General features: G+C 43.0%; 2 protein-coding genes across 6 annotated transcripts; one reads left to right on the top strand and one right to left on the bottom strand.

Annotated features, from left to right (window-relative positions):
* The first annotated feature begins 13946 nt into the window (after positions 1 to 13946).
* NDUFAF3 (NADH:ubiquinone oxidoreductase complex assembly factor 3) lies at positions 13947 to 42909 on the top strand. 3 transcript variants are annotated; one of them, XM_083356095.1, is made up of 6 exons: positions 13947 to 14033; positions 17759 to 17957; positions 19031 to 19097; positions 19215 to 19315; positions 20038 to 20143; positions 42826 to 42909. In XM_083356095.1, the coding sequence occupies exons 1-5, from the start codon at positions 13969 to 13971 to the stop codon at positions 20131 to 20133; spliced, it is 528 nt and encodes a 175-aa protein (XP_083212221.1). In that variant the 5' UTR covers positions 13947 to 13968; the 3' UTR covers positions 20134 to 20143; positions 42826 to 42909. The 3 variants fall into 3 exon arrangements, with proteins under 3 accessions (XP_083212221.1, XP_083212220.1, XP_083212219.1); XM_083356094.1 differs by lacking the exon at positions 42826 to 42909 and adding an exon at positions 24168 to 24723; XM_083356093.1 differs by lacking the exon at positions 42826 to 42909 and having other exon boundaries at positions 20038 to 20515.
* Positions 26283 to 50158, bottom strand: IMPDH2 (inosine monophosphate dehydrogenase 2). 3 transcript variants are annotated; one of them, XM_083356018.1, is made up of 15 exons: positions 49955 to 50158; positions 45897 to 45945; positions 45250 to 45351; positions 44307 to 44381; positions 42843 to 43049; positions 41355 to 41442; positions 39885 to 40084; positions 39331 to 39421; positions 37864 to 37959; positions 37373 to 37444; positions 31544 to 31687; positions 29454 to 29598; positions 29034 to 29177; positions 28712 to 28795; positions 26283 to 26568 (listed from the first exon to the last, which is right to left on the bottom strand). In XM_083356018.1, the coding sequence occupies exons 1-15, from the start codon at positions 50050 to 50052 to the stop codon at positions 26547 to 26549; spliced, it is 1617 nt and encodes a 538-aa protein (XP_083212144.1). In that variant the 5' UTR covers positions 50053 to 50158; the 3' UTR covers positions 26283 to 26546. The 3 variants fall into 3 exon arrangements, 2 of the variants coding, with proteins under 2 accessions (XP_083212144.1, XP_083212145.1); XM_083356019.1 differs by lacking the exon at positions 37373 to 37444; XR_014491680.1 differs by lacking the exon at positions 26283 to 26568 and having other exon boundaries at positions 28709 to 28795; positions 28909 to 29177.
* Between the last annotated feature and the right edge of the window lie 2284 nt (positions 50159 to 52442).

Here is a 52442-nt window from a genome sequence, read left to right as displayed (position 1 = left end):
CTGATTTCAATAGCCCATTTTCAGGTTACGACTAAATCTGGAACCAATACCTTAGTCTTAAACTTGTAAAACCTCAGCTCGTTTGGACATTTTGTTCTGTTTAAAAGCTCTCTAAGTCAGTCTACACACAAAATGCCTGGAATTGGCATTAGCTCCACAGAAGAATATTCCTTTTTCAACAGGACCTACATAGGGTTGGCCATATGCAAAAGAGAACACCTTTTGTTTAGTAGAGGAAAGATCATCTACTTGTATCTAACGAAATTCCTTTTCCTAGATAATGAAAAAAGCAGTAATCCAGTCTTCTTTTGAATTCAGCTCACCGGCCGATTTCAACAACATTAATAGAATTATTTAGTGCAGATGGAGGCAATAATATGCTGCCACTGGTTATGAAGAACATCAGTGAATACCGCCGATCAACTAGATGCCACTAATTTGGCACCCCAATTTAAAAGAAAAGCAATTTCACATCTTTTTAAAATGTGTTTTCTCCAGCAGGTAAGCCACTGGGGGAGGGGTGGTTGTTTCCCAAAAATCAAAATGCTCAATGTGAGAGCAGGAAGGTTTACTACAAGAAGGGAACTAGGATCTACAGGAATCTATTTCTGAAAGGAGCTGTGTCTTTAAAAGTTGCATAATTTCAACAGATGAAACTAAGGAAACCATGAATAGCAGCTTTTTCTGGAACGGAAATGCAAGAAGGGGGAAAAAACTTCATCTTCTGAAAGACACAAACTTTCTATCCATCAAAAAAAAAAGTTCCCCTAATGCATGGGGGAAGTAATTTACATCCAAATAACAGCAGAGGCATTGTTCGGCTTCTATTTCTCCCCAAATACATTTTTTCTTAAAAATAAATACATAAAATAAGAGGCAGGAGAGTCAAAATACAGCTTTCTGTCTTCTAATACGGTAGGCAACCGGCAGCAATAAGAACTTGTATATTCAGTTCTAATAAACTGAGTTGGATCAACATGTTTCCTTTTAATTCAAGCTACAATCTTATGTAGTTATCTGTTCCTTCATTTTAGTTAAGATTTGCTTTCCCGTACAATACTAATTACTTATTGAGAAGTACATCTGTACCTAGGATACTTCTGGTCCTGGGAATTAGGGGATGCTCTGAGATTCGTTTTACAACAGTCTTAAAACCGTTGCTATTATTCCCATGTTGCAGATTGGTTGCCTGAGGTCACCCTAATATTAATTTCTGGCAAGACAAAGGGAATACCGTACAAGACAAAGGGAATAATGCCCTGTAAACCGCCCTGAGTCCTTCGGGAAAGGGCGGTATATAAATCTAAATAAATAAAATAAATAAATAACCGTACTTGGCACCATGGGATGAATCATGGCCGCTTCACCCAAGATGAGGAGTAAAAAATAAATAAATGACCCCACACTTCTGTCTTTTTCTCTCACGGGGCCCTACTCAGGTCACCAGGAAAGGCCCTCACAGCCCAGAAGGAATTTTTCCCTTGCCTTGATCAAGATGCAGCCATCAGCTGGAAGCTCCCACTCGTCGCACTTACTAAAAGGAATCCCACGGCCAAAAAGAGAGGAGAGGTTACCCTGAAGAAGATGAGAGGCAAACCCAACCTTGGCAGGAAGGCGCTCAGCTCCTGGCTGCTTCGAGGCCACGCTCCGCTTCCTTAAGCCGGCCGCGCCCTGGCCCCAAGGCCCGGGGGCAAGTCCTTTCCGCCTCCCGGCTCAGCCGCCGCGCCGCGCCGCCGCCTCGCCGAGTCCACCCTTGGAAACGCTTTGCCTCCCGTAGAAAAGTCACGGGTGGAAACGCGGCGGGAGGAATCGGATCTATTCGCGGGTCTCGCCTCTCCCGCCTTCTGGCGCGCCCACCTGCAAGAGCACGTGCGGCTCTCCCGCTGCCCCTGTTTGCAGAGCCCTCCTTCCCTCCCTCCCTCCTTCTCACCTGGCAGACTTCAGAAAGCGGCATCGCCGGGCAGGTGGTCTTGCTTGGCCCTGCTGGGTCGTCCCAAAAGTTAGCAGGAGCCCGGCCAGGCCTCGCCTCGCCTCGCCTCGCCTGCAGGGAGACAGCAGTTTGTTTGACCGGCTCGCCGCGCGCAAAAAACTGCGCTCCGGACCGTTTTGCTCCGTTCCTTCCCGGGCATTTTATGCTGAGATGATCGACGAATTCCGCCCCCCCCCCGCGCCGCGCCGCCGCCTTCTCCTCCTGGGAAGCCCATCTCGACCAATCAGGGCTGTTGGGGCAGGCCGGAATCCCCCCTCCTATTGTTTCCCCCCACACACACACACCAAGCCTAAACTAACTTCTGCTTTTTTTTTTTTGCTAAGCAAACTACCGTCGGTGTTGCAGCGGCTGTAGTTGCCGCCCAGCTACTTTCGCTTTTGCTATTAACTTCTGGCCGAGCCGCTCCTGGGCTGTGCCCGCCCTGCTACCGGCTCCGTAGTGACGGACGCTCGTCTCCTGTTACAAGCTGACCGACGGCCCCGGCTTTTTTTTCCCTCTCTCTCCTCCCGAGCGTCCCATACCTCCGCTTCAGCGGAGGAATCTCCCGGAGCGGATGGCAGCGTAGGCTTTTCGACGGGTCGGTGGGCAAGAACAGGCCCGCTGGAGTCGGTGGAGGTTACAGGTCTTCGGAGGGAATTGCCCTGGTGGCAGCCGTGAGGTTGCGTGGCCTTCCGCTCTGTACAGTCGTTTATGCTCCGTTACAGATCTAGCGGCTGCGATGCAACCTGCCAAACGCACTTCATTAAGTACTGTTTCTCTCTCCCCCCCCCACGCTCCAAACATACTACTCACTTTACTACTTTTTTTTCCAAATTATATTTTATATTTATTATATTTTTATACCGCCCTTCTCCCGAAGGACTCAGGGCGGTGTACAGGGCAATAAATATAAAAACGAAATACAAAAGTTAAAAAAAACAATTAAATATTATGCCCGAATATAAAACAGTAATTAAAAGACATATTAAAACCCCAACCCTAACCCATCAAACCAGGTCAGATTGCTCGAATAAATAAGTTTTTAGATAGCGCCGGAAGGAGCGAAGGTCGGGGGCCACAGGTCTGGCGTGCCCACAGAGAAGGCCCTCCCCCTGGGGGCCACCAATCGACATTCTTTGATCGGAGGCACTTATCAGATTATCAGATTCTGCTTTTCCAGACTATTTAGTATTGTTTTTTTCAAACTTCCTACGAAATTAAAGACTGCGTTTATCAAACTTACTACTCACTTCATTAAATACTGCTTTTCCAATCTACTACTCGCTTCATTAAATACTGCTTCTTTTTTTTTCTTTTCCCAAACTTCGTTCTCCTAAGAACGGTGTGGAAACCCCGTTGCTTAGTTGATAGCTCAGGGCGTTGTATGAATTTGGCAAACTGGGTTTAATTCAGTTACCCCCAAAGCCTTTTATGTAAACCCAGAGTATGTATTTGCACAACGCATTCAACCAGAACTAGCCAATCATGTTTTAGCAAAGGGTGTCATATGAACCCCACCCAAGGGGTTGGTATATGGATCAGTTAATTCCATAAACTGTAATTTAAATTATCCGTGACCGAATGGAGCACATTTGTATATAGCCACTCTGAGCTTTGTGATGTCCTTTTCCTACTGAAAGGCCTAGTGAGGCTGGTGAATGAGAGAAGCAGCAGATTGGAACAAGATACTTGTGTGCTGGTCAAATCAGTCACCCCTTAGTCCAGGGGTTCCCAACCAGGGTGCCTGCACCCCCCCCCCGGGGGGTACGAGACGATATTCCAGGGTGTGTGAAAACTTGTGTTTTCAAAATTATAGTGTATATGCATAATTTGTTGCCATTATTTCGAACTTTTGTAAGGGGTGCGAGAATATATCAGAGGCGTTCTAGGGGTGCGGGGTATAGAAAAGGTTGGGAACCACTGCCTTAGTCCAAGGTTAGACCATATGAGGACCACATACATGAGACATCTCCCTTGGTGCTTGCCAAATTCTCTGTCCCACCTTATTAGTTTTAACTTAGATTCTTAGAAGAATAGAAGGCAGACAACCTGCAAACTGCCGGCTTCTGACATCATCATTTTCAAGAAAGTACATGGGATTTGTGTAGGCCAGGGGTAGGCAACCTCGGCTCTTTTATGACTCATGGACTTCAACTCCCAGAATTCCTGAGCCAGTCCACAAGTCATAAAAGAGCCAAGGTTGCCTACTCCTGGTAGGCCCAAAAAAGTGCTTTAAAAAAACAAACAAAAATAGGTTATTAAATCTCATTCTTTACTCTGGAAGCTGGTCTACCTCTATAGAAAAAAAAAAGTCACAGGTATGGTATGGTGAAGGGAGGGAGCTATCTCAATTATTGGATTCCTGAGAAATGGGCATTTGAGTTCTAGATAAGCTCTTGCAGCGGCCATTTTATTAATGGGTAACCTGAATCCCGAGTGCCGCATAACAGAGTGAGTGCCTGTTACTCGTCCCAGCTTCTGCCAACCTAGCAGTTCAAAAGGACGTAAAAATGCAAGTAGAAAAATAGGGACCACTACGGTGGGAAGGTAACAGCGTTCTGTGCGCCTTTGGTGTCTAGTCATGCCGGCCACATGACCACAGAGACGTCCTCGGACAAGCGCTGGCTCTTTGGCTTTGAAACGGAGATGAGCACCAGCCCCTAGAGTCGGAAATGACTAGCACGCATGTGCAGGGGAACCTTTTAACCCGTTATTTGGTGAGAATAAGAGTCCAATGAAACCAAATAAAAATGCTGGACTTCCAGGGTAGCTGACTTAAATTGTTCACGGAGAGAGAATCGCTTGCATTTGGCTTTGGAGGGTGAGATAAAATGGGTTAAACCAGTGATTTTCAACCTTTTCTTGATCACGGACCCCCTTTAAATGACCTTTGTGGCCACAGACCATAGCCACAGAGCCCTAAGACTCAAGATTTATATCATAACGCTTCTTCAAGCCTTTGTGGATCCCTGTGACAACATAGCTGACCAGCGTACCCGTGGCGGGGGGAGGGGGTCACTATCTACAGAGCCATTAGAGAGAGAAAACAATTACAATACCATGATTATGTTAATAATTCCCTTTATATTTTAGATGAATCTGTTGTTGTAATTCTTCAGGCTGGAGTTCTAAATGTACAGGAAAATATACTGTTTTTTCCTTCAAAGCACATTTTCTTTGTGCGCAATCCTGCTGAATTTGTCCTGCACCAGTTTGCAGACTGTTCCCCCCACTTTTTTTTTTTTAAAAAGGCTTCTTCAATGAGTTCTGCAATTTAGAAGGACATTTCTGGTGCTGTTTCAAAAGCTTTCTTTTGAGAAAGGTTATGTTTAAAGAATCTTTGATTGCATCAACTTTCTGCATCAAGTCCAGCTTAGACGCTATTCTTGCATGGCAGCCAGGCTGAGTTTCTTCCTTTAATATATCTACACATGTTTTGTAGCACATGTAGCAGGAGAACTTTGGTTTTGCCTCTTGTTAGACTGGATTCTGTTGGAGAGAGCTGTAATTGTCTCAGCTTTATGCCTATTTCCTAGGTAAGTCATCCACCAGTCCTTCCTAGTTTACATGTCATTTTTACTTCAAATAATAGGGTCCTTATTCTTCAAGCCCTTGTTGGTGATCTTGTTCCAGACACTGCAGCTGCAGAAAATCCAAGTAGGTACAATCAAGTCTCCTTTCTGCCTTACACATACTCATGCCTCTCCCAGCTGAATATATCAGAACCCAAATAAAATTAACTGGGAGGAGAAAGGCTTTGTTTAATTACAGCTTTTGTCTTAACCAAGGTGCATACGGGTGCCTGTCTGAGAGAGAAAGAGGGAAGAAACAGAAATGCAAGGCGCCAAAGTGACTTCAGCGTCCAGATGATCGCAGATGGCCTCAAATGATGCCAGTAGGAAGGAAGAGGCAACAAAAGGGTCATGTCTGCCTCCCAGGCTATTCATGCAGAGAATCAGGGAACACAAGACCCTCACCAAGCAGCTTAGGGGAGTTGGGTTTCAGGCATGGCTGTGATCCAATGTACAGGTGTACAGAACATCCATCTCTCTCTAATCTCCTAAGTCTCCTACTGAGACAAAACAGCAAACTTGAGACAAATATCGTATCAACAGTGTAGATAATTATTGCCTCTGCACAGATTTTTAATTCCTTACTCTGTCTTGTCAAGATATTCCTGACTTCCCTTGCTAAGAAACAAGGGGAATTCTGCAAGGTTTTAAAGATAGCCGCTGGGTTGTTTTCAGCAGAAGAGAATACTTGTAGCTCAGAGTAGAACTGTATAGTCCTTGGTGCTCTCTGACCTTAGTAATTTTCTGGCAGACATTTCATTACATGTTCATCAACTAGCAATTGTAATGAGTTAAAAACTCACTGTGTGTTTGTTGAGATCTTTTGAGTGTGTCAGAAATCTATTGATATATGTGAGTTCAGCAGTGTCTCGGTCAACTGTGCTGGCAAAATTTCCTTGTTCCCAAATAGCTATTTTTGAGTATCCCTGCAAGGTTAAAATTGGAATGGAATGGAATGGAATGGAATGGAATGGAATGGAATAGAATAGAATAGAATAGAATAGAATAGAATAGAATAGAATAGAATAGAATAGAATAGAATAGAATAGAATTAGAAGGGACCTTGGAGGTCTTCTAGTCCAGCCCCCTGCTCAAGCAGGAGGACCTATACTATCTCAGACAGGTGATTGTCCATCTCTTTTTAAAAACTTCCAGCAACGGAGCACCCACGATTTCTGGGGGTAAGCTGTTCCACTGGTTGATTGTCCTCACTGTCAGGAAGTTTCTTCTTAATTCCAGGTTGCTTCTTTCTTGGATCAGCTTCCAACCATTGTTTCTTGTCCTTCCCTCTGGTGCTCTGGTGAACAACCTGGCCCCCTCTGCCTTGTGGCAGCCCCTCAGATACTGGAATACTGCTATCATGTCTCCCCTATTTCTTCTTTAGTCTAGACAAGCCCAAGTTCCACAGCCGTTCTTCATACGTTTTGATCTCCAGGCCTTTGATCATTTTAGTTGCTCTTCTCTGAATTTTTGCCAGACTCTCAACATCTTTTTTATGATATGGTGACCAAAACTGGCTGCAGTATTCGAGATGTGGTCTTCCTAGGGCTTTGTAAAGTGGCACTAGTACTTTGCGTGATCTTGATTCTATGCCTCTATTTATACAACCCAGGATTGCCTTATTGGTGAGATGGGTGGCATATAAATATATATAAGCAAATAAATAACATCCAGATGGACATTGCCGGCAGAAGATGGCTGATATCATACTAGAGGGTGTCTGTGCATTGTGTGCCTACTTGGTGGGGGCCTATGATGGTGCTGTTGGTGCAAATGTGTGGCAAAGTACGCATTCAGCTTTGTTGCAGGATCTGTTTCCCATTTTAGCACCACTGTTCTATTAACTAGTGATAGATACAAAGCGGAGTTCAAAATAAATGTTAAACCTCCCAGTCTAACTGATTCTGAATAGAAAGTCTCTCTGGGCTGTTGCTTGCGTAGTAGGGAGTTAGCTGTCTTCTCTGGCTGGCAACCATCTGGCACTGATTCAGCAGTCTCTCATTAAACATCGCACCCAACATTTGAATTATGGTTAGATATGAACTATTTTGCCAGAGTCTGCTTTGCTATAAGCAGCTTCCAGATCTAGGCTGCAAAAATCTGGATGAACAGTAGATGATAGCAAAAAATTAAAGCTTTTATATTTCTTTGTTCTTACCCAATGCTCATCCAGAATTTTGCAGCCCAAACTCAGCCTGGCAACTCTATTGTAACACGATACAATATTAGGACATTTCATAGGCATGCTTACCCATCTGTTGTTGGATAGGGTAAAATTTATTAGCGTTCTTAATTAACATGCAAGTGCTCTCTCTACGGCTGGTGGAAATACCCCAGCATCCCCCAGGTTGGGTGTTTTCCACCCCTTCTGGTTTAAATTGATGAGGGATGCAGAGCAGGTGTGAAAAGTGTACAGAGAAAAGAAACCGGGTGCCGAGTATCCGCAGGAGACATAAAGACCTGAAATTCAAGTCAGCGTGTTTGCCTGATTCACCACATAAAAAGAAAAATAGTTTTAATGTGAATTTAACTCCTTATCTCCTCTTAATTCACATCTGGGGAAACTCCCAGATGTGCCTGGCTGCACAGAGCACCATTGCTTAAAAGATTTTTGCAAGGAATACCATCATGTGTGATTTAAAATTGAGTCACAGAATATAAACAAAGAAACACCAAATTTCCCCTTGAAATTTGGATTAGAAATCCCCCCACAAATCACAACCCAGATTGTTGCGGCCTTCATCCAGTTCTCTCTCCCGCCAGTAATTATGCACAGCACCGTTGGCCATGCCAGTCTGACTCTCAGTATTTTGATCTGAAGACGGTAGTTTCCGCATCAGGAACTGATGCTGTTCTCCAGAGACCAAACCGAAATGCATATTCTAAAGAGCACTTAATATCATACTATATTATCCTGCTGTATCTGTCCCCGTAGCCAGGACTTGTCTAATGTTTGTTTGAAAATACATTCAACAAAGGGCCTTTCCATCATTAAATCCAGCCCTTGGATTTCATCTCATTGTTTATAGCTGGAAGATTACTGATGCATAGCTTCTTAATTACCCCCAGGGGAGTAGAGATACTTTAATTACTGGTTTTCTTTCAGTCCCTCCCCCATTTTTTTTAAAATAATAATACAGGACTATTAAAAAGAGAAGGGTTAAAAAAAAGAAAGAATAAATTGCTCCCAATCCACCTTCTCAGGTATATATGTAATGTGACGCTCGAACAATTAAGAGAGTCTGTTCTGGGGACAATTAACTAAACTCACCTAAAATTAGTAAGGATTAAACTGAGCATGATGTGCAAACAGGCAAGCTTCATTTAAAAGCAGGCTTGGCAAATAAGAGTTGGACTTACATGAGACTTCATTAGTGATTGCAGCTTAGATTGAGTGGGATGTATGGGGGGGAAAAAAACTAAGTTGAGGGGTCCTTGGTGCTCTCTGAGTTTGGTTGTTTTCTTGTAGACATTTATTTACCCAAACTAGGTAATATTGCATCATCATAATGTAAGTTGCTCCATCAGATAGGCAGAACCTAAACCCCGTCGGAGGAAAAATCCAATGTTTTGAACCCAGGCTGTAGTTTATCAGAAGATACGTATAGGACCAGTGTTTTCCCTGTGTACCTAGAGCAGGGCTTTTCAACCAGTGGTACAGGTACCACCTGTGGTACATTGGCACCTAGCAGGTGGTACGCGACCATCCTGGGAAAGTGGTAGCAGGGGAGGGGAATGAGCTGAACTGGTGGTAGCACCGCAGAAGCCTGAGTGAGAGATGGCTGAAGCTGCAGGGCTGTCAGGTTTTTGATACCTTGCTAGGCGACTGGTGGTACTCGGATGTTGCCAAAACCTAAAAATGGTACAATGGGTGAAAAAGTTGAAAAGCCCTGACCTAGAGACAGTGGTGATGCTGAGATTAAGTAGTCTTTTTCTCCAAAAAAAGGGGGAAAAAAGATTTTCAAGTTACAACCTGAAAGTTTGTCTCATGAGGATTGAAGAAAGCATATAATTTGAAAAATATTACATATAGATAGGTAGTCCTTGACTTGTTGTTGTTAGTTGCAAAGTTGTGTCCAACCCATCGCAACCCCATGGGCAACGTTCCTCCAGGCCTTCCTGTCCTCTACCATCTCCTGGAGTCCATTTAAGCTCATGCCTACTGCTTCAGTGACTCCATCCAGCCACCTCATTCTCTGTCGTCCCCTTCTTCTATTGCCCTCAATCTTTCCCAGCATTAGGCTCTTCTCCAGTGAGTCCTTCCTTCTCATAGTCCTTGACTTACGACCACAATTTAGCCCAAGCCCAAAATTTCAGTTGCTAAGCAAGGCAGTTGTTAAGTGAGTTGCGCCCCATTTTATGATTTTTTTTGCCACAGTTCTTAAGGGAATCACCTCAGTTGTTAAGTGAACCATGCAGTCATTAAGTGAATTTGGCATCCCCCATTAACTTTGCTTGTCAGAAGCTGGCTGAGAAGGTCACAGATGGTGATATCACATGGCCCCGGGACAGTGTAACTGTCATAAATGCATGCCAATTGCCAAGTGCCTGAATTTTGGTCATGTGACCATGTGGATACTGCAATGATCCTAAGTGTGAAAACCAGTCACAAGTCACTTTTTTCAGTGCTGTTGTAACTTTGAATGGTCACTAAACAAAGGGTTGCAAGGCAAGAACTACCCGTAATGAATTAAACACATCCTGGAACTAGAGAAGTAAAAGCAGAATTAATATAAGAGTTCACCATATGTCATGCATTCAGCATCTGTGTGAAGTTAGTGTCTATAGCCAAACAAAATAGGCAGACATTTGGTATATATAGGTAGATATTTAATGGTTGGTATCCTAGTTAAAACAGCCTTCTCTAAGCCAGTGCTTCTAAGACAGGGGTGTCAAACTTGCAACGTCACGTGACTTTTTTTCCATTGCCGGCAACGGGGTGGGTACGGTTTCGGTATGACGCATCCGGCCCACGGGCTGGCAGTTTGACACCCATGCTCTAAGATGTAGGAAAATTCTGGGTGCCACTTATCCAGGGGACCCCTATTTGGAGGAAATTTGCGCTAGAACATTGGAAAACGGAAACTTGCCAATTATTATTTCTCAGCCTAATAGATTTTTGAGGATTACACAGCAGAGCAGCAAGCTGCAATATATATATATACCTCAATTTCTTGGTGCAAAATAATAAATACGTTATGTTTACAATTATGTTTAATAAAATGAATAGTAGATGAAACACACTTAATTTGTTAGATTTTTATCCCACTTTTATTACTTTATAAGTAACTCAAGGTGGTAAATATATCTATTATTCCTTCCTCCTTCTATTTTCCCCACAACAACCGTGTGAGGTATGTTAGACTGAGCGTGACTGGACCAAAGTCAGCCAGCTGGCTTTCATGCCTAAGGCAGGACTAGAACTCACCACCTCCTGGTTTGTAGGCCATCACCTGAACCACTACATCAAATCACTACATCCATTTACAACTGAAAAAAACCCTTGTCTTTGTTTTTCCTCTGGGCATGGATTTCCCTTTGGTTGATTGGATTTTTTTTTCTTGGTTAGTTGGATTTTATATTTGAATTCATTCTATTGCTGTATTTAAAAGCATATCTTTTGTGGTTTCAGTCTGTTCTGAAAGCACTGGAAAAAGCTCGGCGTATTTTTAAAATAAATTCATATATGCCATGTACATATAGGTAGTTGGCAATGCCCTCGTATTTAATGAATTGATATGATGGGGAAGGGTTTGAGGGATTAAAAAGCAAATTATACTACTGAAAATGGATGCCGTTGCCTCTTCTTGCTACAAATAAGGGATTCAACTAAGTAAAAGTTTTTAAAGTGGTTCTCTTTTCGGAGTGCATTGCCCATGTTTTCCAGGCATTGAAGTGGTACCATTAACTGTTAAGTTCCCAGCACTTCAATAGCTCTAAAATCAGTCCAAAAACATCTAAAATTACTCTTTTGTTTTCTTTCACTTTTAAGTGCAGGACTATCAACATTTAATGTTTCCTTATTAACAAAACTCAGCTCCATCTGGTGGTAGCACAAGAAAGAAATCTTGGGTTAGAATTAATTTAGAATTAATTTAAATTTTAGATGCTTGAGGAAGACATTTCTGCTAAGTATATAGATCAGGGGGGGGGGTCTTCAAACCTGGCCCTTTTATGACTTGTATACTTCAAGTCCCAGAATTCCTCAGCCAGCGTGCCTGGCTGAGGAATTCTGGGAGTTGAAGTCCACAAGTCATAAAAAGGCCAGGTTTGAAGAGCCCTGATATAGGTACTCCTCGATTTATAACCAATCATTTAGTGACTGTTACAACAGAAACTGAAAAAGTGACTTATGACTGGTCCTCAATCTTATAAGTTGTCACAGCATGCCCACAATCATGGTGATCAAAATTTGGGTGCTTGGCAATCAACATGTATTTACAATGATTACAGCATCCCTGGATCATGTGATTGCCATTTTGTAACCTTCCTAGCTGGCTTCTGGCAAGCAAAGTCAATGGGGGAACTTGGTTTCATTTAAAGACAGCATTATTCACTTAACAAGTGATGTGACTTGCTTAACAGATGTGGCAAAAAAGGTAAAAAAAAATGGGTGCAACTCATTTAACAACCATCCTTGCTTAGCAACAGAAATTCTGGTCCCAGTATAAGTTCTAAGTTGAGGACTATGTATATTAGGAATTGAGACACGGAAAATACTAGTTTAGGTGAAGTTTAGTTTTACTTTTGAACCTCCAGACAATAATATAAGAACGTTGAAAAATAGATGATTGCTCCAGATTCAAGTATAACATTCTAAAGAAGTAACTGGAACCCACCTAAGATATATCCTAAAGACTAATTTCTAATGCTACTAGTCTGTCTCTCCAAAGATCCTACTTAAACATTTGAAGGCTTTCTTCCTTTTTAGCTGCTTAGGATCCTGCTGATGAGTGATAAACACGACCAAGATCCTCTTGGGGGAAGCACTCCAGTTGGGCTTGGCAGGAGAAAGGTGCCTCTTGTGTCTTTGAAACAAAAATAATGTTAAGATGGGTAAAAATGACCCTATTAGAGAAGATTCCTGAGAAAGAAAAGAAGCTGATGGATCATCAGACAAATCAGTGCCCTTATTAAGTTACTCACATGGTTGTTAAGTGAATCTGGATTTCCCATTGACTCAGCTTGTCAGAAGGTCGCCAAAGCTGACCACGTGACCCCAGGACACTGCGAGCGTCATAAATACGAGGCAGTTGCCAAGAGGCTGAAGTTTGATTATGTGACTACGGGGAGGCTGCAATGGTCATAAAGTATGAAAAACGGTCCTAAGTCATTTTTTTCCCCAGCACCGTGTAGTAAGTTCGAATGGGCACTAGATGAACTTTTGTAACTGAGGGCTTACCTTTATTAGATGCCCTCCTTTACAGCACCGCCTTTTTGGAGAGGGGGGGCGCAAAAATAGAATCAAGATAGAATCAAGATCACGTGAAGTACTAATACCACTTTGCAATGCTTTGGTAAGGCCACACCTGGAATACTGCATCCAGTTTTGGTCACCATGATGTAAAAAAGATGTCGAGACTCTAGAAAGAGTACAGAGAAGAGCAACCAAGATGATTGGGGGACTGGAGGCTAAAACATATAGGGAAAGGTTGCTGGAATTGGGTATGTCTAGTTTAATGAAGAGAAGGGTGAGGGGTGACATGATAGCAGTGTTCCAATATCTCGGGCTACCACAAAGAAGAGGGAGTCAAGCTATTCTCCAAAGCACCTGAAGGCAGGACAAGAAGCAACGAATGGAAACTAATCAAGGAGAGAAGCAACCTAGAACTAAGGAGAAACTTCCTGACAGTTAGAACAATTAACCAGGGGAACAACCTGCCTCCAGAGGTGGTGAATGCTCCAACACTGGAGGTTTTTAAGAAGAGACTGGACAGCCATTTGCCTGAAATGGTATAGGGTTTCCTGCCTGAGCAGGGGGTTGGACTAGATGACCTCCAAGGTCCCTTCCAACTTTATATCATTATTATCATTATCATTTATTATTATTATTATTATTATTATTATTATTATTATTATTATTATTATTATTATTATTATTATTATTATTATTATTATTATTATTATTATTATTATTATTATTATGACAATGTGAAATTTGAGCGGGCCACAAACAAGAAGTATATATCGGAGGTGGTGACCCTTTGAGAGCTGTATGCAACGAAATTTCATTTTGATGCATGCCGATTGGTGTACATTCAAAGTGACAAGAAAGTTATCATCATCATTTAAAAAGAACAGACAAGCTGAGAAAGGGGCGGGGGGGGGGGTTGGGATTGGCAGCTGCGCGTCCTCGCTCCGACCACCGCTAGAGGGCGCGGGGCGGCCTTCCCGGGCAAGGCCCCGCCCGCTCTTCCCGCCGCTCTCATGGCTGCCCTCCGGTCGCTGGGCTCGGCTCTCGCCTGGCGAGCAAGGCCCGTTTTCGCCCGCAGGTCAGTGCAGCGATGGGGCTGGAGACCGAAAAGCGCCCAATTCGCCCCTTTGCACCCGGGGAGGGGTTGGAGCTGCTGCAGCTGCATTTCGGCTCGGCGCTGGGGAGCTCCGCCTCTCGGGGATCCAGCCTGGTACTGAAGCTCCGCCGTGCCCGTAAAAGACACGCCCGGGGCTGCGGGGGGCTCCGGGCTGCGGCTCCTAACTGGCCTTGGCTGAAGCTCAGCAAGCCGGATTTCCAGAGGGGCGCTCGGGGAAACGCCGGCGCGGTCCTGGGCCGGGCGAAGCAGCCTGTTCGGAGGAGGCGCCTTTCGCTCTCGGCGGCTGAGAAAACTCTTGGCCCGCGTGGCTGGGAAATTTTCCCCCTCAAGTAGGAGCTTTCCTGCAGGAGGAATTAAACCACTTTTTCTGTGAGGGAGTGCGGGGGGTGGGGGAAAAAAAGAAAGAAATCGCTTGGTTTAGTTGTGGCTCAGAAATAAGAATAAGCAGACTTTGTAATAATGCCGCTTGGGGTGTGTGTGAAAGCCCTAACAAGCAGGCATATACATAGAATGAAGGCTACTGCTAAGCTTGTAAGCCGCCCTGAGTCTTCGGAGAAGGGCGGGATATAAATGGAATAAAAATAAAAAATAAAAATAAAGAAAGGGGCACGGCAGTCCCAGATCTGGATGGATTTGGAAGTTATGTTGGAGTCTGAATTAAAATTGGATTTGATGTTGGGCTGCCTGTTATGGTGCCGAGGGTTGGGATGGGACAGGAAAGGCGCTTTGGCTTTTGTTGCTTAGCTGGAAAAGGGTTTCAGGGGTGCACACTATTTTACATGCGCACCACTTTTCAAAGCCCATTTGTAACTATGGCTAGTCCTCGACTTACGACCATTATTGAGCCCAAAATTGCTGGGTCTAAGACTCTTTTAAGTGAAACGTTTGTTAAACATTTTATTTCATTTCATTTATTATATTTGTATACCGCCCTTCTCCCGAAGGACCCAGGGCGGTGAACAGGGCACATAAAAATACAGAATACAAAAATTAAAAAAAAGGAATTAAATAAGAGCCCGAGCTAAAAACAGTAGAGTAATAAAAATCCCCAATAAAAACCCCAGCACATCCCCCATCAGGCCAGGCCGGCTTGCTCAAATAGGTAGGTCTTCAGGCCGTGTCGGAAAGAGCGAAGGTCAGGTGCCATCCGGAGCTCAACCGGCAGCTGATTCCATACCTCTGGGGCGCCCACAGAGAAGGCCCTCCCCCTGGGGGCCACCAGCCAACATTTTCTGACCGGTGGCACCCTGAGGAGGCCCTCTCTGTGGGAACGCACAGGGCGGAGGGAAGTTGATGCCGGCAGCAGGTGATTCCCGAGGTACTCCGGACCCATGCCATGTAGGGCCTTGAAAACCATTACCAAATCCTTGAACCTCACCCGGAAGACAACTGGTAGCCAATGCAGCTCGCGGAGCAAAGGTGTAACACGGGAGTACCGGGAAACTCCCAAGACAACTCTTGCGGCTGCATTCTGTACCAGCTGCAGCCTCCGAGTGGTTTTTTAACGTTTGTTAAACATTTTATGACTTTTCTTGCCACAGTTGTTAAGTGAATCACTGCAGTTGCTAAATTAAGTAACGCGGTTGCTATGTGAAACTGGTTCCCCCATTGACTTTGCTTGTCAGAAGGTGGCAAAAGGTGATCGCATGACCCCCGGGACACTGCAATTGTCATTTGAACCGGTTGCCAAGCATCTGAATTTTCATCACGTGACCGTGGGGAATACTGTGATGGTTGTAAGTGTGAAAAATGGTCATAAGTCAAAAGGCAGCTCTGTCCTTAGTGGATATATTTAAATAATACCTCCTCAAAGTTCAGAGTTCACTCAGTTTTGCCAGAGGCAGGCGTGTGCAATACAGGTAGTCCTCGACTTACGACCACAATTGAGCCCAACGTTTCTGTTGCTAAGTGAAACATTTGTTAAGTGAATTTTGCCCCATTTTATGACCTTTCTAGACACAGTTGTTAAGTGAATCACTGCAGTTATTTAGTAACGGTTGTTAAGTGAATCTGGCTTCCCTTTGACATTGCTTATCAGAAGGAACAAAACGAGAGCACATGACCTCAGGACATTGAAACTGGCATAAATATGAGTCAGTTGTCAAGCATCCAAATTTTGATCATGTGACTATGGGGATGCTGCAACAGTTGTATGAAAAACTCATAAGTCACTTTTTTTAGTGACATTGTAACTTTGAGCAGTCACTAAATGAACTGTTGTAAGTCAAGGACTACCTGTACTTTGAAAAGCTAAAATCTTGTTTGAAAAGTCCTTAGTGTTGCTTGTTTCAAGAGCTTTAAACCCATTGAGAAAGCAGCAGTATCAACAATTACAGGCCAGTTGAACCTTACAGAAGGGAGAGTGCCAAAATTATTTAATTATGCCATTCTGTCCAGAGCATTTACCTCATAAAATTATATTGCTGGCTGGAATATTCTGGCAGTTGAAGTCCTCGCATCTTTAAAATGGCTAAGATTGGGAAAACTGCAATAAAGGGATGTAAATTATTCTGGATTAAAATAAGGGGACAAGACAATAACCTGCCTACTATAATTTAAATGCTGTTTTTTCACATTGTACCTAGAAGTACAGATAGTCCTCAACTTACAACAGTTCAATTAGTGACCATTTTGTTCTGAACCAGCCCTCTTCTCGCACCCCTAATCAAAAGAAGAGTCTGGAAAGCGTCCAAGACCAAAAGGCTTCTGCCAAGATTTAATTACACTGTTACAAAAATACAAGAGCTTGTCTTCTCAAACGGAAAAGTTGCTTTCAGCAACCAGCCCCTCCCCAAACACTTCTTTTATAGAGAGCTCAGGGCGTGGTCTCCCTGTGCCTCCTCCCGAGGAGTCCCATAGCCTTTCTTTGTTTGTCCCTGCTCGTCTGCCTCCTGCGTCGGGCGTCCTTGAACAGGGCCAGCTGTGGGTCATCATCCTCCGCACTCTCGGGCTCACACAGCTGAGAAGAGGTTCCCGGCTGAGGACTCTGCAAAGCCTCCAAATCATCATCAGCCGGTTCGTTTCCCTCCTCCCCCACATCTGAGTCCTCCGATACATCGGACCCGGCTGTCGGACCCACAGGCTGGCCCTGAGTCACAACACATTTTTAGTTCCGTTTGGAACTGAAAAATGTGACTTATAACCATTTTTCACACTCGTGACCATTGCAGTAACCCCATGGTCACATGAAGAAAATTCAGATGCTCATATTTATGACGGTTGCAGTATCTCAGGATCACGTGATCACCTTTTGCAGCCACCTGACAAGCAAAGTCAATGGGAAAGGCAGGTTCACTTAACGACTACATTACTTAAGAGCTGCAGCGATTCACTTAACAACTGTGGTAAGAAAGGTCGTAAAATGACGCAAAACTCAATGTCACACTTAGCAACATAAACTTTGGGCTCAATTGTGGTTGTAAGCCAACTACTTGTAACTCGACTACAATTTTACTTCCCCAGTGGCCACAATTTTACTTCAATCCTGCACAGAGCTTTAACCAGTATTCAGGGTTACTGTGTTGTCTGTCCTTTTTGGATATAGCTCAACTCCAGGTAGTAGCCCCTCATTTCCATTTAGTTCATGTAACAACCAGTAAAAGTTTAGTGAAAGCTAGCTAACTGACATTTTGACTTACTGGTCAGGCCTTCCGCCATTATCTCATATTCTCTCTCTCTCTTTTCAGTTTCAGGCAATCTCAGCGAAATCATCGCCTCACACCTTCCGATGATGAGCTTCTCCAAAAAACAACAATCCATCATTTGGAAAGAGACTCACCAAACATGATGTTTATTGAAAATTACACTAATTATGGTTTCTCCATCAATGGGAACACAGTGGTAGGCCCTTGTGCTATTTTGCCACAAGCCATCCTGCAGTGGAATGTGAGTGTGTAAGCTTTTCAGTTCCTTAATAGAGATACATGAATCTCTTCAGTTCAGGATATATATTTTCTCCCTGTAATATATTTTTCCTTAAATCCATTTACAGCAAGTCCTTGCGTAATAATGGGAATTTCCACGACTAAGCAATATCGTTTTAAAGAGCAATGTATACGATCACACTGCTTAGCGATGGCAGTTCCAGCCAGTTCTAGATTACCATCATTAAGCAAGAACCTCATGAGCTTGACTTCCTGCTGGCTTCCCCAATGATTTTGCTTGTGGGAAGCTGTCAACTATATTCACGTGATAGCGGGATGCTGTGATTGACAGAAATCTGGGCTGGTTCCTGAACACCTGGATCGTGATCATTTGACTACAAGGTCACTGCAACAATGAGGATCAGTCATAACTAGCACTCATTTAGTGCCGTTCCAGGTTTGAATGGTTGCTGAGGGAGTGTCATTTAATAAGGACCACCTGTACATGCCAGTTTGCGATTCACATAGAATAAGAGCCTTGGTGGAGCAGTGGGCTAATGCCTCCTTAAGTAACACCAGCTGCCTGCAATTAGTGCAGGTTCGCATCCCACCAGGCTCAAGGTTGACTCAGCCTTCCATCCTTCCGAGGTAGGTAAAATGAGGACCCAGATTGTTGGGGGCAATTAAGCTGACTTTGTAATAATGCCGCTTGGGTGTGTGTGTGAAAGCCCTAATAAGCAGGCATATACATAGAATGAAGGCTACTGCTAAGCTTGTAAGCCGCCCTGAGTCTTCGGAGAAGGGCGGGATATAAACGGAATTAAAATAAAAAATAATAAAAAAATGTTTTTAATGGAAACTATGTATTTTAATGCATAAAACTCCTGCTTACCTTCAGAGATCATGTAGTCCATCTAAAGCAGTGTTTCTCAACCTTGACCTCTTGAGATGTATGGACTTCAACATGCCGGCTGTTCTGGGAGTTGAAGTCCACACACCTTCCAAGTGGACAAGGTTGAGAAACACTGCGTTTTCTTATGCTGCTTATTGAGTATTGGAAAAGTTTGTCTTATATTATTTTGTTTCATATTCCAGGTTGGCACATACAAAGATATTATTGGAGACAGTCTTGTTCTGTTCTATATGCTGGAGCCCAAAATAGGTACAAAAGAACCGTGGGTCTTGGGCTGGGGTTTTAGAGGGTTTGTGTTACTTTTGGTCTTAAGGAGGAAATAACGTCTCATCATCTTTCCCTGCCTTGCCCTGCTGGTTGTCCTAGAAATTGTGGTCCTGGGAACGGGAGCCAAAGTAGAGAGGCTGGATCCTGATGTCCTGAAATGTTTGCAGCAACGTGGGATTGCTGTGGAAGTACAAAGCACGGTAAGAGGTGGTGTGGTAAGGACAGGAAGAAGCAGATAGCAAGAAAGATTAGGGGAGAAAGCAACACACTAGTTTTTCTTCTTCGGGTTGAGGAATTTATGAAACCTCAAAATAGAAAAAGCTGGATGGCACAGGCAGCGTGAAACCTCATTGCCCGACGCAGTGTTTGGCATGCTTAGCATTCTTATTTAGGTTGCATACTTCTAGTCCTCATGGTTTGTTTCTTTAACGTGCACAGAAATGCATACGGAGCTTATTTTTTATCTCCAGAAGTCTTTACTTGGATCATATGCTCCAGGAAATTTGGCAGTAAGGCCTTTGGCATTTTGCAATGGAATTTGTACCGCTCTTTTCCTCCATATGCGTTGATATAGTGATTTGCTAAAGCATGAACTGGCAATAGACATAGGCTCTCATCTTTTTCTCCATACGGATTCCTTTGGTTGGGGTGCATTTTTTCCCTGCTGGCTTTGAACTTGGACCCAGGCGCCCAGCTGTACGTACCTTCTTGTGGATGGAAACTAATCAAGGAGAGGACCAACCTAGAACTAAGGAGAAATTTCCTGACAGTTAGAACAATTAATCAGTGGAAGGACTTGCCTCCAGAAGTTGTGGGTGCTCCCAACACTGGAGATTTTGAAGAAGATCGGACAGTTATGTAGGGTTTCCTGCTTGAGTAGGGGGTTACTCTGTTATTCTGTCTCATCTCTTTGGCTCCACAGCCTAACGCTTGCGCCACTTTCAACTTCCTGGTAAGCGAACGACGCGTGACAGCTGCTGGACTAATACCTCCTCCTCCTGGTGCCATGTCTGAATAAGCCTTTAAGGGTAAGACGAGATAAGAGGCGTTCTAAGCAGGCTAGAGAAAGAGACTCTACTGTCATGGCTGCCCACCCCTTCGGGGAGCTTTCAGCTGCTTCTCCCGGTCACAGACAAGCATCAGCAGCAAAACATCACCAAAAGAGCTGGGTTTTGTTTGTTTTTTTCCAGGTTTACAGTTAGAGCTGAGGCTGGCTGCTCTTCCTTGCATTGCAGCAGCAGCCCAGCTTGGAAAAGAAGGCCTGAAAGTGATTATTATGCACCACTGTTTGTGTCTTATATCTAGTTGTTCTCTGAAACAACTGCAGGCTGCTAGTGAATTTTTATCCTCGGAGGAAATCTGTTGGGTAGACTGAAATAAAATTATTTGTCCAAAATTGATTTGCAGGCTTTGAGACGAAGTTTTAAATGTGGGCTTCTTTGCCTACGTGTCATCTATTTTGTTATTTATTTTATTTATTTATTTCTGTTTACATAACCCTCTGCTTGACCCTGCTTAGCATATCCTACGTTATCAGTGAACTGCAATTTAAGTTTTTATTTAAGCAGCCCAGCGAACGAATCATAAAAAGAACATGTGAAAACATATAAGGAAGATAGTCATGGCCGAAATTGTTGGCACCCCAGAAATTTTTCCAGAAAATCAAGTATTTCTCATAGAAAAGTATTGCAGGGACACATGTTTTGCTATATACAGGTTTATTCCCTTTGTGTGTATTGGAACACAACAAAAAAAAGGAGGAAAAAAAGCAAATTGGACATAATGTCAAACAAAACTCCAAAAATGGGCCAGACAAAATTATTGGCACCCTTAACTTAATATTTGGTTGCACACCCTTTGGAAAAAATAACTGAAATCAGTCGCTTCCTATAACCATCAATAAGCTTCTTACACCTCTCACCCGGAATTTTGGACCACTCTTCCTTCGCAAACTGCTCCATGTCTCTCTTATTGGAAGGGTGCCTTTTCCCAACAGCAATTTTAAGATCTCTCCACAGGTGTTCAATGGGATTCAGATCTGGACTCATTGCTGGCCACTTCAGAACTCTCCAGCGCTTTCTTGCCATCCATTTCTGGGTGCTTTTTGACGTATGTTTGGGGTCATTGTCCTGCTGGAAGACCCAAGATCTCGGACAAAAACCCAGCTTTCTGACACTGGGCTCTACAGTGCGACCCAAAATCCTTTGGTAATCCTCAGATTTCATGATGCCTTGCACACATTCAAGGCACCCAGTGCCAGAGGCAGCAAAACAACCCCAACACATCGTTGAACCTCCACCATATTTCACTGTAGGTACTGTGTTCTTTTCTTTGTAGGCCTCATTTCGTTTTCGGTAAACAGTAGAATGATGTGCTTTACCAAAAAGCTCTATCTTGGTCTCATCTGTCCACAAGACGTTTTCCCAGAAGGATTTTGGCTTACTCAAGTACATTTTGGCAAGCTGTAATCTTGCTTTTTTATGTCTCTGTGTCAGCAGTGGGGTCCTCCTGGGTCTCCTGCCATAGCGTTTCATTTCATTTAAATGTCGACGGATAGTTCGCGCTGACACTGATGCTCCCTGAGCCTGCAGGACAGCTTGCATTCCTTTGGAACTTGTTTGGGGCTGCTTATCCACCATCTGGACTATCCTGCGTTGCAACCTTTCATCAATTTTTCTCTTCTGTCCACAACCAGGGAGATTAGCTACAGTGCCATGGGTTGCAAACTTTTCTTCTCCTCTTTCTGTTGTCCATGCTTAGTGTGGCACACACAGACACACAATGCAAAGACTAAGTGAACTTCTCTCCTTTTTATCTGCTTTCAGGTGTGATTTTTATATATTGCCCACACCTGTTACTTGCCCCAGATGTTTAAAGGAGCATCACATACTTGAAACAATCTTATTTATCCACAATTTTGAAAGGGTGTCAGTAATTTTGTCCAGCCCATTTTTGGAGTTTTGTTTGACATTATGTCCAATTTGCTTTTTTTCCTCCCTTTTTTTGTTGTGTTCCAATACACACAAAGGGAATAAACCTATGTATATCAAAACATGTGTTCCTGCAATACTTTTCTGTGAGAAATACTTGATTTTCTGGAAAAATTTCTGGGGTGCCAACAATTTCGGCCATGACTATCTAATCTCTCCCTATTGTCAATATTCATAACCCATGCCAGAGACCAAGCCAACATGTTTTTCTGTGTTCTGCGTGTGGTGTGTGCCTGCACATGGTGGCTGCTAAGAGAGGGAGGGTGGGGTCTGGGTTTGCAGAGCTAGAGGACGATGTCATGGCTTAGGAAGTAAGAGGGATGTGCCTCATGGTTAGCTTATTGCTTGTAGCTCAGCATTGATGTGAGGGTTGTCTTTTGAATAAAATCTCATTTAAAAGGCCTACATGGCAGAACATGGATGAATCAATAGCAATAGCAATATGCCACTCCATAGTGCTTTACAGCACTCTCTAAGCAAGGGGTAGGAAACCTCAGCTCTTTTATGACTCATGGACTTCAACTCCCAAAATTCCTCAGTCAACATAGCTGACTGAGGAATTTTGGGAGTTGAAGTCCATGAGTCATAAAAGAGCCAAGATTGCCTACCCCTGCTCTAAGCAGTTTACAGCATATATTTTTTTAAAATTCCATTTATATCCCGCCCTTCTCCGAAGACTCAGGGCGGCTTACAAGCTTAGCAGTAGCCTTCATTCTATGTATATGCCTGCTTATTAGGGCTTTCGCCCCCCCCCCCAGCGGCATTATTACAAAGTCAGCTTATTGCCCCCAACAATCTGGGTCCTCATTTTACCTACCTCGGAAGGATGGAAGGCTGAGTCAACCTTGAGCCTGGTGGGATGCGAACCTGCACTAATTGCAGGCAGCTGGTGTTATTTAAGGAGGCATTAGCCCACTGCTCCACCAAGGCTCTTTTTTATTGCTCCCAGTAATCTGGGTCCTCATTTTACCGACATCAGAACGCTGAATCAATCTAGTGCCTGTCAGGATCGAACTCCTAGCGGTGGGCAGAGTTAGCTTGCAATACTGCATTCTAACCACCGTTCCTTCACATCTCCTATTGAAGGACTGCTTCCTGTCACTGAAAGCTCAGAGTGGACTCCAAGCCCTCTTGAACCTGGGATAGTTTGCATAGGAACCATGCATTGTTACAAGGCCGTAGCCTCTTCTGCCATTTTGCAGAGCAAACAGCTGGCGTGCCATATTGCTTAGCTTAAGCATATCCCAGACCCATAGTTTTAAGGAACATGTCATAAAGGTAGTCCTCGACTTACAACAGTTCATTTAGTGACCGCTCAAACTTAACAACGGCACTGAAAAAAGTGACCTACAAGTTTTTCACACAACTGTTGCAGCATCCCCATGGTCACATGATGAAAATTCCAGTGCTTGACAACTGACTCATTTATGACGGTTGCAGTGTCCTGGGGCCATGTGATCTCATTTTGTGACCTTCTGGCAAGCAATGTCAAAAAGAAGCCAGATTCACTTAACAATCGTGTTACTAACTTACGTAATAACTGCTGCGATTCACTTAACAACTGTGGCAAGGTCATAAAATGGGGCAAAATTTACTTAACAAATGTTTTACTTAGCAACAGAAATTTGGGGCTCAATTGTGGGTTGTACGTTGAGGACTACCTATATTGCACACGTCTGCATCTGGCAAAGCTGAGTGGACTCTGAACTTTGAGGAGGTATTATTTAAATATATGCACCAAGGACAGAGCTGCCCTTTGCCAGGACTTGTGGAACCGTCAACAGATCAGTCAATGATATATCCAAGTGGATCCCAAATCTTTTACAGTCATGGAAAGCGATTTTGGTTCTCACATTTAAGTGCTCCAGGAAAGCTAACTGGTCTTTTAAACGTCTTTCATAGCCTCATTACTATGAACCTGTATTTATTTCCCATGAGATAAGATAGGAAATGAACTTTTAGTAGAACAGCTTAATAATTTGATTCAAAAGACAAAAAAGTGGCTCCACTTGGATGCACAAACTGCAACTGTTTAAAGTTAACCCAAAGCCTGTTTTTATAGGAACACCCAGCAGTGGGCAGCCATGTGACACCAGGAAAAGATGTGACTGCTTTAGGGAATTGAGGACAGGTGCTGTTGCTGCACAAGGGCATCTGCAAATGACTGGGCAGCTGTTTGCCTTTGAATTTAAGGTCATTTAATTCCTGTTGACAGGCATTTTGTGTATCAAATCAAGGAATCTGTACAAGTTAATTAATGCATCTTTCCCCACAATATCTTTACAGAATGATTCACTGTGATATGGCATAAACCATTGGCATGCGTTACCTTAACAACTGAAGGTTTGTTTGAGTAGTCTCTCAAGACTACAAAGACAAATCCACAGAGTTGGGTTGACCTTTTTTGGGGGGAAGTGGTTTGAAAGGGCTGACTTGGGTCCTGGCTGGCCTTATGCCTAAGGCAGGACTAGAACTCAAAGTCTTCTAGTTTTCAGTCCAGTGCCTTTAACCGCTACACCAAACTGGCTCTCCAATTTGTATAAGCAACTGATGTCCCATAAGCCACCAAATAAACATGTGTCCATCATTACTTTATAAGTAAGCATTGCGGTTGCCCTCAGGGGGCAGGGTGGGCGTGGCCTACTGGGTGGGCATGGCTAGTGCGTGTATGGCCTACTGGGTGGGCGTGGCCAGCTCTACATCGTTCGCATGAAGGGTGCCTATGGGGGCCCGGGCAGGAGTGGGACAGATCTGGGGGTCTGGCAGGAGGAGGGTCTCCGGGCCAGGGCCAAGGCAGTGGGGGCCGTTCCCTCACTGTTTCCAGGATGGCTTCGTGGGCCACATGAAACCACTTCGCGGGCCGGATCTGGCCCCCGGGCCTTGTGTTTGACATGTCTGCTCTAGAACAGAGGTGTCAAACTGTCGGCTGCGTCACACGGAAGTTGCGCCCACCCCATTTCCAGCAATGGCAAAACTGTCCCAATACATTGTGAGATGTCTGCTCTAGAATATTTCAGTTAGCTTTCCCAGGCCAATCAAAACAAGAACAGACTGAATTTGAGAAACATGCAGTGCTTTTTTTGTAAAAGAAAAAGGTGCTGGAACTCACACACGTCATACAACCTGCCTTGCGTACCCTACAAGGTATTCCATCCAAAAAAGGTGCTGGAACTCTGTTCTGAGCGTTCTATGAGAAAAAAAGCCCTGGAAACATGTGATTTTTAACAAAGACAGTTCCTAAAGTTAGATTGCAAGAGTTGTAGGCTACTATGACAGCAGCCAGAAGTCTGTGCATTTCTTACTGTTATTGTTTTGTAAAACCATTAAAAAAAGAAATACAGCCCCAACTGTGAAGAATAAAGGACCTGGATAAGGGACCAGAGAAGAAAATTATTCCAAGATTTTGAGACTTGAACCTGCTTAGTTCATATTTGATAATATATATGTAAAAATATGCCATATTTAAGACAATGTTAAGGAATGCTCTTCTGTGTAATAGCAATAATTGCATAAAAAGCATTTTTAAGGTGTATCATCTTTTTGTAGGAAGTATTCATGCATTTATTTCACCATTTTTAGTTAAGTAAATTTGTAATTTTGCTATTGCTTCCTTGTTTATTAATACCTACCAATATTCATGTTTGAAGTTACATAAAAGTGTGAGATATTACCCACACAAGCCGATAACTAGACCTAAGAATGTAACATAACTAACAGTCCCCCCTCTAACGATCTTGGATGGTGATAAAACTTTCTGCTTTGAAACTAGAAAAGAATGTTCTCCTTTAAACCTGAACATTGGGCTGGAGCACCAGCAGATGCCTTTTTCATATAAATCTGAATATCCACTAAGAGTAGATTCTTTAGAGTAGACATAGTTTGGGGTGGATAAAACAATCTCTGGAAGTTGGAAACTCTTGCTTCCAAAAAATAATCTTTCACATGGAGCAAAGCAACAGCTGGAAATGAGTTTAAGAAGAATGTGACAGGGAGTATGCATGTTGCAACGTTTGCACAGGGGATGGGTAAAAATCATTTTTAGGAAGTAAAATGGATGGCTATATGCATAAATATGAAAGGTTTTGTTGACACACGTTGGAGAGTAGCCGATCAAATTCTCCTTTAGAAACTACCAACAGAAACGACAGGCAATAAACTGATCCCCAGATGCACTGGAAAATGTTAAAGACTCGTTCCTCAAGTTTTATTGTAAAAATAGTGCAAGAACACACACATCTACAGAGCTTCTGTCAGCATACAGCACCATCTCTGGAATAAGTTCTCTTCAGCCTTGGTCAGAGCAGCTGATGATTTGGGGAAATGGCACGTAGCTCTGTGTCTTTAGCAAAATGGCACTTCTGTGAAGGCAGCAGTTCAGGATCGTGGCTGCATGAGCCCCACATGACAAAAGAGGCTCTGGAAATGCACAAGGGACCCATCATCAGAAAAGACGCTTCTCATATCTAGGAAACAAAAGGAATTGTGTTAAAGCAACAGCAAAATGTGGCTGAGGGAAGGAAGGAAAGAAAGAAATGGGGTGACAAGACTGCTGGCTACTTGGAAATCATCCATCTCTTGCCTTGTTATTTCACATCCAGTTTATACTGACTTCCTTTCTAACTGAACCTTCGGCAGCAGGACGACCATATTCTGGCCTCAGTAAAAATCCAAATTCATCTCCACAATGAAGGCTGACTTCAGGTAGTGATGATGTCTGGCTGGCTAATGGGAATTTTTTTCTTGACAGATTTCTTTTTCTTGACCCCTGTCTGGTAGAAGTTATGGTTACCAAGAATGCAATTTTCTACACTAGAAGCTCTAAAGCTGACTTGCATTAGAGTTCAGACAAAACTTGGGTTAGGGCTTAAATCTCGCATGATGGACAGTGGATAGTCTTAGCAGGGAGCCATCTCCTTTTGGGAGGGGAGGATGGGTTGAATGTGGCTGGTGAGACTGAGGAGAGCGCTGCAGAAGGTGACTACTACTAGTAAATGCAGTTGGATAGCCCCATAATGGTGGCTTCAGCAATTCTGGCCCCTGTGGGATGGGTGTTCACTATCCAAATAAGTGTTGTGATTCAGTGTCAGCCTGTGCTCCCAGCAGCTGAGTGATGAATCTGAGGAGGAGGAGGAGGAGGAGGAGGAGGAAGGGTTTGGAGAGCCTTTGGTGTCAGGGAGTCTCTGATGCACTGCAGGACTTTCAGCCTGGCCCCTCCAGTCATGTTCCTCATGAGGCTCAGCTGTGTGAGTACAAGGTGTCGGACTCAGAAGAGTCACAGCTGAATCTGTTCAGAGATGCTAGAAGCAGAAGGCAATCCAGCAGAGCAGAGCAGAGCAAATCAATGAGGCAACTCAGTGAGAGGAGGAGAAGGCAGTGAGAAGCCACGCCTTGGGACTGATAATAAAAGGGGAAGGTGTGGGCGGTGCTGGTTGCTGAAAGCAACCGTTTGGAGACATTCTAAGAGAAATCCTGGTCTGTTCTTGATACTTCTGTTTAACTCTTGTTTGTTGACTCTTGTTTGATATTTTGATTTATTTATTAAAGGAAATATTCTGTTGCTTTTTTGTTTAAACTGTAAATAAGTTTGGGTTGGGTTTTTTCCAGCCTATTGACTGTAAAAAGGAAAAAGGTGTTGTCCCTGACACACAAACAGAGCCGGTCGTAGGTTGGAACAGAACAAGTTGTGGACTGACTAGAATTCATGTGTATTTCCCTAGAGGTCTTTGGGAAGTGGAAGGTTGGAGAAGGGGGAGGATTTCCCTGTGGAGCCAGCCAAGGAGAGTGTAGTGAATAGAGCAGGGATACCCAACTCCCAGTCTGTGGAACGGCACTGGGCCTCAGCGTGCCAAAAACTGGGCCATGCAAACAAGCAAGCCCCATCTGCGGGATGCAGGCAGCACACAAAACCACGCCCCCTCTGGCCCGTGGAAAAATCCATGGAACCAGTCCTTGGTGCCCAAAAGATTGTGGGGGGGGGACGACATGCACTGGAATAGAGCACCTAGCACAGCTGGCTTCCATTAGCTCCAGTACTCAAGCCCACTCCATGCCCCAGAGGAACAGCAATAACTCTCTGGCAGATGTGAGACTTGAGGTCTGTGGCTGCCAAACCAGCAGCTGCAACATTAGCTAGCATCTCCTAAAGATAACTGAATGGGCATGTTAAAAAGGTAAGCTGGTGCATTGCTGGAAACTGGTCCCACGGCTAAGCCGCAGACATCAGAGAAGGCTTCTGACTTACTTATATCACTGCATTGCTGTCGGCTTGCCAATCAGGCAAGAAAACCCACTGTGCTTATGTAAGACAAAGCAGTAGCAAATTAAAAAAGAAAAAAGGAAAGTTGGGGATCTGCCATAACAGAGAGAGTCCTTGGCAGAGTGGATGGACATGCTTGCTCTCTGGAAGAAGACCGAGCCAGAATAGGGAACCATGTATCTTCTGCCACAAAAAGCAATCCAACAACCTTTCTAAGGGCTGCTTCAGCACAAGTGGAAGAGAGAAAGAGCTAGTGTAGAGTGCCCTGCCCCCACTGTAGGATAAGTGGCAGAATCAACAATTTGAATTCTCCACTTATTCAAAACGAAAGGCCCACACAACAAGCTTACGAGTGAAGGCCGTGAACCCCTCCTTCCACTTGAGCAGATGTTGTCCTCTTCTCAAATTTCAGCTCTCCGGAATACATCATGGCCCTAGCAATCAAAGGGGAAGAAAAAGTTGACATTTCCAATTTGCCACAAAAATCTGCACAGCACAGACACACTACAACTATGGAGTTGCAGGGTGGACCCAAATCAATTCGTACCAGGAATTGAAGTCTTGCTTCATAGATTTCCAAACACCACTTGCATTCACTTGCCAACAGCAGCTCCAAAACAACATTGAGCGACAGAGCAAGGGGAATGACGGAGAAACTGTTCTTGCTCTCACCTCAGCTGTGTTAGACTCTTTGAACCAATATCTTGGCAGGAATGCTGGATGCCAGCAATCAGGTACGGCACGAACTTATGGATTGAGCCCTTGTCCTGCACAGCCCCAGAGACCCCCTGGGCCACTTTAATTTTATCGGTCTCACTGAGGAGAACAAACAACAGAAAAGCCTATGAGAACTGCAGAACTGTGATTGTTCAATCCATTAATTACCTCAAAAAAAGAGAACATATTTTTAAAGGAGAAAAACTGTTAAATGCCTGTCGAAAGATATTAAATCTATTCGGAAATGCATTCTGACAACCTTCTAGACTTGAGGAAGGCAATCCTATTAAGGTGAAACAGTCCTGTAAGTTCAGCTTTACACATAACTTCCCTTTTCTGCATGGATTTGTTTGCACGGTATTCGATTCCTCTTACCTGAAATATCTGTTCTGGCTGCCTAGGTTCTTGTCCATTGCATCAAGAGATCCCATGCCACGGTATTTCTTCAGCCTGATCCCATCAGAGAAAAAATACTCCCCGGGGGCTTCTGAGGTAGCAGCTAGAAGCGACCCCATCATCACTAGAATCAGGGAAAACAAATGCAATCAAGAATGTGTGAGAGAATGTGGAAAGAAATGAACAGGAAATAGGACTGGAATTTGGGGAAGTAGGCTATCTTTGATATCAGCAACTTAGATAAAGCTAATTGCATTCATGTGCTGCATGTACACATAAAACTAGGTAAGCTTATATAGCTTATCAAGACACATATATTGTGAAAACCCATCAATTTTTCCAAAAGTAGATATATGGATGTAATATACAGTTGCAAGAAAAAGTATGTGAACCCTTTGGGATTATGTGGTTTTTTGCATGAATTGGCCATAAAATGCGCTCTAAACGTCATGTAAATCACAACAATAGAAAAACACAGTCTGCTTAAAATAATACTACACAAACATTAGCTGTTGTCATGTTTTAATTGAAGATAAGATGGAAACATTCACAGTGCAGGATGGAAAAAGTATGTGAACCTTTGGACTTAATAACTGGTTGACCCTCCTTTGGCAGCAATAACCTCAACCAAACGTTTCCTGTAGTTGCAGATCAGACCTGCACAACGATCTGGAGTAATTTTGGACCACTCCTCTGCACAAAACTGTTTCAGTGTAGCAATATTCTTGGGATGTCTGGTGTGAATCGCTCTCTTAAGGTCATGCCACAGCATTTCAATCGGGTTGAGGTCAGGACTCTGACTGGGCCACTCCAGAACGTGTATTCTGTTCTGTTGAAGCCATTGTTTTGTTGAATTGTTTTGTTGTGTTGTGTGTTTTTCCCAGACAACTCAATTAATTGAGTTGTCTGGGAAAAACACACAACACTATGTGTGGAGAAAAAATGGCACAGCACAGCAACATCAAAACCTCATCCCCAAAGTAAAACATGGCGGAGGGAGCATCATGGTTTGGGGCTGCTTTGCTGCCTCAGGGCCTGGACGGATTGTTGTCATTGATGGGAAAATGTATTCCAGAGTTTATCAGGACATTTTGCAGGAAAACGTACGACCATCTGTCCGCCACTGGAGCTCCGCAGAGGATGGGTGATGCAACAGGACAATGACCCAAAGCATACAAGTAATTCAACAAAACAATGGCTTCAACAGAACAGAATACACGTTCTGGAGTGGCCCAGTCAGAGTCCTGACCTCAACCCGATTGAAATGCTGTGGCATGACCTTAAGAGAGCGATTCACACCAGACATCCCAAGAATATTGCTACACTGAAACAGTTTTGTGCAGAGGAGTGGTCCAAAATTACTCCAGATCGTTGTGCAGGTCTGATCTGCAACTACAGGAAACGTTTGGTTGAGGTTATTGCTGCCAAAGGAGGGTCAACCAGTTATTAAGTCCAAAGGTTCACATACTTTTTCCATCCTGCACTGTGAATGTTTCCATCTTATCTTCAATTAAAACATGACAACAGCTAATGTTTGTGTAGTATTATTTTAAGTAGACTGTGTTTTTCTATTGTTGTGATTTACATGACGTTTAGAGAGCATTTTATGGCCAATTCATGCAAAAAACCACATAATCCCAAAGGGTTCACATACTTTTTCTTGCAACTGTACTGTACTTTTCTTAAGCTATAATGATCTATATAGGTATCTGTAACTATTCTTCCCAACAAGTCCTGCAATGTAGGCACGGTTTCTAGCCATGCCTTTGAGCCACAAACATGGTGTATAGTAGAGTACAAAATCTCTCTATGGCAGGGGTGTCAAACTCGCAATGTCATGTGACGTGTCGCGATGTATTGTGGCTTTTTTTTTCTCCATTGCCGGCAATGGGGTGGGCGCAGTTTCGGCATGATGCATCCGGCCCACGGGCCGGCAGTTTGACACCTCTGCTCTATGGTCTTATATTCACAAACAACTCCATTCCTTTCTGAAGACTATGGCTGGAAATTATCATGATCCCGTGAGCCGAAAGTCCGTATTAGTAAGTAATTTGCAATTCTAATTTCACCTGTAGAAGCACCAAGTGCAAGGGCCTTGGCAATGTGTCCAACAGTCTGGATGCCTCCGTCTGCAATCACCGGCACGCCAAATCTTCGAGCATACTCAGATACTTTGTAGACTGCTGTGGCTTGGGGCCTGCCACATGCCAAGACTAAACAGGACAGATGAAGGTAAAAGAAGCAAAAGAAGTCAATTTTATTCTACAGCAGAATATATCCATAAGGGTCCTCAAAGTGCATGGCGTTTTCAGCATGAGCCCCCCTCCCCCCAAAAAATAATAATAATAAAAATAATTAAAAAAGCAAATCAATTTTCAGAAAAGGCATCCTTCAGCTATTTCTTCCCAGAGTGTATCAAGGGAATTGTATTTCTTTCCATTTCTGGCAGACCTCAGAGGGTATCATCCCAGAGGCAGATGTAAATCCATGCAAGTATGATGATTAACAGTTGCTTCCAGTCAACCTCCTTGTAGATAGCATTCTCCAGCTATACAGTAATAGTCACTATCCGTAATAAAGACTTGGATTTTTACTGGGTGATCAGAATCCAGTATCTCTCTCACTGAAGTTTTCAATCAAGCTAGCTACCTCTGGCCTACAGGCTGACTGAAACCAAAACAAAATATCATCTGCATAGAGCTCACAATGAATCAGGAACAGAATAAAAGATCTCCAAAATATATCAGCAAGGGCTCTTTTACACATCAAATGGCGTTGAGCTAGATTTTCCATTATGCCCAAATTGTAATTGATACGTCATGGATCGCCAAGGCCATGCACAGAGAGATTGAAATAAATACCCCTCCCTCCCACTAAATAGGACAATCTCCCCAGTTGCCTTTTAATTTAAAACCTTTTTCACCCTTAGTTAGAACAGTGATTCAGATTCATTCAGAACCGTGCAAAATTAGAGTACAAGCTTCCTGTTAAATGCAGAGTTTCAGCATTGTCTGCACTGCCAGTGTCAACTCAGTGCTTCTCCAAGAAACTGGTCCCCACACAAATCACTTTTACACCAACTCAGCTGTTGTGTTTCCTTTCAGTTTCTAGGGCCAAGTACAGGCAACCCAACCAGTTTGACTTTAACTAATAGCAACTGCATTGAACTGGAATTCAAATCAACCATGAAATGGGCTGCCAGCAAAATCAAAAACAGTGTTAGTCCTAAAGAGACGGTCTCATTTCGGCAAAGGCAACATCAAAGCTAAAAAAATGTTAAAAAGGATTTCTCTATGTTAAGAACTTTAAAACCTACCAAGCAACGTACATAAACTCACACTTCAAAAATGGTTTGGAATTACTGCTTTAGATCTTGCTTGACTCCAGTAAACCACTGCTATTCTTTAAAGGAGCCCACGCTTTCTTCAGGCTTCCGTAAGAGCATGAAAAATGATGCAGCTGTTTGCATCAATAACAGAGACATCAGGTTGCGCAAGGCCCGAAGCATTTTTTTCCCCAAATAATTTTTAAAGCATGCAGTTATGCTCTAAAATAGAAAAGCAATCTCCGAGTAGCTGAGTTTTGCAAGCTGATGTCTATATAATTGTATACATGAGACCAACCCTTTAAAAATTAGCATGTGATACCATGGAGTGAGAGAATTCAGTTCTCAGCTTCATGATTCACACAGGTGGCATTGGCTTCAAAGCAGGGTTTGAAATTTGCTATAGTAATTTGGTATGAAGCTGTTTTAACCTTTTACGTTTCCAAAAATAAGAGATACAAAATAGGTAGATGTAGTCTTTTGTTGAGCATAATTGTCTAAAAAGGTACAACAATCCCCTTTAAAGGTGAGGTACAGCAATATATAAACAGAATTTTGCTTAATTGGGAGAACAATGGTTTAAGCACAGCATTATTGTGTTCTTGGGTCTACACTCAAACCCTTGCTGGACATTTAGCCACTTTAATAATGGGTGTGCAAATGTTTCACCACGTAACATTCCAATCTTGTAACAGGGTTGCTCCAACTGTTCTGGAAGTGGACCAATTATAATGACCTCTTTAATTTTACCATCTCCAAAACATTGGTAACAACCATGCCAAGACTAGTAGTTTATTTGGGATCAGAATTTTTAATAATACCTAAGGATGGAAGCACTTTCTGACACCAAGCAGGGTACTGTTTCAAGTTGGTTGTCCAAGAGACTGGCAGTGATTTGCCAGGAATTCAGGAAAAATGTTTTTTCCAGCCCAGCGTCTCATAACATTTAGTCCTATCCACAGATCAGGCTGAATCATAAAATAATTTAAGTGGTAAACATGCTATGCATGTTTTTATGGAATCAGCTGCCGGTTGAGCTCTGGATGGCACCTGACCTTAGCTCCTTCCGACGCGACTTGAAGACCTACCTGTTTGAACAGGCCGGCCTGCCCTGGTGGGGGATGCGTTGGGGTTTTTATTGGGGATTTTTTTTTACATTTTTCTACTGTTTTTAGTTTGGGCTCGTGTTTAATTCTCTTTTTAATTTTTGTAATTTGTATTTTTATATATGCCCTGTTCACCGCCCTGAGTCCTTCGGGAGAAGGGCGGTATACAAATATAATAAACTTAAACTTATTTACATGGCCTCCAGCTTCTCCTGCACAGCTCCAGCTTCTCCTTCCGTTATATATTCAAGATGGACAGTATTTAATATTTATTTGTTATGTATATGTAGGGGTGTGGGTCTATACATATGTTGTATATAGTATGTTTTAGGTCTGTGTCAAGTATGTGTTTCACTTTGAGAGCGGGCAACTAAATTTCATTTTTGATGTGTGCCGTTGTGCCCACAGTAACAAAATGACAATAAGTGTTCTATCTATCTATCTATCTATCTATCTATCTATCTACCTACCTACCTACCTACAAGCTTTTGCACATCTCAGTTTGTGGTTTGGCAATGATTAAATATGTAATCTGAACCCAAGATGAACCCATTATGTTTTATATAATGTAAAACAAAGCTGTTTCAAACCAAAAGAACGTATGATTTGTGGCATGCTTCCTCTATTCATATTTAACCATTGTCAAAGCATAGCTAGAAGTTTGGAAACTGTGTCTCTCTCGACCCATTCAAAGGATGAGCCAATGGCCCTTCACATGCAGAACACATTCACTCAGTTAAAATCAGGCGTTTTGTAAATAAGTGTAATATATGCACATAATACAATGGGAGATAGCTGAATCATACTTTGAATTTGTGGGATATTTAGATATTATTGATTAGAGCTTTGAGGTATGGGTAGGGGGAGAAAATGTAGTACTTGCCTGCAACTTCTTAAACCAAACACATCTCAATTGGTTTAATATACATCGGCATCTCGGGTTAACCAGACCATTCCACCTTTAACGATGGGGGGTGAGGTGTTACCCCCCGTTGATAGGGCTCGCAATTTGGGCGTCCTCCTTGACTCCCGGCTCAATTTTGAAGACCATATAGGAGCCGTGACCAGGGGGGCTTTTGCCCAGGTTCACCTGGTGCGCCAGTTGCGACCCTACCTGGACCGAGATGCCCTACGCAGTCACTCATGCGCTCATGACCTTCCGTTTAGACTACTGCAACGCTCTCTACATGGGGCTGCCCTTGAGGACCACTCGGAGGCTCCAGCTGGTGCAGTTGTGATGGGGGTTTCCCGATACTCCCATGTAACACCTCTACTCCACGAGCTGCATTGGCTTCCGGTTGCCCTCTGGGTGAGATTCAAGGTGCTGGTGATGACCTATAAAGCCCTAAATGGCTTGGGTCCGGGATATCTGAGGGAACACCTGCTGCCAGCATCAAGTTCCCTTTGTCCAGTGCGCTCCCACAGGGAGGGTCTTCTCAGGGTGCCGCCGGTAAAAGATTGCCGGCGGGTAACACCCAGGGGGAGGGCCTTCTCAGTGGGTGCACCTGCCCTCTGGAACTAGCTGCCCGTGGAGCTTAGGACTGCTCCCGACCTCCGTTCATTCCGCTGGGACCTGAAGACCTGGCTCTTCGAGCTCTCTGGCCCAGGCTGAGAATTTTAATTTTAATTTTAATTGGGTTTTTTTGGTTTTTTTTACTTTTTTCAGGGACCGTTGTAATTATTTTTAATTGTTTTTAACTTTTGTATTTCTTGTTTTAAATTACCCTGTAAACCGCCCTGAGTCCTTTGGGAAAGGGCGGTATATAAATCCAATTAAATTAAATTAAATTAAATTAAATTAAATCTGACATTAAACTCAAAACTGAAAAATACAGTACCAAGTTTAAAAAAAATTACCTATTTTACATCACAAGAATCTACAACATTAAAAACAACTGAAGAAGGGGAAGATACATAATTGGGTAATTTAAGAGTTCTTTCCTCCTTGAATTATTTCCACAATACTAGCATTCTTCAGGGTAGATTTCTAAAATCAGAAGAAAATACAATGCCAGGGTTTAAGAGATCCCATAATTTCAGCAGTCATCACTCAAACAACATTACAATCTTTCTACCTGTTTTAAAAAGGCTACAAACAGGCTGGGGAGCTCTGGGAGTTGAAGTCCGCACACAACAAAATAAATGAGTTGGAAGGCATCTTGGAAGTCTACTCCAACCCCCTCCCTGCTCAGGCAGGGAACCCTATATAACATTAATGGAGCTACCTCAGACAAAGGAAAGGTCCAGGAAGTCTTGGGGGGGAAAATGACTACTTCCTTCTTTCAAGAAGTCTCTTATTGATCAATAAGAAACATCTGTGATGTGATACGGTTCCACTGCCAAAATATGCTGAAAACTTGCTTCTACACTGGAAGATAATTTCTTAGAGGAAAATGTATCCTGAATGGGCAACAGAAAGGTTTAGGGCAGGGCTCAGCAACCTGAAACAATGAAAGAGCCACTCGGAACCGGTTCCCTCACAAAATAAAAAAATGGGAGCTGCAAAAAATGTGTGCGCATGCACGTACATGCACGCATGTGCAGAACAGGGTTTGACTGAAGAGTGGAGCCAAGGCAAGATATGCACCTACCCTGCATATTTGAATTGATTGGTTGAACTTTTTTAGTCCCACTTTGGGGTTTTTTTGGACTACACATAGCAGAGGACTGGGAGCCACAGGAGAGCCGCATGTAGCTCCGGAGCCGCGGGTTGCAGACCTGTGGTTTAGGGTATTTCAAATATTGAAAATGTTGCCTACAAAGGATTACTTAACTGATTAAGGGATCATTTTAAATTACAGAGGTATTTAGAGTACAAAAGTACCCTGCCTGGCAGGCATAAAAACACCACCTGTGTAGCTCTAAAAGAACACACCAATGTGGGGGTCGCTCTTCCCCTTTGGAACTGGCCTGCATAACATACTGGTAATACATATCCAATAATCCTAACAGTAGGTCCATAAATCATATTTTAAACGTAAACCTTAGTAGCTGGAGAATTTAGACCAACTCAATACTACAGCCAATTTAACATCTGAAAGAGAAAGCACATTACCTATTTTGCATTTCATACAATGAAAATTAAACCAATTTAACTTTTAGTGTTAAGCGATTCAAATTATAGCTGAACTGTGTGCAAGTAATTATAGAATTTGGGTCTATAAAGAAGGAAAGGAAGAGAGCAAAGGAGCCATTTAAAATTTCAGTTATGGATTTAAGGAAGGAAATCTTCATTTGATAGCAACAACAACAATAATACAACCCTGCTTTTGGAAAAACTCAAAAAAAAAAAAACCAACCCTCAGCTTTTAACAACTAGGGTCCAACCAAAGCCATCAGACCCCACACGTGTCTCTAGCCAGATTATTCTCAAAACAAGCAGAAAGGTAGGAGGAGATAATGGGCAGCCAATCAGAGCCTTCCTCCAAGCCACAAAATTAAGGGGCAGGGAAGGGGCAATGACTTACTATAGGTGCCAGTGACCGCGGAAGGGCATTTGGGGCTGTGGGACTTTAGGTCTGGAGGGACCTTTGGAGCAGCTAAACAAGACAAAAACACACAAGAGTTTAGAGATAAAGAGGGAGGAACAAGCAACGCTCTCCTGAACAGTGACATTGTGCAGCCAGGCCACACTTCAGGAAGGGGAGGGGGGGGGAAGGGAGAGAAGGAAACACGTCCAACTAGGAAACTGCCCTGACTTTAGCAGCCCACAAGCCTTTCTTCGCTTTTTTTTTTTTTGGAATGCGGATTTTAGGCACAATTCCATTGAAACCTGTTCACAGGCGCTTCTACCTCAGTTGCTCAGAGTAGTAGTATCTCAGCCGCTCCACCTCCGAATTGGGACAGATCAAAATGGATCGAATCACCCATTTGGCCGGCAACCCCTCCCTTCCCCAAAAGCTGTACGTATTTTTCTCCAGCCGTCCATAGGGTCAGGTCAGATTGATAGGACGTTTACCTTCTTGGGTGATGCAGATGGAGCCGCTGCCCATGCCAACCCTCAGGGCATCGGCCCCAGCGTCAATCAGGTTCTTTGCTTGGGCTGCTGTCACCACTGAGGAAAGGGAGAAAAGACGTCTAAGGAAATTGGCCTCCATTAGCATAGCAGCTATCGTCACTCTACAGCAGGGGCCTTCAAACTTGGCAGCTTTAAGACTTGTGGCCTTCAACTCCCAGAATTCCTCAGCCAGCATGGCTGGCTGAGGAATTCTGGGAGATAAAGGCCACAAGTCTTAAAGCTGCCAAGTTTGGAGACCCCTGCTCTACGGCAAGAAATGGCTCCTCCTTTCAAACAAATAGGACGGTTTTCCACAAGGCCATTTTTCAGATTGCGGGGGGTCCTTGGCTTACGATTACTCATTTAACAACAGTTCAACGTTAAAGACAGCTTCAGAAAGAGTGATTTACCACCTGTTTGCACCTCCTCAGCGATCACGAGATTGTAGATTAGGTGCTTGGTAAATGACTTATATCTATGACCGGTTGCCACATCCTGCGGTCACGCTATTTGCAACCTTTTTTTTGCCGATTTCCAGCAAAAAAAAAAAAAAACCTAACCAAAAAACCACCCATTGGGGTAGTGGATTCACTTAATGACCATGGTGATTTGCTTAACAACTGACATAAAGTTATCATAAAATCAGGTCGCAACTGCAATGGCTTACACAGAAATTCCGGCCTCGGTTGTGTCCATAAATTAAGGACTACCTGTAGAGAGGAATTATATATCAGAGGAAGCTAGAAATGTAGGCTCAAATTTCAATTCATGCTGGATTGCGTTGGACAAATCTGCTTTAACCATTAAAAATTGGGATGATTGTTACTAGGACAGAGAACTACAGTAGAGCCAAGAATTTTGGTCATAAATCATTCGGGTCACATTTGGAGGTACCACATGACTGAACCTGATCTTACGTTGGTCATGAAGTAAGTTATTGACACTGTAAAGCAACCTGCATGTCATTAAGTAAATCTATTCATCTAGAAACTGGCAAAATACACTGCAAGTCATGGTCACATGATTGTGGGACCCTGCAACCCCTTTATAAATGAAGCCAGTAATCAAGAACCTGAAATACAATCATATAAGGGGGTGGTGGTGTGTGTAGCGGTTGTAATTTTGAGAACAGGTCACAAGTAGCTTTTTAAAAATCTGTTGTCACTTTGACTGGTCAGTTAAACAACTGGTTGTAAGTGGAGGACTGCCCGTACATTAATAAAGAAAAAAATACTTGATCTTTATTACAGCTACCCTTCAAGAGACTGTGATTTTCTATCGTTCGTTTATCAAATTTCAGTAATTTTAGGATATAAAGCTATCATCGCGCATGTCTCCTCAGCCACAGCACATTTTATAAACCCAGCATAATCAGCAAAACTTTCATCGCAGACCGGCTTCATTACAAGCCCAAATTTAATAAGTTACCATTGCCTCCAATGACTTGCAGATGAGGATATTTTTCCTTAATGTATTTGATCATGTTGATTTGAAAAATGGAGTTCCCCTGAGATGAATCCTGAGATTAAAAAGAAGAAAAAGAAATTTCCGTATTTGCTCCTGAAAAAAATCAAATCCATTTAATTTGCAGCCTAGCGTTCTGCACAAATACTTGCCAAGCTCTGCTTTCCAGCTACTAGTTAGTACTGAATTTAAACTGAAGCAACTCAACATCACACTGAATCGATCAGCGACTTTCAACAATACAAGCCCTAATCCCTTAGAGCAGGGGTAGGCAACCTCGGTTCTTTTATGACTCAGGGACTTCAACTCCCAGAATTCCTGAGTCAGCATAGCTGACTCAGGAATTCTGGGAGTTGAAGTCCATGAGTCATAAAAGAGCCGAGGTTGCCTACCCCTGCCTTAGAGCACCTAAAACAATGATAGTAATTTCACCTAATTACCAAAGTGTGTCTAACATAAAGTTCATCCACATCTCCCTTGCTACTCTTCGTGGGACTCCCATCGTCTCTAACACTTACCAATACAATGACATCAACTCCAGCTTGCACCAGCAGATCAAGACGGTACCTATCGTCTTCGTGAGTCCCAGTTGCTGCCCCACAGAGCAACTGTTTCTTGGCATCCTTTGAAGCCAGGGGATAGTCCCGATTCTTCTTCAGATCTGTGCGAGCAATTATGGCCACCAACTCTCCCTTTTCATTAACAATTGGCAATTTTCCTTGAAATTTAAAAAGAAACAAACAACCTGCTGTTATTCCCAAGGAACAATTTTGCATTTTTCCCCCTCTCGTTATATAGATGGACAATTCCAATTTTCTTTTCAGTTTAATTGGCTATATCAACATTTTTCATAACCAGGCAACTAAAGTTGCACAGCCTAGTACCTTCATTAAAAAGAAACGTTTCAAAAACATCTGATTCCTAATTCAGCTACGGCCACAGAAGGTGATTAATTAAGCAAGGAAAAAAGAAAATAGGATGTCTATTGGGAGCTGAGACTAAGAATATTTCTTTTTCTTTATAATAGTAGTCATAGGTACAGTGCAACACCACCATTTATTCAGTATGCTTTTCCTTTATTTTGACCTACAAGAACCCAACTGTCATGGTTAAAGACAGTAACTTACTATGGAAACATTTCATGATGGCTTATTCAAAACTGGCTTAGCCAAGGGTCTGAACCTATTAAAAGTGAGGATTTGACTAGGATTTGGGCACAGAAGCTAGATATTTTTTTCCTAAATGATTAATGGGATTGTTTGTTTGTATGTATGTCACCAGTACCAACAATCTAGAGCTATACTAGAAAATGGTGATACTGCACAATGTAGCATATTTACTTATGAAGTTAGCAGGTGTTGTGATTCAGGGTCAGCCTGTGGGTTCGGCAGTTGGGTCGGACGATTCAGAGGAGGAGGAGGGGGGTGTTGGAGAGCTTGCTGAGGGTGTTGGAGAGCTTGCTGATGAGAGCCCTCAGCCAGGCCCCTCCCACCTGGTTACGACGCAGACCCAGCTGTGTGAGCCTGACAGCGTGGATGAAGATGACCCACAGCTGGCCCTGTTCAAGGACGCCCGACGCAGGAGGCAGTCAATCAGGAGTAAACAGAGGAAGGCAATGGGGCACCTCGGAAGGAGGCAGAGAGAAGCCACGCCCTGAACTGTTTAAAAGGGGAATGCGTGGGAGGGCTGGTTTGCTGAAGGCAACTGTTTGAATAGCTCCTGTTTCATGGTTCGTGTCTTGTTTTTGCTCTGTTTGCTTTTGTGTCAATAAATTTGGCAGGCTTAGTTCCAGCCTCTTGCCTTCTTGTAAAGGGGTTGTCCCTGCCTTATCTGCAGGGTCGGTAGTAGGCTGGTACAGAACAGTAGGATTCATTATTATTAGGGTGACATCACATTAACAAATCAAGCCTTAAAGTTAAGCGCAGGATGAAAAATACAACAGTGCAATATCCAACCCATAAAACTATTTTATAGCTATTCTCACATACCTTTTTTACTCCGTTGCAAGATTTCATTTGCTTCTTTTAATGTAACTCCTGCAGGAGCTACAACAAGATCTTCCCGTTTGGTCATGATCTATGAAAAATAAAAAGCTTGAAGTAAGACAAATGTCCTTTCCGTTTTGGCTGAGCAAAGGAGCACGGTCTAAGAGGGAAATGTTTGTCAGTGTAGAGTAATCTAATTTATTGTATTTCTTATTATGAAACAAGAAAGATGTTTCAGTCAGACTTGATACAATTAGCTTAATGGGGTAAAGAGCAATTTGCCATAATGGAAGGAAAGCAACTTAGTGCCAGACATTATTATTGTCCCCAAATCAGGAATTACATGGCTCGAAGTAATTGTTTCTATCTGGCTTCTCAACTAGTGTTAACAATCAGTTTTTAAACATCAGTTTCAGACATAACAGTTCAGTTTCCAAATCACGTTAAATAAATCTTAAAAATAAAAGAAAATCCATCAGCAGTATTTTTCACTTACAATGTCCCGCTCCCAGCCTTGTGATTCTATCATTATAAACAACATTAGGAAAAACTTAGGCTAGTGCTATTATTCTGTATTTAAATCTTATAGCCTGAAACACTACACAGAGAAAGTGCTAGAATTGGTTTTCCCCTCTGGAATCTAATTGTTTTAGATGGGCTATGTGTGTTAAGTGTGTTAAATAGCAAAGGTTTAATCACATGTGCCTCCAGCAACAAACTGAAGCAGTGTAGCCTAGACATGGGCCTAGATTCTCACTTACCTACAGAGGCAACGTCAAAGACTCAAGGATTGAGATGTCTGACCTCACACAAATTAAATTTGGAGCAGTTTCCGGGTAATCAACTGTAGCTTTTCCTTCTCCCTTTCTCCATGTTATCAGAAATCCTTTAGAAATGTGCTGTAGGCAATTTCTGCCTGGCCTTTAAATTATGCTATTAGCCGATTTTGTCAGCACAAATCTAAAAATAGCGCAGGAAATTAGAGCCAGGTCCAAGACAGGTTGGAAGGCTGCAGGGCTAAAAAAACTCCCACATCCAGTTACAGTGGCTACATGCATGCTAGTTCCAGAAGGCTCTCGTCAGATAACGGGAAGATAGTCGGTTGGCTGAACAGGGAAATATTAAGAACTTGCAAAACAAACGCTGTGCTGCATGTTCTTTGGAAAACAGGAGCCGGTCTCAGAATATATTTTTAGAAAGCGGTTCCTGAGGAAAAAAATACTGCAAAACTAAATAAAATACGTACTGTTTAATAGTGAACCCTAGGGGCCTTAGCTCAAATTCAAGGCTTCCTCAAAAGCAACTGTCACAAAACACGGCATGGTATCAATAAAGACATCAGAATAAATCCTATCTTTTATATAGTCAATGCTGTCTTTTTTTTTTTCCTATCAATACATTGTGAATCAAATTTTTTGTGTGACTCTGGTCGACGTACAATAATGAGGACTAAAAGTCCTTTGTTTTCTTTCAGGGAATCCTTTCACCGACCTCACTAAGTGGCAGGTCATGCTCTTCCTCTTTCAGGAAATCAATGTCTCGGGATGAGATAATCCCCATGAGCCGGCTACCCATCTTCCCATTGTCTGTTATGGGGATGCCACAGAATCCATGACGGGCTTTGGCTTCAAACACATCTCGGACACAATCGCTAGGGCTTAGCACCACCGGATCTGTGATGAATCCTTGTTCATATTTCTGGAATATGACATTAAAAAAGGAGAATGAGAGACTAAGACATGAAAAGAGCGGTCGCATCACCCTTAGGAGAGTGGAGTCTACCTACACCAGATCTTCTGAGATTGTTTATTTATTAGATGTTTATCATGCCTTTATTACTTCATAAGTAAGAAGGTTGGATATGTGTAGAATTTGGTATGTGTAGTTTAATGAAGAGAAGGGTGAGGGGTGACATGATAGCAGTGTTCCAATATCTCAGGGGCTGCCACAAAGAAGAGGGAGCCAAGCTATTCTCCAAAGCACCTGAAAGCAGGACAAGAAGCAACGGATGGAAGCTAATCAAGGAGAGAAGCAACCTAGAACTAAGGAGAAACTTCCTGACCGTTAGAACAATTAACCAGTGGAACAACCTGCCTCCAGAGGTGGTGAATGCTCCAACACTGGAGGTTTTTATGAAGAGACTGGACAGCCATTTGTCTGAAATGGTACAGGGTTTCCTGCCTGAGCAGGGGTTTGGACTAGATGACCTCCAAGGTCCCTTCCAACTATTATTATTATTATTATTATTATTATTATTATTATTATTATTATTATTATATCTAATACTCCTTCCTCTTTTTTCCCCCACGGCAACAACCCTATGAGGTAGGTTGGGCTGACAGTATGACTGGCCCAAATTCACCCAGCCAGCTTTCGTGCCTAAAACGGGACTAGAATTCTCACAATCTCTGGGTTTACTTGGCCAGCACCTAAAGCTTTACACCAAACTAAGGATTCTCCCAAAGTACCAAACACAAATGTACACATGGGCAAAGTTAAACAGCATACGAATAACAATGCATGCTATAATTTTAGTTACACAGAATGGGAAACTCCTATCCCTGTGTATAGGGAGGCATCAAAGCAACTACAGTCTATACATCTATCAAATTTAGATATCATGCATCTTACTCTGAAATTGATTCTGGGCAGTTTACAGCTAAAAGGTTACTGTAGAATTATAGTAGTGTACTGTACCGTATAAGTTAGTTACTGTAATGCCAACATAATTAGAATCAGTTAAATATATCCTGCTTTAGGGCCCACCAGTTGCTGATCTTAACTGATCAGAAGACTTTAATTAGATGCAGCTATTAAGTATTATAACACATGAACTGTCATAAGACAGGATATGGGAAGAAGAGAAGAGGAAGCATGCAAACACTTATCAATTCAACTTGTCACCAGATCTTTCATTCTAGCCACAATAACTTGCCCAGACGTTTGCAGTTTTACCTTAACTTTCCGTACTTCGTTGGCCTGGAATTCTGGAGTACAGTTATGATGGATGAATCCTATTCCTCCTGTGAGCTGAGCAAATACAGAAAGAAAAAAAACATGCTGAAACTAGAATAAGTTCCTTCACTACCATCTGCCAAGAGGCAACAAGTTCAGCAGGAATGCTTCCCAGGTTGACGCAGTTATTTAAGGAGAAGATTCTTTCTTGGAAAGAGACAGTGTTAAAGACTGATGTGACAGAAATACATACTTTGAAGAATATGTGTAAAATTTGGCTTTTTAATTACATATTTCCAAATAGAAATAGTTCATTCCTGGCAGTCAAATTCCCAGGTCTGTGGTAGAAGACCTGAGATTGTGGAAGAACATACCACCCAGAAGGATGAGATAGGTAGGTAGGTAGGTAGGTAGATAGACAGACAGATAGACAGACAGACAGAACAGGAGGAAAGAAATGTTCAGATCTAAAGGGCATTTAATTTTTAATTGTGTTACTAAATACTCTACAAATGCTTCCTTCTTTTTCTTGGGCCTTTTGTATCCTGAATATTGAACTGCCTTTGAGTATGTTCTCAGAAAACCAGGAGAGAGGTTGATACAAGGAAAGTGGCATGAAACCTAGACAACTGGGGAGCAGCAAAGGAACCCAGTACCTAGAAGAACCTTAAATAATAGAAAGTGGTAAGTCAGTCTCATTCTGCCAGTTAAGATTTATATAGCAGTAATTCTAAATTACTAGCACCATCTCTTGTATTTTTCATCAAAAACAAATTCTACTCAATTACACAAATCCTAAAGAGCAGCATTTAGAACTGCAGTCCAAATGACAAAAAAAAAGACACCTCTCTGCAGTAACCTATCATGATATCCCTCTGCGTTTCCCAAACATAAACCACCCCACGTCAGATTACGTCAATCCTTCCCTCTCTCCACTACTTACCGCCATTGCAATAGCCATGCTAGCCTCTGTTACAGTGTCCATAGGGGAGGATACCAAGGGTGTTTTCAAGCTTATCTTCTTGGTCAGAGCAGAAGTCAAGTCCTTAAAATAAACAGAATTGTTCAGTAACAAAATGTTACATCATTTCAAGGTATTTCAAGATTCCGATTTTGCTAACTTGGGTACTGGATATTTAAAAAAAATACCTAATTTAAAAAGGATTTTCAAAGAATTTTTTTTTTAAAAAAAATCTCTGTGGCTATGAGAGCCTACATTATTAATATTATTAAAGAAGAAAGCGGGTGATTCAGAACAATCCTTTAAGTTTGCTACACAACTTAAGTAACTTACGGTAAGTAACACCAGCTGCCTGCAGGTTCGAGTCCCACCAGGCTCAAAGGTTGACTCAGCCTTCCATCCTTCCGAGGTAGGTAAAATGAGGACCCAGATTGTTGGGGGCAATAAGCTGACTTTGTAATAATGCCGTTTGGGGGGGGGGCGAAAGCCCTAATAAGCAGGCATATACATAGAATGAAGGCTATTGCTAAGCACATTGATTTGTGCTTAAAATTGTAAGCCGCCCTGAGTCTTCGGAGAAGGGCGGGATATAAATGGGATTAAAAAAAAAACTTCCATCCCATACTCACCACTTGGTCTGCAGTAAAATCTATGTAGCCAGGGAGTATAAGGAAGTCACTAAATAATGAAGAAGGAAAAAAAGTGTTATTGAGCCTGTTGTGATATAAATACAGTTCTTGTTAACATATAAATATAGCTTCTGTTTGGTGAATCTTTGTAGCATGTTTGAGAAATTGGTTGCTATAATTCATATCCCAGAGATTCTGATGCAAAGGTCCAGACTCAAAATACTGCAACTAGAAAGGTTATTACTTAAAAAATGAACCATCTAACCCCCATAATAATGACAGAATTTAGTCCCATCCCCTCAACAATTATTTCATGACGACTTGTGTAGCTTATTTTTCTTTTCAACCCCATGAGGGTTCTTTATGCTAATTTTCAAAGAAGATAATGATGTCACTAATTGTAATCTCAGAACTTTAACGTAATACGTAGCTCCATCCTGAGAACTATGCATGTGCGTTCAAAGCCAAAACTGCCCGATCTAAAACATGTGAATGTTCAAACTAGCAGCAGGCCTCATCAAATCTCACGCACACCTATGTAGCCATAACACTTCAGCCATGCTCGTGTTCTAACACTGCTCTCCAAAAGAGAAGGTAAAATGCAAGAACAAAAAAACTGAACATTTAAAAGAGATTTTTAAGGATTGAAAATAATTATATCAGCAAAAGCAAATATTTATCCTTAACATTACACAAGCCACAGTTTCATAGGAAATCAGGAGCAACGTATTTTCCAAGAAAATCTCTCTCTGCGATTCAGATATGGGATTTTTTTTTAGAGCTCATTTTCAACAGTATAAGTTCAGCCCACAGAATTGTTACACAACTAAAACCTCTTTAAAAATATACATGGCCAATTAATTTAGATTTGGGGTGGCTTCAAACCTATTAACACAGAATAGGCTACCTTCATTAATTGCAACTGCTATTTCCAGGACTATACTTTTGTGTTTTGGGGCGGGTTTTTTTGCCCTTTCAAAGGAGAGAGTGTGTACTTATAACTAGCACATATACATGGAGATCAGTCCTTGCTTTCTTGAGGAGCAGTGCTGACCAATATTTGATCTCAAGACCCTGAAAACTATCTATCTATCTATCTATCTATCTATCTATCTATCTATCTATCTATTAATAAAATTTATTGAGTCTCCATCTTACCATAGGGTAACCCAGGGCATCTTACAATCTTAAAAAGGTAAAAACTATGCAAAGCTAAAGACAACTTAAAAGATGGGGAAAGTGGGAGCAGGATGGTTCAGTGGGAACTGTTGTAAATCCATCAATCACCTCTACCATGATGCTCCCCACATTGGAGCCACAAGCTAACTGACAAAGCCAGGTTTTTAGGCTCTCACGGAAAATCAGGAGCTGATCTCACCCACTACTACCAATTAGGGTGAAAGTACTGAACTAGATGCACCAGTTGTGACAGTAAATATGATCAAGATTTTCTAGTTATAGGAAAACACTTTCAGAAAAGTATGAACATCAGGCAATTGAATTTTGTAAACTCCCTATAGTATGTCTATCTATTGGAGTTTCCTTGTAATCCTTCTATTCCTCACCATTCAGTCCAAACTGAACAAGGTTCTTGGATGAGAAGCAAAATGTTTTCAGGAAAAAAAAGAACAAGAAAGTCCAGCTGCTTTTTGAAAAGCACCTTTGGGACAACTATGACCTGGATAATTGAGAATCTCCATACACATTCAGGAGGAAATGCTAGCTAATATTTAACCAAACTATGACTCAAACTTGAAAATCTTCCAGTCCTAAAAAGACCTCCCTGGGTTATGCTGAAAATATAAAATAACTCCTGAGAGATTTAAGCTCTACACACTTTTGTAATCCCAATCTACATTCTTTATACTATTAATGCTTACAAATAAGTTTTATAATGTTGCCATTTTTACATATAACATTTGTATGAATTTCTGAATCTGACCGGATCCTGCCTGAACTATCTGTACAAACTTTGCAATGGCATTGACATTAAAATATGCAATATACAATTCACTTTCTGCATTACAATGCAATACAATGAGTAGTGCTAACAAGGATATGGATGCTTGATGAGAAAAATCTCTTGCTATTAGGATTTTACTGTATTTATCAGTAGATAGCAGCTGACACCTATTGCTTATAAAGAATTCAGTGTTTCAACTGCAAAGTGTATTGCACATAGATATGATTATTTATAGATAGCAGTTTTGTACGGCAGGTTGGGATGGGAGTATTGCTGGTAAGAAAAGACAATCAAATTATACTATAGGAGTTGTTTTCAAAGCATTTTCTCAAACGACTTCCAAGACAGAGAAACGTACGGAGTACATATGTAAATATGTGAACTTCCTTAATAATGATTTTAGCTATTCTCATGAATTTTACCGATTATCATTTTTTTTACTGATAACTTCCCTGAGTGTAAAAGACATAAACTATATAAATAGGGCTGTAATAGAGGCTTATTAACAACTAGCACAACATGCTCAGAACATGGTCACTATCCCTTGCTGATTCTTATATAAAGATTATGACCTAAGAACTAAAATTGGTCACATGAAGCAACAGGTGGCTTAGTAATGCATATGTTGTGTCCAAACTCTGTAGAAATACATGTAACCTGAGAAACTGTATTAAATGATTCCTTAGGGTGGAACTACCAAATAAAATGGACAGCAATTAGCCCAGTGGCACAGATAGTTCACAGCGACATTTGTGACCGCAACGTTTAAGAGACACCATTACCTTATGTCAAAATTTAAATATTAGGAATGCCAGGAAACAGAAAGGATAGCTAAAAATGACCGGAAAGGACTCCTCCTTGACCATCAATAAGCAATGTAAAGAACGATTCCGCAAATCTTCATTTTGCTCTGAAGCAAGTTCTAACCACCCAATGAAAGTAGAGCTACATATAGCTGGAAGGGTTCTCTTCTACTACTGGTTAGGATTCTCAAGCATGTAACGGTAGTGAAATTATTATTACTAGATTATTAGATTGATTATAATAATGCCGCTGGGGGGGGTGTGAAAGCCCTAATAAACAGGCATATACATAGAATGAAGGCTATTGCTAAACAGATTGATTTGTGCTTAGAGTGTAAGCCGCCCTGAGTCTTCGGAGAAGGGCGGGATATAAATGGGATTAAAATAAAAATAAAATAAAACTTTTTAGTTTAAAGGCTCCTTATTTCATACTGCCATCAATATACGTTGATCCAATCATTTTATTCCATGCTACAATTGCGCTTAGTTATAAAAATCCTCCACCAGGGAAAGCTTTCGACGTCTCTTTCCCTTTTACAGGCGGCTATGAGGAATCAGAGCAAATGAGAGGGCATCAGCCTACACACTATAATTTATTTTATTTATTTATTTTTTAATTCCATTTATATCCCGCCCTTCTCCGAAGACTCAGGGCGGCTTACAAGCTTAGCAGTAGCTTTCATTCTATGCATATGCCTGCTTATTAGGGCTTTCACACACACACACACACACACACCAAGCGGCATTATTACAAAGTCAGCTTAATTGCCCCCAACAATCTGGTTTTATCGTTAAGGAAAAAGCACACTTTACGTCCCGCGGATTTGGCCCGGTTGCTTTAAAGACTCCGAGGGGCTCCCAAGCTTCCCTTTTGGTCCGCCCACCCTTCAAGCTGGCATCATCCCCGCGTTTCGACGCTTGGCAACGGGAGCAGATCGCCCCAGATCTGGTCCTGCCCAAGGATCGCACCTCGCAACAGCCGCCCCGCCAAGCCCCTGTCCCCACTGCCAAGGATCACAGCCGCGCCGCCGTCTTTGACGCCCGGTCCATCTTCATTCACACCCTTCAAACGGCGCTCCGGCCACGCAACCTCGGAACGGCGCCAGGGGTGACCGCCGCCGGAGGTTCCCCGGGTTGGAGAAGCTCGGGCTGGGGATTCTGGCCCGCCCTCCCCTCCAACGCAGTGGCTTCGCCTCCCCGCCGGAGCGGGCACCGACCGCGTGGCAAATCGGTTTGCCCCGTCGGCTGCCACGCTCGTCTGCCTCCCCGCCTCCTCCTCCTCCTCTCCTCACTTGTAAGTCAGTCCGTCCCCACAGTTCAGCATCTGCTGCGCCGTTAGCCCGTCGTCCGGCACGTAGCCGGTGCCGCCGCTGATCAGGTAATCGGCCATAGCAGCTCGGGTCGCGCGGGCCGTCCGCCTGCTTGCGCGCGCCGCCCAGCTTCCCGCGCTTCTCTGGCCTCCGAAAGACTGGGACGTCACCGGCGCGAGACAGAAAAAGGGGGCACGCGAGGAGCCCCGCCCCTCCGCCCGACGTAGGCCCGGTTGACGTCAGTGGAAAGCGGCTCTCTCGGCTCCTGCAGGCGGGGCTGCTCTTCCCTCCGCCCCCCCCCTCCCGCTCTTATTTGAAGACAAGCTACCAAGTGAGAAGGGGGCGTGTCCTTTCCTCCCCTCCCTCCCTCCCTCGCTCGCTTCCCCCCTCCCCCAACCTCGTGCGTCGATATAAGCTAGGAGCGCTGCGCTGAGGCGCCTTCGCTCCTCCTTCAGTTTTCCGGGACGCTTGAGCTGTAGGGCAGGGGTCTTCAAACTTGGCCCTTTTATGACTTGTGGACTTCAACTCCCAGAATTCCTCAGCCAGCTTTGCTGGCTGAGGAATTCTGGGAGTTGAAGTCCACAACTCATAAAAGGGCCAAGTTTGAAGACCCCTGCTGTAGGGCGACCGCAGACGTGATTCGTCCTACGCAAGCGAATCCTCTGGGCGTAAAATAGAAAAAAAAAAATCTCTCGAGAACCGAATCTGTATCCCAGGAATGGGCTACTTTGGTTTATTTATTTACCGTAAGGCGCGTTCACGTCCTATTTCAGTAAAAAGGAACAGAGGGGTAAAAAAAATAAAACAGAAGAATATAAAATTTGAAATCTACGCAGGAAAATTATAAACGTATTGTCTGTTGCAATTTAAGGCGAGATTTAAGGTGCTGGTTGTTGTTGGTTGTGAAGTCGTGTCCGACCCATCGCGACCCTATGGACAATGTTCCTCCAGGCCTTCCTGTCCTCTACCATCTTCTGGAGTCCATTTAAGCTCACGCCTACCGCTTCAGTGACTCCATCCAGCCGCCTCATTCTCTGTCGTCCCCTTCTTCTCTTGCCCTCAGTCTTTCCCAGCATTAGGCTCTTCTCCAGTGAGTCCTTCTTTCTCATTAGGTGGCCGAAGTATTTGAGTTTCAATTTCAGGATCTGGCCTTCTAAAGAGCAGTCAGAGTTGATCTCCTCTAGGACTGACCGGTTTGGTCTCCTTGCAGTCCAAGGGACTTGCTGGAGTCTTCTCCAGCACCAGAGTTCAAAGGCCTCAATTCTTTGGCGCTCAGCCTTTCTTATGGTCCAACTTTCACTGCTGGTACTTACCTTTAAAGCCCTACATGGCTTAGGCCCGGGATATTTGCAGGACCATCTGCTGCCGGGGACGACTTCCCATCGCCCAGTGCGCTCACACAGAGAAGGCCTCCTCAGGGTGCCGTCGGCCAGACAATGTCGGCTGGCGACCCCCAGGGGGAGGGCCTTCTCTGTGGGAGCGCCAGCCCTTTGGAACCAACTCCCGCTTGAGCTTCGGATGGCCCCGGACCTCCAGTCCTTTCGCCGCGACCTCAAAACTTTTTTCTTCCATCAGGCTGACCTGGATTGATGATGGGTTTTTAAATGTTTTAATTTTTAACTGTGTAGTTAATTTATTTGGGGGCTATTTCTTTTTTAATTTTTGTATTGTTTTTTTATTGTTAGCCGCCCTGAGTCCTTTGGGAGACAGGGCGGCACATAAGTCCCAAAAATAAATAAATAAATAAATAATATATTTTTTACTTTGTTTGTGGCAGCCAGGAAATCGGCGAAATCTCCCATTATGGGTTCCGTTTCGACAGTCACTACGCGTTGGATAGTTTACTTTTCAGCCCCTCAAGCCACAATTCGGCGATAGCATTTTGCCCCACTTGAGAAAGAGAAAGAAGCAAGGCTCGGAGAGGGGCTTCTGAAGTTTGGGGGGAGCAGGGATGTGTGTGCATGGAAATGTGACGAGATAATATGCGTTCATCGCCAGCATCAGTCTTGGCCGCTTCCTCGGCTTTTCCTTAAGGAGACTGGCAAGGTACCACTGTGTGTATGATTCGCTCCCCCACCACCTGGCAATGGCATCGTCTCCAAAACTTTACGGTCCAGTTGAACGGGTGTAATCGACACCTTGAAAGCTAGTTTACGGCGTAGTTTCCGTCTCCCTCATTTAGAGCCAGAAGGGGGCCTCAGAGTCAAACCTACCGCACCTACGAAGGGAGTTTTATTAACTTTGCTGCTGCGGTCCTTTAAAAAAAGATCGTAACCCTGGACTACTTTCAGTTGAAAGGAGAAATCCAAGCCACCACTTCAGCTTTACAGCTGATGGTTAAAATGCTTACCCTTATCAACATTGTGATAAACCAGGGTGTCTCAATTCAAACTTGATATAGAGACAAAGCAATCTCTTACAAGACCTCGAAACTGTTTCAAAAGCTGCTTCCCGAGCTATTTATTTATTT

Source organism: Vipera ursinii (assembly GCF_947247035.1).
Source record: "Vipera ursinii genome assembly, chromosome: 2".
NCBI classification, from domain to species: domain Eukaryota; kingdom Metazoa; phylum Chordata; class Lepidosauria; order Squamata; family Viperidae; genus Vipera; species Vipera ursinii.
Note: the sequence above shows the minus strand (reverse complement) of the source record. Positions and strands in the feature narration are given on the sequence as shown.

Excerpts from the sequence above, each read along its gene's own strand:
- IMPDH2 (XM_083356018.1), bottom strand. The coding sequence starts at position 50,052 with ATGGCCGATTACCTGATCAGCGGCGGCACCGGCTACGTGCCGGACGAC. Across the intron at positions 29,599-31,543 it reads TGCACTTGGTGCTTCTACAG|TGATGATGGGGTCGCTTCTA; the intron begins GTGAAATTAGAA and ends CCCTGATTCTAG. Across the intron at positions 28,796-29,033 it reads AAGAGTCTAACACAGCTGAG|GGCCATGATGTATTCCGGAG; the intron begins GTGAGAGCAAGA and ends TTTGATTGCTAG.
- NDUFAF3 (XM_083356095.1), top strand. The coding sequence starts at position 13,969 with ATGGCTGCCCTCCGGTCGCTGGGCTCGGCTCTCGCCTGGCGAGCAAGG. Across the intron at positions 19,098-19,214 it reads TATGCTGGAGCCCAAAATAG|AAATTGTGGTCCTGGGAACG; the intron begins GTACAAAAGAAC and ends TGGTTGTCCTAG. Across the intron at positions 19,316-20,037 it reads CTGTGGAAGTACAAAGCACG|CCTAACGCTTGCGCCACTTT; the intron begins GTAAGAGGTGGT and ends TTGGCTCCACAG.